Source organism: Chiloscyllium punctatum, chromosome 29 (assembly GCF_047496795.1).
Source record: "Chiloscyllium punctatum isolate Juve2018m chromosome 29, sChiPun1.3, whole genome shotgun sequence".
NCBI classification, from domain to species: domain Eukaryota; kingdom Metazoa; phylum Chordata; class Chondrichthyes; order Orectolobiformes; family Hemiscylliidae; genus Chiloscyllium; species Chiloscyllium punctatum.
The window spans coordinates 52,761,617-52,833,705 of NC_092767.1; positions in this window are offsets into that span (position 1 = coordinate 52,761,617).

Below are 72,089 nucleotides of genomic sequence, written 5' to 3' on the forward strand. Positions count from 1 at the left end.
TGTGATTTAGCTGTTCGTCCTTTTTAAAAATATATTAGTCTATGTCCTACTTTTTTTCTTTTTTCTCTCTCTTCTCCCTTTTCTCTCTCCTCCCGTTATTCTTTGTTTTAATTTTTATTATTTCCTTTTCAATTCGCTCCCTTGATATCGGATGGGGCAGTGGTTGGGCGAAGCGGTGGTTGCTTTTTTAAAATTTCATTTTAACAGGAGTACCGAGGGTTAAAGATTAGATTGGACGGGTTGACTACCCACTTGTAATTTTCTTGTTATAAGATGCTGTCTGGGTTAGGGGCACAGCTTCAGCTGGAAGGAGCCATGAAGGGGTTAGTGGGTAGTATGAGCACCCCCTGTGGGGAAGGGGGCAAAGTATACTTTCATTTGTGTTAGATGTTGGTCTGTTGTAGAAGTGGATGCTAGAAGTTTTGATTTGGTACTTTTGGAAGTTTTATTTATAAATGTATACAAAGGTTCGCTGTTTTCCCTCGACACTCTATGCGTGGGCTTCTTGCTCCCGGGGGGGTCACATATTATTTCAGACGGTTATTGCTAACCGTTCATTTCAATACTGCACCTGCAATGTTAAGCGGAGTCATTCACCAATTTAGAGGAAAAAGATGCTTTCAAGCCTGAGAAAAAAGTGGGTTAGATGTCGCCTTGCTGCAAGAAATGCATCGAACCAGCAAGGACCACTTCAACTTACAGCAGGGAGTGTTCAGACGTGTGTTTTTTCTCATCTTTTTAATTTGAAAAGTAGAGAGGTTACTAACTCATCAAGAAGAATCTTCCATTTCAACTGTGAGAACAAATTAAGGATAGATATGGGCAGTTTATGCTTCTTAAAGCTTCAATACATGTAGGCATGTATGGGAATTTGAATGTATGCTGCCCCCGGCACATTCCCTCAATTTTTTAACAGATGCGCTTTCCAGGTTCATGGCGCGTGGGGCACATCATACAGTAATAGGGGAAGACTTTAACCGACGTATTAACCCCGAAGTGGTCAGGAGGCCTCGGAGTCTTGCTCGTATGTCCCCGTAATCAAGGCAGTTGATGAGTCACAACAGGGAGCTGGGGTTGGTGGGTTTACAGAACTACATTCACCCTGATGGGAGAGACCTCATCTAATTCTCGAAGCCATATCTGCTACACTGGGATTGACATGGTTTTTGCCCTGTCGAGCTTTTAGCACTCGGTGCTGTCCCGCAGAATTGGGAACATCGCCATTTCGGATCATGTGGCAGTGTCTATGGAGGCTAAGGCCGGTGGGGATGGGACAGGCTCGCAGCAGTGGTGCATGGCTCCTTTCCTCCTGAAGGATAGTCAGGTTGTTAAACATTTTTGACGGGAATGTTAAAAAATTTGGGACATGAATTTGGGTTCCGCCAGTAATCCATCAGTGCTCTGGGAGAATGCCAATGCCTATGCAAGGCATTTGATTATTTCTGACTCGGTGACTCAGTAGCGACAGAGGGGATAGCAGTAGCGTATACTCGAGGCTCGGCTCAAGGCAGCTGAGACATCATATTTTGATAGACCGGAAGTTGCAGTGGATTGCAGCCGTCAGGGCTACTTTAAATGCTGCGCTCTGCACAGAGAGAAAAACAGCGGTTATTTGAGTGTGTGATAAACCGGAGAGTATATAGCGTACCTGGCCACAAATAAGAATGTCCCCCAGTCTTTCACATCCATCAAAAAAGATTAACGCAGCAATTCGTAAGTTCTACACTGTGCTGTAATAGTCAGAGGTTTGTAAACACGGACTGGTGAAGATTTAATATCCTGGACGTTCTCGGTGTAACTTCAGAGCAATCAGCAGTTTCGCATGCCCCTCTGACAATCCAAGAGATATCGGAAGCGGTGAGGCAGCTCCAGAGTAGTGAAGTGACCGGCACAGACGGACTTCAAAGTGTGTTTGACAAGGCATTGCTAACCATGCTGGCCCGGACACTCTTGGATATGTACAAGTGCTCGTAATGTCAGGACTACCTCCCATCCTCTCTGAGAGCAACAAATATTTCTCTTATTCTCAAGGAAGTGTAAGCCCCAGAGGATTGTACTTCGTGTAGCCGAGATCATCAATGAACGTGGATTTTAAAATTCTGCTGGAAATGCTGGTGTTTAGGTTGGAGCAGGTTCTGCCCTTCATTGTAAATGAGGACCAGACAGGTTTCATTAAGGGCCGTGGGTCTACTAATAATGTTGTAAGAGTGTTTAACATGATTCAATATGCCAGCAAGGGTAGATTCCAGGCTTGGCAGTCTCCCTGGATGCAGAGAAAGCGTTTGACCAGGTGGAGTGGCTCTACCTCTTTGATATCCTGGAAAGGTTTGGTCTTGGAGGAGTCTTTGCCATGTGAGTGAGAGAAAGCAGCAGTCTCACTCATGGTATATGATCTGACAATTTTAGTATTAGTAGAGGCAGTCGACAAGGGTGCCCTATTTCACCGTTACTATTTATGTTGGTCATTGAGCCGTTGACAGAGGCCATCCGGAGGGACCCCAACACAATTACCCTGGAGGGAGGGCATAAGATCGCACTTTATGGGATGCCTGTCTTGTCTTATTAACTGATTTGATGGTACCTGTGTCCCATTTAATACAAGTGATTAATCTGTTTGATTTGTTTTCAGGGATAAACTTCATTTTATGAAGTCTGAGGACGTGGCTGTGGGGGGCCTGACGAGAATATCCAAACATGGGGATGGAACTAGTTTCCCTTTCTGGTGGTCACTGGAAGCTTTCTTGTATTTAGGCATTCTTACCATCCTGGCATTCGATCAATCATATGTAGCTAACTTTGTGCAATTATTAGAGAAGATAAGACAGGACCTACCGCGCTGGGAGGATCTTCCGATGTTCTGGTGGTGCAGAATAGCTCTGGTCAAAATGAATGATCTTCCTTGTTTATTATATCCCATGCAAATGCTCTGTTTTTTGCAGGCTAAGTAAGCATGATAGAGGTTTTACAGTTGGCTTGGATCATTCATCTGGCATCATAGGTGACCTCCTAAGCTGGACAACTTGCAGCTTCCACAGGGGTTGGTGGGGTTGGATTGTCCAGATTTAAAGAAATATGAATTGAGCTCCCTACTATCCCATATGGCTGATTCGGCTTGCAGTACGCGCGGTCAATCTGGCTCGACATCACAGCCTATCAGGCAAAATGCCCATTCATCAATCTGTTGTTCATGGACAAGAAGAGGACTGTTGTGGACAATGGCAGAAATCTGATTGTCCTTAACATGGGTTAAAGCGTGGAGAATGATACGACAAGGAGAGGGCAGTTAACGAAACACATACTCTTTCACTCGCATGGTAGGAATGTCAGGATTCCTGTCGGTGTCAATGAACTCTTGCGTTAAGCTCTGGAAGTCTAGAGGAGTCTCCTGTTTCGGAGCTTTATTTGAGGAGGAGATGATGATGTTTTTCAAGCATCTGACACAGATATATGAGCTATGTAGGAGGAACTTCTTTTGTTAATTTTAGATGAGGGACTTTATAGAAAAATGACTATATTGATGGTTAAACGCTCTAAGTTGGGTATGGAAAACAGAGTGCTTAGGTCCCCCAGCTCTCTCTCAGTCAGCACTCTCTATCCTTTGTTAGGAGATAATGTCTTGAAGGACATTGAGCAGCTGTACAGAATCTGGACTGAAGAATGGGGGGTGGAGATCTTGTCAGAGGCATGGGAAGGCATTTGGGAGAATGTTAGAAAGATTTTGATTTGTTATAGGATGTAGGCTATGCAATTGAAGATGCTCCACAGGGCTCCGTTAGCAATGTAGTGTCTTGTGAAATTTAAGGCAGGAGTGTCCACAATGTGCCACAAATGTGAAACAGATGTTGGCAATCTTTACTTGTTGCTTGTCGTCATGCCATAAGCTTCATAGTATTGGGGTGCCGTAGCGACTCTTTTGGAAGGGGTCTTGTGAAATGAGGTCAAGGTAGATCCGATGTCCCTCCTCATGGGTTCGCCAAATCTACATTATTTGGATATTAATGGAAAGAAACTTTAATATTCTTTCTTTCTGTATGGGAAAGCAGATTTGAATGAGATGCGGGTCGCAAAATCACCAGAGACTCTTGGGGTGGTGTAGATTAGTTATGGAGCACATTCCTCAGACCTTTTTACAAGTCTGTGCACCATAAAACGGAACAGATTTATAGAATGTGGTGAACATTCTAAACTATATCGACGCAGACTTGTCGGTTATGTTGGTGAGGGCTATTGAGTGGTCATGGGGGCTTTGTCTGGCGGTCCAGAGAACTCTGGGAGGCAACATTTCAAACAGATACAGGTATACCAACTGATGTTCCCTATCATGGGGAGCTTTGGTGGGATTGCGCTGTGTGGTAACAATTGAATGGAATTTAATTTGCCTTGGTTCAACTTAGTTTAATTTAGTTTTTCTTTTTAGATATTCATTGAATTGTCGCTTTCTTTTTGTTTGTCTCCTCAGTGGTTTCTGGAGAAGAGTAGATGTTTGTTTACTGTTATTGTCATTATAGTATAAGATTGATTTGCAGTTTTGTAGTGATTTGGTAACCTTGTCAAAAATGTAAAATCTTGTTTCTCAATAAAAATATTTACAAAAAAAGGAAGGCATATGTTGTTTTGACTTTTATTGTGCAACGGATTGAGTTTCCAGGCCACGAGGTCATGCTGCCGCTGTACAAAACACTGGTGTTGCTGCACTTGGAGTAATGTGTACAGTTCTGGTCAATGCATTATTGGAAGGATGTGAATGCTTTCGAAAGTGTTCACAGGAGATTTACTGGGATTTTGCCTCGTATGGAGGGAAGGTCTTACGAAGAATGTCTGAGGGACTTGATACTGTTTTCCTGTGAGAGAAGAAGGTTGAGAGGTGACTTCATTGAGACAAATAAGATAATCAGAGGATTAGATATTGAGAGCCCTTTCTCTCAGTCAGTGATGGATAGCACGAGGAGAAATAGCTTCAAATTCAGGGGGGTTGAGATAGGACAGATTTCAGAGGTAGTATCTTTATTCAGAAAGAACTAGGGGCAGGGAACGCATTGTTTGCAACAGTAGTAGACTTGCCAAATTTCAGGGCATGTAAATGGTCATTGGGTGAACATGTATGAAAATTGAATAGTGTTGGTTCGATAGGCTTCAGTTTGGTTCCACAGTTCAGTGCAACATCAAGGGTCAAAGCGCTGACATGTTCTATGTTCTGTGTCCTATGTTCAGATCATTTGGCACAGCAAATCCACGTAGACACTCCGAAGAATAACCCATCCAGACACAATCACTCACCCGGTTATTTTACGTTAACCTCTGGCTAATGCCAAACCCTACACATCAATTAAAAGCACCGGCAACATAACATGGATAATTCAACAAATCTGCACTCCATTGGGATGTGGGAAGAAACCAAAGCACCAGGAGTAAACCATGCAGAAACGGGGAGAATATGCACAGGGAGATTGTTGGGTTTACAGGCGGCATGTTACAGTTTTTAGCAATTTTTCTTCTGGCGTTGAATTCTGTTGGCTTTGTGTAATGGTGGCTCTTTCAGTCACTAAGAGTTTTCTGGGTATGTAAGAAGTGACTTTTTGGATTTTACAGAAGTTGAGTAAGGCAAATCTGTTGGAATTGGCAGAGAATCCGGAAATAGGATTGTGTTTGTCTGTGAGAAAAAAGAGCGATAATTACAGCAATGGATCGGCATTTAAATTTGCTGGAAATGCCATCAGAATCTTGGAAATGGGTAGAATTCAATTGTAGATGAGGAGTTTGAACATGAAAAGGAATTGAAACAGTTTAAATTTTGGTTAAAACAAAAGGTGAGGAAGAAGAAGGAAACAAAAAGAGAGAAGAAAAAATAAAACGAGAGTTTCAATTTCAAGGAGAAAATTTCTGATGCCTTGGCAAGATTTAGATGAAGAAAGCTGAAGCCGTTCTGTGGCCATGGACTGAAATAGAACATACTTGTGAACGTTTGCATGCTTCGTGTCAAAATAATATATCGTCCTGTAAAAATAAAGTAAGAATAAGGAGTTTAAAATGAAGCCACCTTTATATATTGATGGTTTATTTTGTTTAAATGGTAGGTGTTACGATGCTGTCACTTTGAAAATATCATCTTCTCTTTGAAGACAGGTCGTAAAGGCAGAGATGCCAAAATTACGCCAAGAAATGGCTTAAGTAAATAACTGAGGAGGCCTTCAGGTTTTATTAAAACAATGGGAACAATGGAAGGCCGGCGGCCAGCTCTTTCAGACTCGGTCCTCTTGCTTTGATTTTAGCTGCTGCATTCAGAAGCTGTTTGGGATTCCAGAAGGGTTGGAAGCTTTAAGAAATGATCTCTAGCTGCTATTCTCTCTGAGATCTCTGTTGACGTTGTTTTCTCCTGGATTGGAAAACTGCATGTAAGAATCTGTATTTGAATTTACCTTTGTACCAAGCAGTGTTTACTAAGAAGGTACCCCACCCCATCCCCAGGACACGGTATCACCAATTCCTATGAGCTCTCTCCATTTCAGTCACATCCTGCCTTCCATTGTTCCTGTAAATGAAATGACAGGTTATATCATGCTATTATCCACCTGCTAAATTATTATCCATTGACTTTACCTGTCTATATCTATTTGCAGACTCATCACCCACTGTTGATAATTTACTGTCTTACTGATCACAGAGTCATTACCAAATGTAGTTACAGTACATCTGCTCCATCCTTCCTGATCATTGATATGGAATATAAACAGTTGAGGATCCAGCAGTGGTCGCTATGTGCTCCTACTGGTGACGTTCTGTCAAACTGATTCAGACTGATTTATCCGGAGTGCTGCTTCCTGTTTGATAACCAGTCCTCCCCCATTCCTGTGTAACACATTAGAAGGGCTGAAAAAGAACGAGGAACATCAGTCGGTAATTAAGCCTATCGAGCCTGCTCCAATATTGAATATAATCATGTCTGATGTCATCTCTGCTCTGGCATTGAACACAATCGTGACTGATGTGATCTTGGACTCAGCTCCACTTTCCTGCCTGCTCTCCATCCTGAAACTCTGCTCTGTTGTAGTAGATTGCGCCACATGAAAAACCTATCTAATCCACATCTACAATGCCAATTAATTTTGCCCTTGAACAGACCTCAATGAGATCTCTTTTAACTCTTATAAACTCGAGAGTATAGGTCTGAACTGCTCAATCTCTCTTTATGAGACAAACCCCTCGGTTCTGGAATCAATCTAATGAACCTCTTCTGAATTACCTCCAATGCAAATGCATCCTTCCACAAGTCAGAGCACGAAACTCTACTTCAGTTGCAGCCTCACTAATGTCTTGCATAGCTACAGCAACACTCTCTACCTTTCTACTCAATCCTTTTGCAAAGAAACGCTGAGAGTACGCTTGACTTTCCCATTACCTGCTGTACCTGCACACAGGATTTCTGTGATATGCACGCGGACTCCCAGATCACTCTGTAGCTAAACAATCTGAAGTTGCTCTCCATTTAGAAAATAATTTGTTCTCTCTTGTAGTCGGGCCAACTTGAATAACCCCATATTTATCCACTTTAATTTTCATTACCAAATGTTGGCCCATTCACCCAGCCTATCCATATTCATCCTTTGAAATCTCTAACATTTTCCTTCTGAAATAATTCCACACAGATTTTAGTATCATCAAAACATGTGGCTGTAGTATTTTCTGTTCCCTCAAACTAGTAATAATGTCGATGACAAATAGCTGAGGCCTGAGAACTGCAATCAATGGCAACCCACAAGTTGCATTTGCCAAAAGAAAATGACACATTTATTCCATCTGACGGCAGTTTACTGGTAAACCAATTCTCTATCCAAGCTAATAAATTACACTTAAACCCATATCTGATCTTACCACATGCTATTTGGAGAAGCGACATATCAAATGCCTTCAGCAATACCAGATATATTTATTCTCCAGGATTCCTACTATCCATCTTGTTTGTCACATATTTAGCTAACTACAACAAACAATTCAAACACGATTTATCCTATGGAAAACGATGTCGACTCTGATGGATTGTGGTTTAACTTTGCAAATGGCTTGAACAATTTGCCTTAAATGACAACAGTTTTGCCGTTACATATTGGGGTTATGATAAGATCTCTCCTTTCAAATCCCTTCACGTTTTCGTTGAATTCCTATTTAATTGGTACACGGCTTTACGTGATCTGCTCCAATTGCTGTGCAAGACGCTTGTGTGGCTGAATGGACTCATCATCCTGCTGGTGTACAAACTCGATGGGCTGACGTCTTCCTGGTGTTCCCATGTTGTCGTCTCCAAGGCCAGAATGACCTCCTCCTGTTGATGTATCAGAGGATTAGGGGATTATGGAATCTTACTGTTGCTGTGTAACAGCTCGAGGGGCTGATGGTCTTCTCATATTCCTCCATAACAGGCTTGAGAAACTGAACGGTCTCATCATGTATCAGTGAGATTGGACGAAGAGGGTGATTGGTCATTTCCTGTTCCGATACAATAGACACATGTCTGAATTGTCTCCTGCTTTCGCATAAAATAAGTCTCAGATAGTTTGTATTCTTTTCTAATTCACATGCAACAGGCTCAGTGGGGTTGAATGGCCTTCCATTATCCCAGTGTAACGGGTGGTACGGTGGTTAGCACTGCTAGCGCCAAGCACCCGCGTTCAATTCCCGCAACAGGCAACTGTGTGTGTGGAGTTTGTGTATGCTCCCCGTGTCTGCGTGGGTTTTCTCTCACAGTCCAAATCTGTGCAGGTTAGGTGAATTGGCCATGCTAAATTGCACATCATGTCAGGTGAAGAGGTAGATGTCGGGGAATGGGTCTGGCTGGGTTGTGTTTTGGCGGGTTGGTGTGGACTTGTTGGGCCAAAGGGCCTGCTTCCACAGTGTACGTAATCTAATTTCCACTCAATCTGTGTCCCTTCCAGTTCCTGTGTTCCAGACTTAACGGGCTGAATGAAATTATCCTGTTATTGAGTAATAGGATACTGGTATGACATGGCCTAATCTGGACCCAGTGTTATTGATTCAAGGGGATGATTGTGCTCCTCCTGTCAGTGTTTAAAACTGGGTCTCCAGGGTCTGAAGACCCTCGTCTTGTTCTAATGTAAAAGAGTCTAAAGCCTGAATATCCTTCGGCTGTTCCTCTGGAACAGGTTGGAGAATGGAACAGATTCCTCTATTTGCTGTTTAATTGTTTTTTTTATCCTTCCGGTGTTCGATGTAAAAATAAGATCATCTTTCATTCTTGTAAACTGCTATGGATATTGGATCAACCTGATCATCCTTTCCTTGCAAACTGACACCTTCGCCCCAGGAATCAGTTGAGGGAACCATCTCTGAGCTGCTTCCAGTGGAGCAATATATTTTCTTCAGTGTGGTAATTAAAGCTGAACACACTAATCCAGATATGATCATACTAAGACCTTGTACAGCAGCAGCAACACTTTACCAGCCTGCTGTAAGGTTCCCAACCAGTCTAGAGCAGTCTCAGCTGTCTGGGGAATACGCAGAATTGTTGAAAGATCATTGTCCTTTTCTACTCCACCACAATATCTGGAGGTCTGGAGGAAATATCACAATAACGTTTGAGAAGACCATAAATGATGTGGCGAGATGATCTCTACTATTAATCTCCCCAGAGCCTACGTCCGTCAGATTCCACAGAACCTGTTAAGGTGGAGCATAAAAAAACAGCAAGGAGAAGGAATCATTGATGGGAGTTACATACCAAAGTGGAAGCTGCAATAAATATGTGGGGCATGTTATAAAACAGGAAATGAGAGATGCACGTTTGTGGGTACGGCAGTAACAATGCAATGTTTAAATAATATCTGAGCTGCGTTAACCCAACTGAATGCTAATGCTGGGAAAAATGGATTTCATGAGAACGTGTGAGATGGTTTACATTCACATCATGTCGAGCACCGAGTTCGAGATCAGGGTTTTTAGTAATTAGAATTAGGTGATCAGAAGAGCTAATTGAAAACTTTGCTGTAAAGGACCTTTTGAGAGTAGTGACCACAGTGTATTGGTTTTCTTTTATGTTGTTTGAATACCTGTCAGTTTTTGTTTTATTTGAAGTAACCGTTATAAATCTGAGTCTTGCAAGCCATGAAGGTGTGAATAGAAAGTGGGGACTGCAAGATGCTGGAAAGACATAGAAGGTCAGGCAGCATATGAGGTGCAGGAGAATCGACGTTTCAGGCAAAAGCCATTCATCTGGAATGAGGCTTGTGGGCCAAGGGTTTGAGAGAGAAGTGAGAAGGGGGTGCTGCAAGAGGGAGGTAGCTAGGAATGCGATAGACAGATGAAAGTGGGGTTGAACGTGATAGGTGATGAAGGGAGACAGAACTCCTCATCTACTGCTCCATTAAACACAATGTGCTCTTCCCTACATTGGCGAGACAGGACGTCAACTTGTGGGTCGTTTCGGAGAACACCTCTGGTATTGCCACAATGGCCACACTGGTTGCTCTGGGAAGTGAGAAAGGAGTTTGCTAAGGTTTACTGGTGATAAACCTTGCTTCCTCACTCCTATGGTGATAGGAGTCATAACTGAGGATGAGAAGGACGCGAATGTTGTTCCTCATTTCAAGAAAAACAATAGGGAAATCCCTGGCAATTACATACCAGTCAGTCTTATATCTGTGGTTCGCAAAGTTGTGGAAATAATTCTGAGGGAGAGGATTTATGGCTATTCCGAAAATCACAGCGTGATTAAAGGCAGTCAGCATGGCTTTGTGAGGTGTTGGTCATGCCTAACTAATGTTATTAAATGCTTTGAGGAGGTGAGAAGACAGGTCGACGAAGGTCAAGCAGTAGATGTGGTGTGTATGGACTTTGGTATGGTTCCCCATGGTAGGCTTATTCAGAAAATCAGGAGGTATAGGATACAAGAAGATTTGGCTACTTGGATTCAGAATTTGTTGGATGACAGAAAGCACAGAGTGGTTGTAGACGGAAAGTATTCTGCCTGGAGGTTAATGTTGAGTCGGGACGCGCAGGCCTCTATTCTTCAGACTCTGCTCTTCCTAATGCTTATAAATGACTTGGATGAGGAGGTTGTGGGGTGGTTGAGTAAATTTGCAGACGACACAATGGTTGCAGGTGCCGTTGATAGCATGAAGGGCTTTTGCAGGCTGTAGCGTGACATAGACAGGATGCAGAGCTAGGCTGAGAAATGGCAGATGGAGTTCAACCTGAATAAATGCGAAGTGATGCATATTAGAAGTTCGAACCTGAATGTGGAACACAAGATTAAAGACAAGATTCTTAGCAGGGTTGAGGAACAGAGGGCTCTTGGTGTTCATTCCTGCTGAAGGACCTTTGCCCGAAAAGTCCATTTTTCCTGGTTCTCGGATGCGGCCTGACCCGCTGTGCTTTTCCAGCACCACTCCGATCAAAATACGTAGTTGCCTCAAAGTTGCCACCTAAGTGCATTGGGTTGTTAAGAAAGCATATTGTGTTTTTTGGCTTTCATTAACAAGGGAATCAAATTTAAGAACTGTGAGGTGTTGCTACAACTCTACAAGTCCCCAGTGAGACCACATTTGGAGTCTTGTGTCCAGTTCTGGTCGCCCTACTAACAGAAAGATACAGAGGTGTTGCAGACGGTGCAAACAAGGTTTACCAGGATGCTGACTGGACTGGAGGGCTTGTCTTTTAAGAGAGGTTGATTAAGCTTGGACTTTTCTTTCTGGAGAGAAGGAGGAAGAGGGGTACCCGATCAAGGTATACGAGGTTATTGAGAGGCATGGAAAGAGTCAATAGCCAGAGACTTTTTCCCCATGGCAGGGTTGACTGCGACGAGGGGTCATAGTTTAAAGATATTAGGAGGAAGGTGTAGATGAGACGTGAGAGGAAGGTTCTTTAAGAAGAGTGTTGCAAATGCATGGAATGAGTTGCCAGTGGTGGTGGTGGAAGCATAGACTTTAGGGACATTTAAGCACCTGCTGAACATGCAAATGGAAAGCAGTGAATTGAGTGGTGAGTTTGTAAGTTCATTTTATATTTACATTAGGCTTAATCCTCGTAGGCCGAATGGCCTGCTCTGTGCTGTTCTTATCTATGTTCTATGTTTATATGTGTCCATGTTTCTTCCCGTCCATCTGTTCCACCACCCCCCCCCCGCCTCCGAACTATCACTTTCAGTCCCATCTTCATCTACCTATTAGATCAAAGGAAGTGGCTTCCAACAATATCGAGTATTGCAGAAAGCCAGTGGATTCAGAGAAATGAAGGAAACAGCAAAGGATGACCAAGAAACTGAGAAGGTCAAAAAACATGCAAACAGAAAAACATAAAGACTACTAAAAAGCTTCTTACAATGTCTGAAAGAGAAATAAAAAACAATGTCAAATGAGGAACAGTGAGTATGCGGACAGGATAATTTACTGTAGAGAACAGAGACATTACAGAGAAAATAAATAGTTTCTTTGTGTCTGTCTTCATTGAAGAATATCAGGAAATTCTCCCAGAAACACCAAGTTACCGTGGGATTTGTGTAAGTAATGTCTAAGATCATTCATGTCAGTGATGAGGTATATTTGTAAAGGCAGCTGTATTGAGTATTGACAAATCTGACAGACGAGATATATTTCATACAAAAATTTCAGAGGAAGCAGAAATTCAAGTTGATTGCATTGTGGATTTTCATGGTATTATCCGACACATTACATAAATGAATGTAGCCAATCGGGATAAGGGACATTTGTAAATATTATCCGCCAGTTTAAGAAAGGATGAAGATGGAGAGTGGTGAACTACAGACCAGTTAACTTGCCATCCGTTGGACTGTTGGACTTGATTACAAATAATGTGCTACTAGACATATATAAGGTGATGGCGAAACTGGGAAGTATGATAATGCATCGATGAAAGGATAACCATAAGTGGCAAACATTTTTTTGTAATTGTTTGAAGATGGTTCTTGTAGACATAGGCAATGAGGAACCAATGGATAACGTATAGTTTGATATTCAGGAACATTTCTTAAAGAACACATACAGTAAGCTCATTAGACAATTTATGCGAAAGGTATTGGGCAGAACATATGCAAATGGGACAGTAAAAATTAGGTTTACGTTCATGTGGATGTAATTGGAATGTAGAGGATGTCGTCCACCAGTTGCATAGAATGCTGGTGAGACTAAAATTGGAATATTGTGTACCGTTTGGAATCCCAATCTAAGATAGAATACACTGACTACACAGGAACTACAAAATGCATTCTCCAGATTAATCCCTAAGATGGCAAAATTATCTGATGGGGAAATTCAGCCAGTGATCTCGAGTTTCAAAGGATGAGTGATTATCGTAGTGAATCTTCGAAACTTAGAAACATTAAGGTGTCTGAATAACAGAGGGCATGGAGAAGTGAAAAAAACGAGATTATGAAATTCTACACGTACAAGTTGAATAGAACAATCAGCCAATAGTTAGTGTCCATTGGAAACCAAAGGGAACAATCTGTATGTGAAGGTGGAGAACATTGATAGATTGTGACATGAGGCTTCACTTCTATTTCACTTGGGAGATGGAGAGTATAGGTACAGAATTCAAGAAGATGGACTGGGAAGCTCGAGAACAGATTGATGTAAAATAAGAGCAGGGATTTGAAGCTTTGTCTGGTGTAAAATTGGACTAATCCCCATGTCGAAATAAGTTGTAAAACAGGCTGCGGTTTGAGACAAAGGAGCAAAGACCCTGACTGAAAATGTTAGTTGAAATCTGACCATAGTGGAGGCGCCAGAGGACTGGAGAACAGCTGATACGTTTCCACTTCACGGTAAGGATGGGAGAAATAGACCAAGGAACTATAGACGAGTGAGTATTAGATCACTGTTAGGGAAACTACTGGAGAAAATAGGGAAGGCGAAAATTGAACTCCAATCAGAGTGGCAAGGTTTGATCAAGGATAATCATTATGATTTTATCAGAAGGAAGTCATATCTAATGAATTTGATTGAATTTGCTTGAGGAGGTCGCTTGTTTAGTTTTGCAGCAAGGCATTTGACGACGTTCCACATGTGAAACTACAAAAAAATAAAGTAAACACTCAAAGTATGAAGAATAAGGTGACAAATTACATTGAAAATTGTCTTAGTGGCAGGAGCCAGACGGTGGTGGAAGAAGGCTGTTTGTGTGACTGGAGACCAGTGTCCCCTGATGGGCCAGGTGTGTCCCTGATGATGTGTGGTATTCATAAATGGTGTAGATGTGAATGGATGGGGTGGCAGTTGTATTAAGCAAGTTTGTGTTCGTTACAAAGATTGGCCGGGCGGTTGACAGTGAAGAGGAAGGCCTTATGTTACAAAAAGATACAGATGGAATGGTCAGATGGGCAGGCCAATATGGTTGTAATGTAACCCTGATAAATATAAGGTGATGTACTTTGGAAGAAGAAACCAGACAGGGTAGCTAAGATGGTTCTTCTCTACACTTTTCTGACTGGACAGCGTAATGGACGAGTTAAGAATTGGACATTGCGTGTAGCAATTATTAATGAAGGCGTAGATTATAAGAGGTATACAGGGCTCTGTTTAGGGCAAGATGGAACACTATATGTAGTTCTGGGAGCAACATTACAGGAATGGTGTGATTGTACTGGCGGGTTTCCAGAGGCAGTTCACCAGGATGTTCCCTGGGATGGAGCATATCAGCTATGGAGAGAGGCTAGATGAGCTCGGGTTGTTTACATTGTTGCAGAGAAGGCTGAGAGGGATGTGTTTCAAACGGATAAGATAACGAGGGGCTTGGAGATGTGAGGTATACAGCAGCTGTTCCTTTTAGTCAGAGGGTCAAGAACAAGGGGGCAAACTTGAAAAGAGAAGGTTTTGAGGTTCAGAAAGGATTTAAAGATTTTTGTTTTCATAAAAGGGTGTTGTGGTCTGGAATGTACTTCCTGAGGGTGGAGATATCACCGGTCACCTCACAACCGTTTCAATGTACTTGGACGACCACTTGGAAGTCTCATAACATTCCAGACCATGGGCCTGCTTCAGGAAAGTGTGACTAATATAGATCGTGCTGTATTTCTTTTGGCACAGAGTCTATGCGCCTGTGGAAGCATGGTGTGGAAGATCAATTGTTGAGCAGTTCAAAGCAGGAATTGATGGGTTTCTGAAGACTATAATCATTAGGGTTATGAGAGTGAACTGTAATATCTTGTTAAATCTTGTCAATGTGATAAATATGAGAAAACAAGTCCAGCTTCCTTACAGTTTGAAACCAGAGAATGGAAAATGGGGAAAAGGGAAATGGCAGAACTCGAAAGCCATTACTTCAGTTCTGTCTTCACTGAATTTTCTAACAATACTAAGAAAACTAAGTCTGGTGTGAGAAAATGATATTGTACATGGATCGTAGAGCATAGCAAGGAAAGGGTTTCAGCGAAATTATGAAAGTAATGGTTATAGACAACACTAACATGGATTTATGAAATGGGAATTATGTTTGAGTAACAGACTGGGAGACAAATGAAAGCGAATCAATGGATGTAAAACATGTGGGTTTTCAGAAAAATGTTGGTAAAACTCCAAGCCTTGTTTGCAAAATTAAATCTGAGTGGATTGGGGCTAATGTATGGACGTGTTTCTAGAATGGGACAGCTGGCAGGTAAGAGTGAAAAGAAATAAGCAGACTCGTGAAGCAACAGCCTGACAATGTCTGTGAGGTATGACTCTGTGAGCATGACGATGCCTCAGACACCCAAATCACCTTCCCTGGATATCTCCTGTCTCACCAGCAGAACAGATACAGCAGACATGGCGGCACAGTGTGATAAAGTTGGAAGAAAATTGCTGTGGGAGTCCTCAACAGTGGCTCCGCTTCCCATGAAGTCTCGTGGTGTTAGTTTACATATGGGAAAGGAAACCTCCTTCTGATTACCATGTACCAGCCTCTCTCAACGTATGAATCAGTACTCCTCCATCCTGACCAACATTTGGAGGATGCTCTGAAGGTGGCAAGGGCGCAAAATGTACTCTAGGTGGGGGATTTTAATTTCCACCACCCAGAGTAGCTCGGCAGCAGCATTTCTGATCGAGCTGGTCTGGCTCGAAAGGATATAACTCTCGACTGGGTCCGCGGCTGGTGGTGAAGGAACCAACAAGAGGAAAAAACATACTCGAACACATCCTTATTAATCTGCAAGTTGCAGTAGTATCTGTCCATGCCAGTATCAGTAAGAGTGACCACTGGAGAGTCACTGTGGAGACGAAGTCCCGTCTTCACTTTGAGAATATCATCCATCAGTTTGGTTGGTACTATCACTGTGCTAAGTAGGACAGACTTCGAACAGATCTAGCAGCTCAAGTTTGGGTGTCCATTAAGTGTTGTGCATCATCAATAGCAGCAGAATTGTACTCCTGCTCAACCTCACGGTCTGGCACATCCCCCTCACAACAATTACTATCAAGCCAGCGGATCAACCTTGGTTCAATGGAGTGTGCAGGATTGCAGGAGCAGCACCAGACAAACCTGAAAATGAGTTGTCAGCCTGGTGAAGCCACCAAACAGGACTACTTGTGCACCAAACAGCATAAGCAGTCAGTGAGAGACAGAGCTAAAGGATTTAGGGTGTAGGTTTGCTCGCTGAGCTGTAGGTTTGATACCCAGACGTTTCATTACCTGGCTAGAAACATCATCAGTGGCGACCTCCAAGTGAAGCGGAGCTGTTGTCTCCTGCTTTCTATTTATATCTTCCTCCTGAATGGGGTTCCTGTGGTTTGTGGTGATGTTATTTCCTGTTCGTTTTCTGAGGAGTTGATAGATATCATGTAGATATATGTGTTTGTTTATGGCGTTGTGATTGGAGTGTCGGGCCTCTAGGAATTATCTGGCATGTCTTCACTCAGCCTGTCCCAGGATAGATGTGTTGTTCTAGTTGAAATGGTGTTTTTTTTCCTCCGTGTCTAGGTCTACGATGGAAAGAGGGTCATGTATTTTTGTGGCTAGCTGGTGTTCATGTATCCTGGTGGCTAAGTTTCTTCATGTTTGTCCTACATAGTGTTTGTGACAGTCCTTTCGTGGAATTTTGTGGATGACGTTGGTTTTGTCCATGGGATTTACTCGGTCTTTTAAGTTTGTTAGTTTTTGTTTGAGCGTGTTGGTGGGTTTGTGTGCTACTAGGTTTCCGAGGCGTTCACTTGGAGGTCGCCACTGATGATGTTACCTAGCCAGGTAATGAAACGTCTGGATATCAAACCTACAGCTCAGCAAGCAAACCTACGCCCTAAATCTCAACCTGAGCTACACACCTTCACAAACTTTGCAAGAGCTAAGTGATCCCACAAGCAACAGATCAGATCTAGGCTCTGCAGTCCTTACACATTTCGTCGAGAAAACGCTGGGGATAATTAAACGATTCACTGGAGAAAGAGATTCCACAAAAATCCCAACCCTTAATGATGGAGAATTCCAGCACTTCAGTGCAAAAGATAAAGTTGATGCATTCGCAACAATCTTCAGTCAGAAATGCTGAGTGGATGATCCACCTCGGCCTCCTTGAGTGGTCCTCCACAATTCAGTTACCAGTCATCAACCAATTCGATTCAGTCCACATGATATCCAGAAATGGTTGGAGACACTGGATACTTCAAATGGTACATATGCTGGCAACGTTCTCGCAATAGTACTGAAAACTTTTGCACCACAACTTCTCACTGCCCGAGCTAAGCTGCTCCACTACCGTTACAACAGCATTTCCCTGGTTTTGTGGTAAGTTACCCAAGTATCACCTATCCATAAAAAGCAGATCAAATCTAATCTGGCCAATTATCAACCCATTAGTCTACTCTCGATCATAAGTAAAGTGATGGAAGGTGCTTTCAAGCAGCACCTGATTAGCAATATCTGGTCAAGGAGGTCCAGGTTGGGCTCCACCAGGGCCAGTCAGCTGCTGACCTCGTTACCTCGGTTCAAACAGGGACAAAAGAGCTGATTTCCAGAGGTGAGTGAGAGTGTCAGCCCTTTAAAACAAGGCCCTCATCAACCAAATGTGGTATCAAGGGGCCTTAGCAACACTGGAATCAGGGGCAAACTCCCCGCCGGTTCGTATCATACCTGACACGTAGGAAGATGGCCATGGTTGATGGAAGTCAGTCAACTTAGCTCCAGGACAAGTCTGTAGGAGTCCCTCAGGCAGTGGCCTAGCACTAACCTCTTCAGGGCTGCTTTATCATTGACATTTCCTCCATTATAAGGTCAGAAGTGGGGATGGTCGTCAATGATTGGACCATGTTCAGCAACATTTGTGGCTCCTCAGATACTGAAGCAATCCATGTCCAAACGCAACAAGATCTGGACAGTATCCAGGGCCGAACATATGTTGCTGGAAAAGCGTAGCCGGTCAGGAAGCATCCAAGGAGCAGGAGAATCGACGTTTCGGGCATGAGCCCTTCTTCCGGACCTTCTTCGGGCTCATGCCCAAAACGTCGATTCTCCTGCTCCTTGGATGCTGCCTGACCTGCTGCGCTTTTCCAGCAACATATTTTCAGGTCTGATCTCCAGCACCTGCAGTGCTCACTTTCTCCTGGACAGTATCCAGGCTGACAAGTGACAAGTAACATTAACGCCACGCAAATGACAGACCGTGGCCATCACCAATAAAATACAATCTAACCTGCCATTTGGTATTCAATGGTGTTATGAGCACTGAATCCCCCAGTATCAAAATCCTGGGGGGGGTGGGGGGGGTGGGGGGTGACCATTGCTCAGAAACTCACTGGACTCGCCACAAAAATACAGTAACTTCAAGAACAGGACAGAAGCTAGGAATACTGTGGCGACTATCTCACACCCTGACATCCAAAATCCTATCCATTACCTACAACGCATCAGTCAGAAGTGTGATAGAGTACTCCCCATTTGCGTGGATGAGTGCAGCCCCAACAATACTCAAGAAGCTCGGTGCCATCCAGGGCAAAGCAGCCAGTTTGACTGTCACTTCATTCGCAATCCTCCATCACGAACGCTCAGCAGCAGCATATTTTTTTTACTATTTACAAGCTGCACTGAAATGATTCACTGAAGATCGTCAGACACCATCTTCCCAACTCACGACATATGTATCTAGAAGAACAAGGGCAGCAGATATATAGGAACACCACCATCTTCAGGTTCCCCTCCAAGCCATTCATCATCCTGACTTGGAAATATATCACCGTTCCTTCACAGTCACTGGGCCAGAATTCTGGGATTCCCTCCCTAATGGCATTGTGGGTCAACCACAGCAGGTGGACAACTGGTTCAACACGGCACCTCACCACCAGCTTCTCAAGGGGAACTTGGGCAGGCAAGAAATGCTGGCCAGCCAGTGACACCCAGTTTCACGAAATAAATAAATTGAAAACAAAATCTTTTTTTAACAGAGGAAGGTTGCTGAGGTATTGCACGGATCGGTGAATGGGGTCCAGCTTTTCACAATACCCATTAAACATTTGGTTGCGGGAATCAAGTACAATAAATCTCCGCCTGCTGACAGAACTAAAGGATGTGGGATTGTGAGTTGGCAAGGAGGTTGTACAAAAACTATAAGGTGATTGAGACAAGTGAAGTGAATGGGCAAATACGTGGCAGATGGCGAGCAGTATGAGTAGATGTGACGGTGTGCCCTTTGTTGGGAAAAATAGATTGGCAGCTTATCGTTTGAAAAGGGATTGTTTGAAGCATGGTGATCTACAAAGGGACATATGCACCTTTTTTTGACTCCTTCTGCAAAAAACCTCCGAGGTCGATGCAGAGCAGTCAGTTCTGAGGCCCGAAGTCAATACTGGGAATGGTATTGGCACTCTGACCAGTGCACATATTCCCATCAAGTAGAGAGCTGTAACATTGAAAATGATCTGAATCTCCCTGAGCACCAATCACCGAAAGCAATATTGCAGGAACAGGGAGCAAGTAGGAAGCTCAATGATGTGTTGACGTTCATTCCAGGAGGATTTCAGACCAGGAGTAAGGGTGTTTCACGACAGCAGTACAGGATTTTGATGATACCCCATCCTGAACATTGTGCAGCATTGTGTGCAGTTTTGGTCACCATACCTAATAAAGGGAAAACGTGGTATTGAGGGAGAGCAGCGAAGGATGAGCAGACTAATCTCTGGGATGACAGGCTTGCTGTGGGGCAAGAGTTTGGCGTGACTGAGCCTGTATTCCATTGGCGTTTAGGAAAATGAGTGGCGATATCAATGAAATATAAAGAACTCTGACAGGGCGAGACAGATTAGGAGCAGAAATGATAATTCCCCTGGCTGGGACGTCTAAAACAAGAGCCCACAGTATTAGGTACAGGATAGACACTCTACATTGAGATGAGACTAAATGTTTTCACTCAGAGGCTGGTGAACCTAGAGAATGTGTTTGCATCTGGAAACCAATACACTGAATATAAATAAGGATTTTGGGACACTAAAGAGATAAGTGGAGAGCAAGAGTATTGTGTGGAAATAAAGGGTCAGCCATCATTATATTGAATTGGGTAGCAAACTCGATGGACCAAAAGAACTACTCAACGTCCTATTTTATACCTTCCCAAGGTTAATCAAATTAAGGAATATGTACATTGTATGGGATAATTGCATTGAGGAGATGATTGAACATGAACTAGAATGAGGAAGGCGCAATGTGATAAATGACCTCCTCCTTTACCGATGTTTCTGTGCAGTCTGTGGGAAAGCTCTGTAAATGATGTCACAAGATCTCAGATGTTAGGAAGGATGTATCTGCAGGGTCGACAGGACTGTGTTTTCCATTCCCGTTTCCAATCATGAGGCTGGTGACTGTTGTTCTGTCCAGCTTTATCCTTTAAGACCTCGGAGTGGTTTGATGCAATACAGTAGGCAAACACAAGGGCTGCAGATGCTGGAAACCAGAGTCTAGATTAGAGTGGTACTGGAAAAGCACAACAGGTCAGGCAGCATCCGAGGAGCAGGAAAATCGACGTTTTGGGCAGAAGCCATTCGTCAGGAATAGAGGTAAGTTTCCTGCAGAGTGGAGAGATAAATGAGTTGGGGTGGAGTTGGGAGGAAGTATTATAGAGTGCAATAGGCGAATGGGGGTGGGGATGAATTTGATAGGTCAGAGAGGAGGCTGGGGGAAGGTAGCCAAGAGTACAATGGTTGAATGGGGGTGGGGATGAAGCTGATTGCTCAGAGAGGAGGGTGGAGTGGATAGGTGGAAAGGAAGTTAGAAAGATAGGACAGATCATGAGGGCAGTGCTGAGCTGCAAGGTTGCAGCTGGGGTGAGGTGGGGCAAGGGGAAATGAGGAAAAACCAAACGTGGCTGTGGTTGCGAATCTGTTTCAGGACATGGTTGAAGAGGTTCCAGGCAGAGAAGATGACCTGGGGGTTGCAGTGAGAGAGAGACTTACTGAGATTCTTGTTGAGAGAGATTGAAAAAATCTTCAAGTTCGTCTCTCCCCAGCTCCGACCTTTGATGCAATAGAGTGTCTTGCTTGACTGTTTCAGAGACCATTGAAGGGATTATCACATGTCTGTGTGTCTGGAGTCACTCTTAGGCTAGACCAGGAAAGAACGGGAGATTCACTTCCTGAAAGTGCATGGGGAAACAAATTGGTGTTCACAATCGACGTTGGCTTCAAGGTCATTATTACTGACACAAGAACTTGCATCTCAATATTTTATTATTTGTTTTTAACTTCCACCAGCTGCTTGACCAATAGCCTGGTCTAGATTAGCAATTGTTGTGGAGAAAATATAGACACCAGGAGACATAGAGAGTTCTTCAAAAATAGCCTTTTATTTGCAAATATAAAACAGTGAAACTGAGAAAGCAGATTCTCGAATGTCCTGGGAAGTTAGGGTCAGTAGATTTTTATTATTTTTTAATCATGTTTCTGTTAGTGTATCAGCACGTCCAACTATATTAATCAAAGTACCTCACTCCAACTACACAATAAACTAGTGATGTTAGTTCACATTATCTCTTTCGTTGTACATTCTACTTAATGTTATTCTAATGTCGGGGCTAGATATTTATTGCTAACTCTGCTACAGTGATTTTCATTTTCAGGCTAACCTGATAGATATTTAGCTATTTCATTTTTTACATTAGTCTCCTGTCTCAAGCTGACTCTACAAACTATTATTTAGATATTTTAATGTCATGTCCCAAATATGTATTGTCCCAATACTGTTATAATAACACTTAACACAGAAATTTGCTTTATTACGTGTGTTATCTCATCTCACCATAGTGACCTTTCAGCCTTCACCTTACTCTGTTAATTGATGTAACAGCATTCCCTATTCTCGTGCCATCCTGCCTACCACAGGCCACAGATTGCCAGTGGTCTTCATGCTTTAACGTTTCCCATGCTTTCATGTTCTTTATTTTCCAAGCAATGCAGTGACATTTCCACAACCGCACCGTATGCACATCGGGTCCTGTTGGAAACCACACTCAGCAGATTATTTGTGTGCTGCTTGACAGCTCTGTCAAATAGAGCTCACACAAATTTGCCAGTCGTGCTTGGACTGAGGGGGTTGTAATTGGTCAGTTTTTAATCATTCCCGTCTTAGGTGACTGAATACGGTTGAGTAATTTTCCACATTGCCAGGGAGATGTCAGAGTTGGAGGTGGAATAAAACAACTTCCCCGGGGAGACGGCTTGTTGTGCAGCACTAGTCTTCAGTCCTATTGCAGGAATGGAGTCAGGGCCCATTGCCTTTGTCGTATCTACTGTGTTCAGCTGTTTCTCCATATCACGTGCCGCGAATCGAATTGTTTGAAAACCGGCATCTGTGATTCTGTGGGTGACATGACGTGAGTGTTGGATCATCAACTCGATACTTCTGGCTGAGGACAGTACAGACACTACATTCTGGTCTTTTACACTGATGTGTCGGGCGGTTTAATTATTTTGGATGGGGATATTTGTGGACCCCTTTCCTCCAGTCATTTGTTCAAACTTACACCGTCATTTATGACTGAATGTGGCACGACTGCGGAGTTTTGATCAGATCTGTTGGTCAAGTGTTTTAATGGGTTGTCATCAGGTTTAGGTTCACGTGGTTCTGACCGTGACATGTGCACCCAGACTCGTCACTGAACAATAGATCTGGTTGATGACAATGGCAGACTGAGGGATTATCCCGGGCAAAAAGTTACAAGTTGTGATTGAATGCTGTTCTGCTTCTCCTGCTGCTGTGCTCAACTGCACTACATGGATACACAGTTTTGAGCTGCAACATCTGCAATGCAATTCTGCTGTCTGTCCCCCAGTTCACACCGAGCCCCATTTACCCATCAGCCCTGCACTCAATGACTTACCTCTGGTTTCTGATGTGCCAATACTTTCATTTCCATGCTCTCATACTGCTGAGGGTCTCTCCCCGGGTCATGCTTCCAATCTGAAACATTCTGCAAAACCAATACACTGATTTTAATTCAATTGTTTAAGTCATCTGATAACCTTTCCTTGAGTAATGCTATCTTTTGTGTTTAAAGTGAGTGTCTTTCCCTCTGTTTCTCGCGCTGACAATGATTAAGAGCTCTGTAGTGTCAGTGGTGTCAGCCTTATGTAGTTTCAGAGCCAATGATTTCTGTGGAATCCCAATAATCTACACCACATTGTATGTCTTCTCTTTTGGTTTGATGCCTTATGGATCATGGCTGCCTTGTCCTCCCCAGAGTATGTTTCATTTTCTTTGGGATGAATTTTATTATCTTCCAAATTATCCCCAGATAAGAGCTCCATGGTCTTTCCTGCTCGGCTCCTCTTCCAATTAACTGGATTAGTGATGCTGGAAGAGCACAGCAGTTCAGGCAGCATCCAACGAGCAGCGAAATCGACGTTTCGGGCAAAAACCCTTCATCAATTTCCTCTTCCAATTAAATTTGGCCAGCTCCTCTCACATGTCTTTGCAGTTACATTGCTCAATTATAATCACATTACATCAAGAAGAGTTCAATAGATATAAACCGAAAGAAGAAGTTTTGAGAGATGTGACACGAAGAATTAGTGGTGTATTTATTAACTAGAAACAAAGAGAGAACGAAAGAGAGGATATAGATATGGAGATTTGGACAATGAGAAAACTAGATCAACGAAAGACGTAGGTGTACATCCCCCAATGATTTGTCAATTCCTAAGTGCTATGGTCCTTTGGACAGTGCATGCACAACAGTGAAAGTTGTTCAGATGCTGGGTCTGATGCCAGAATTTTAATCTCCAATAATACGAGAGACACCAGTTTTGGAAACAACCCAGCAGGCCAATATATTGAAGACCCGGTAGAAAGGGGAATAACTGAAATAGGTTGGATTCAGAAACAATAATTTATAACACACATCCTGATAAGAGTGAGATTCAAGAGTGGGGAACCCCAGAAAATGGGGAATGTTGAGAGAAGGGGAACATGTCACTTCAGATGACGACCAAATAATGCTTTAATGTTTATAAATGTTATATGACATGTGCATCATTTTTGTTAACTCCGTTTTTCATTCAGAATGTGTTGTGCACATATGAACAATCTTACTTATCTGAACACACACTGATTGAACAGTGTATATAAAATCATTTTTCCTCAATTTCAAACTATGCTGTTGTAGTGCTACCAGGATACATGAACACAAAACTGGCAACCAATAGACATGACCAACTATCATAATTTCCATCCATACAGACAAAGAAGGACAGCATTGTGACTGGGACAACATACACATTCTAGGACAAGCGAAACAAAGTTTTTAGGGCATGGCATTCTAACCAGAAGTACATTCATAAACACATCAAATTATATCGAATCTACCTTCCCTTGAAGAAAAGAAAGGGAAATGACATCACCAACATAAGAATCAAAGACCTATAAAAAGAAAGGTGGGAGTTACCACCAGCACTTCAGCAGAGACTCTCGATGATTATCTTATCTGGTCATAGTGACGAAACATCTAAAAATTAACCTTCAAACTCAATGAGCTAATTTACATTAATATAATGTTTTCTTTTAATAGTTGAATTTGGGACTTCTCTGTCACTCATTTTTGAACAGAGTCAGAGACGAGGTGAGCTTTTCAGTGTGTGTGGTTTTGAAAAACAGAAGGGTTCGATATCAAAATGATAACAGGTCTTGTCGGATGGGATTTGGACAAATTTGAACAGATTTGAGGTATGAAATGTCCCAGCAGATTCTATCAATTGGCAGTTAGTGACCTAGATTTTCAAATAAAACAGGTGAGATAATTCACTTAATTTTGCTTCCCTGCGGTTGGTTAAATTAAAAGAAATGTCTTTTAACATTACTGAAGAGGTTCTGCGATTTGAGATGATTCCCAAATTTGCCAAGAAAGTTTAGACAGGCAGAAGAAGGGCATACTTTAAATATTAACAGATAGGTTAGAATTGGGTTTAACCATGGACAAAAGCAAAGCTGAAATCGTAAACAAGTTGATCAAGCACGTTGGTGTATCAGAGTAACAGGCAGTAGAGATAGAAAATCTTAAATTGTAAATATGGCAACTGGAGTTAGAAGATAAAGAAAGAGAAGAAAGAGAAAGAGAAACAGAGGGAAAATAAATAGAGAGAGAATTTGAAATTCAGAGGTTGGGAATTAGACAAGAAAGTTAAATAAGAAGGATGAAGATGAAGGGAGAACTTAGGGATGTATACAACTATGTTAATATATTGCTATATTTTGGCAAGAAAACTGTCAAAGCCTTTTTTATTTCATTTGAAAACTGACTCGGCAAATTATGTGTCCAATGAACTTGTGGGTAATGTTAGTTTAGACTAAGCTAGTTGACACACCTTGAGAGGTATGAACAGTGCTGTCAGATGAGGGGTCAGGAGATTACAAGCAGATGTCAAGCATGGTATTTTGAGTGCTTAAGTTTGCTAATGTTTGCTTGAGAGTGTTGGAGGGTTTGTGTGCTACTAAGAATCCGAGGGGTCTTAGTCGTCTGGCTGTCATTTCTGAAACTTAAAAGGCCCAGTACAACCCATGGACAAAACCAACGTCATCTGCAAAATTCAATGCAAGGACAGCCACAAACACTACGTTGGACAAACAGGAAGAAAGTTGGCCACCAGGATACACGAACACCAGCTAGCCACAAAATGACACGACCCTCTGTCCCCAGTAGCCCTACACACGAATGAAAAAAACATTTTGACTGAGACAACACATCTATCCTGGAAAAGGCAAAGCAAAGACATGCCAGAGATTTCCGAGATGCCTGGCACTCCAACCACAACGCCATAAACAAACACATAGATCTAGATGCCATCTATCAACATCTCAGAAAACGAACAGGAAATGATATCACCACAAACCCCTGAAACCCCATCCGGGAGAAAGATATAAATAGAAAGCAGGATACAACAGCTTCGCTTCACTTGGAGGTCGCCACCGATAATGCTATCTAGCCAGGTAATGAAACATCTGGATATCAATCCTACAGCTCAGCGAGCAAACCTACACGCTCAACTTCAAGCTGAGCTACAAACCTTCACAAACACTTGCAGATAGTAAGAATTTATGTGAATGAACAGAAATTTCAAGAAGTGAGGAGAGTGGCAGAAATGGCAGGTAAATATGCATTGGTGCATGAATTGAAATTTGCCTTCTGGGAGGATTTTCATCCTGTGAAGGATAGAAATTGGGAGAAGGGGAGATTCTACACTACAAGACATCGAGTAAAACACACTGGCAATAGTTTACCACAGGTGAATAAAGATGCCCAAGGGGGTTGAACGGTGGGGAAAGGCCTCATATGTTCTCACTATAAGGGAGTGGAACACATACAATTACAGTGCTGAAGGTTTAAGAAGGGCACTGGGAAAAGATGTTTTCACTGCAGTAAGCTGGGGGACACAGGACTGGGCGTTGAAGGAAGACGCTTTGGGAAAAGATGTTGCAAAAGAGTTTAAGTCAGTGATATTAGCGAAACTGGTAAAGGAGACCCCAAGTGAAGCCAAGGAGCTGCTGGAGAGTACACAGCTTCGGCAGGGCTGGGTATGGAGTCAGTGCCTGATCTCTAAAAAGAATTCTTCTCTGTGGATAAACTTTACTCAGAAAGAATGGGTGGAGGGAGGAATTAAAGTTATAACTTTGCGAGGTACGGGAACTGCTCAGTCTCTAAGAGTTAAGAAGTGAGATGGCGCAAATGCTCAATGTATCAGGTATCATCCGAAGAGCAGGACAATCGACATGTCAGGCATAAACTCATCGTCACGAATGTGTGGGGGGGACAAGGGGGCTGAAAGATAAATCGGAAAGTAGGAGCTAGGCTGGCAGGAGGGTCACTGGGAAGGCAATGGGAATATGTACGTCAAAGTGATCGTGATATGTCGGGGAGGAGGGTGGAGTGGATGGGTGGGAACGAAGATGGACAGTTAATACAGTTCAAGAGGGTGGTGCTGAGTTGCACATTCGGATCTGGGATGAGGTTGGGGGAGGGAAGATTTGATAATTGATGAAGTCAATGTTGATGCTGTATAGTTTGAGGGGTCCAGCTGTCCAACCACCTATCCACTTCAACCTGCTCTCCGAAATGTCACCAACACCCACACACCTGCATCTACCTATCGCCTTCCAAGCTAACTTCCATCCAGCTCCAACCCCACCCATCTATTTATTTCTCAACCCCCTTCCCCCTCCTATACCCCCCACTTTCATGATGAAGGACTTGTGCCTGAAATGTCGATTCTCCTGCTCCTCGGATGCTGCCTGACCCGCTGTGCTTTTCCAGCTCCACACTTTTAAACTCTGATCTCCAGCATCTGCAATCCTCATTTCCTCTCTGCCTCTAATAGTAAGAGATGGAAGTATTATCATTCCTTCTACATGTTACTCAACAGTGTGATAACTTGTTAACAGAAATTAAGCATTCCTTTGCGTAACATCAGGTTGGAGTGCCAAATCAAGATTGGGAAGTAACAGTGAGAGTGACTGGCACAGTGTCAGTTCCAGGAATACAGTTTGTACTTGGAACGATTTAGCAGGATTCAAGGTGGGAGAGGCACCCCTTGTGGTGGAGAATTGAAAGGAAGACGAGGAAACTGGGGAGTTAAAAGAAAAATACCAAGGAATTTTTCCAGGCTGTGTAGTTACAAGATCCCACTGTCATAAGTTACAGCAGGAAGGAGAAACGAAAAAAAAAGCTAAACGAGATGATGTTCAGTTAACTGACACCTTGTTTGATGTCACGGTGCAGGATACAAAGAGAGAGAGAGAGAGAGATAGAGAGAGAGAGAGAGAAAAGGAAACAGAATATATTGTCGAACGTTATTAGTTTAAAGATAGAATCTTAAAATTAAAATGGAGACCACGACAGGTTAGTGCAGAAGGGAAATGTGCCGAAGTGCACCAGATTGTGTTACAGGTAGCACAGTGTTACGGGCAGCACATGAACGAATTGCAGGCAGTCACCTAGGAGAACAGAAGACTCAGAATAAGGTAAAGAAGCATTTCCAGTGGCCAGGAATGCATAAGAATGTGGTTAATACTTGATGTACATGTCACACTTACTAAATGGTAGGTAAGTCACAGACAGTAATAACCCAGCACCTTTGTTGCCATTCCAACATTTGAAGAACGTTTCACGTGAGTTATGATTAATTATGTAGTTCCCTTTTCCAAAAAAAAGTGGAAACCAATATTTGCTGACCATAAAGGATGTGTCTACCCGATTTCCAGAGGCAATTCCATTGCGGAATGTTCAGGCAAAAGGGGAGTTAGAGGAGTTGGTAGCTTTCTTTACTCACTGTGGGCTACGCAGAGAGAGTCAGTCAGACCAAGGGTCTCATTTTACCGCTCAGCTGTTTAAGGAAGTCATGGGCAGCTTAGGCAGACTGCACTTCAAATCAAGTGCGTCACATTGGAATCCCAGGGAGCCTTGGAAAGTTAACATCAGACGCTGAAGACCATGTTAACGGCATACTGTCAAGAATGCCTGAATGATTAGGATAAAGGTGTCCCATTAAATTGCTTGCCATCGGAGATGTCCCAAATAAATCGACTCAGTTTAGTTCCTTTGAGTTAATATTCGTATATGAAGTGAGAGGTCCTTTGAAATTAATTCAATACAAATTGACAGGACCGAAGTCAGAAATCTCACCCTTTGATTATGTATCTGAGGTGAGGGAGAGATTAGATGGAGTAGGTGAGTAAACTAAACAGCACCTGAAGAGGGCACAGGATAGAGTGAAGCAGGTGGCAGATAAAAACTCTGAAACTTGTACGATTTTCCGTGGGGATGACGTGTTTGTATTGCCACCAGTGGTAGGAAATCACTTTAAAGCCAGATTTAGTGGCCCCTTTCAAATTAAAAAAAAATGTTGAGTCAGTTAAACCATCTGGTAAAGATACCGGATGTGATAAAAACATTATCGAGTATGTCATGTGAATTAATAATGCTCCAGCCACGTTTAAGACTATGGAGCAGAGCTGTGGCCAAATGAACAAATTGTGCAGTTTATCTGTATGGTGTAGTGATCTTTAGCAAGTGATTGAAAACTCACGTTACAGTTGGCAGAGCATGTTGAACGATTACAAGAAGCCAACTTGCAAATGAACTGAAAGAAAACAGAATTTGCGAAGGCAGAGTTGGGACAATCCATTGGTGCTTCGATTTTTGGAAGTGAGTGGACAATAATGGAAATTTGTTGCAAACGTCAGCAGCGAATTTGCACCACTGGTGGATTTATTAGAACATAAATAGAACATAGAAAAGTATAGCACAGAACAGGCCCTTTGGCCCACGATGTTGTGCCGAGATTTAATTCTAATGTAAAATATAGTAACAACCTACACACCCCTCAACTCAATGCTATTCATGTGCATGTCCAGCAGTCACTTAAATGTCCCCAGTGACTCTGCTTTCGCCATCACTGTTGGTAACGTATTCAATGCATTCACAACTGTCTTTGTACAAAACTACCTCTGACGTCTCCTTTATATGTTCCTCCTAATATCTTCAAACTATGACTTCTCACACCAATCAACCCTGCCCTGGGGAAAAGTCTCTGGCTATTGAATCTATCTATTCCTCTCATTATTTTTACACTCGATCAGGTCTCATCTCTTCCTGCTTCTCTCCAGAGAGAAAGGTCCAAGCCTATTCAAACTTTCTTCATAAGGCAAGCCCTCCAGTCCAGGCAGCATCCTCGTAAACCTCCTTTGCACCCTCTCCAAAGCCTCTGTATATTTCCTACAGTAGGGGGACCAGAACTGGACACAATATTCCAAGTGTGGCCTCACCAGGGACTTATAGAGCTGCAGCAAAACCTCACAGCTCTTAAACTCTATCCCCCATTGATGAAATCAAAACACCATATGCTTTCTGAACAACTCTATTCACTTGGGTGGCAACTTTGAGGGGTCTATGTACTTACAGACCTAGATCTCTCTATTTCTCCACACTGCCAAGAATAATTTCTTAATCTTATATTCAGCATTCAAGTTCAAACTTCAAAATGCATCACTTCACATTTATGCAGGTGGAACTCCATTTGCCACTTCTCAGCTCAGCTCTGCATTCTGGTTCAGTCACGCTGCAAACTACAGTAGCCCTCTATACTATTGACGACACCTCGAAACCTTGTGTCATCTGCAAATTTACTAACACACCCCTCAACCTCTTCATCCAAGTCATTTATAACAACTAAAAAGAGCAGGGACCCACGTTCAGAACTCTGCGGGAGCCCACTCAACACTGTCCTCCAGGCAGGATAAGTTTCCATCTACAATCACTGTCTGCCTTCTGTCAGCCAGCCAATTCTGAATCCAGATAGCCAAATCTCCCTGTATCCCACACTTCCTGACTTTATGAATAAACCTGCCATGGGAAACCCAAACAAATGCGTTGCTGAAATCCATATACATCACATCCACTGCTCGACCATCATCGACCTGTCATGACACCTCCTCAAAGAACTCAATAAGATTTGTAAGGCATGATCTGTCCCTCACAAAGCCATGGTGACTGCCTTTAATCATACTATGCTGTGCCAAATAGTCATAAATCCTATCTCTCAGAATTCTTTGCAAAACTTTGCTGACCTCAGACGTAAGACTGACTTGTCTGTAATTGCCAGCAATTTCCCTATTACTCTTCTAGAAAAGAGGAATTTCATTTGACTCCTGATGAGAATGAGGAGTCAAATATCCTCGCCAGCGGCTTTGCAACCTGTTTTCCCGCTTCCCGGAGCAGCCTAGGATAAATCGAGTCTGGCCCTGGGGTCTTATCAATATTCATGTTTTCCAAAATTTCTAGCACATCAAATCAATCAATCTTGACCTGGTCAAGACTGTATCCCAGCTCCGCTAAGTTCTCATTTATAACAAGTTCCCCTTCCGTGGTGAATACCGAAGACAAAAACTTATTTAGGGCTTCTCCTGTCTCTTAGACTCCACGTACAAGTTCCCTCTGCTCTTCGTGATCGGCCCTACCTACTCCCTGATCATTCCGTTATTCCTCACGTATGAGTAAAATGCTTTTGATTTCTCCCTAATCCTTCTTGCAAAGCATTTTTCGTGCCCCCTCCTGGCTCTCCTCAGTCCATTTCTGAGCTCCTTTCTAGCAAGCCTGTAATCCTCTAAAGCTGTGCTGGATGAACACAGAAAAACACAGAATTGTGGTGGACAGAACAATGCCAGGAGGCATTTGAGAATTTTAAAGCAGGATTAATCACTGCAACAGTTTTAGCTGCATAAAATATTTTGAAGCCATTTGAAAATTGTGATTGATGCGCGGGATATCGGGGTCGGAGATGTATTGATACAGAAAGATGATGATGGAATTGAATGTCCAATTAGCCCCTTGTCGAAAAAAATCAATATCTTCCAGAAAGAAAAACGAAATCTCCATTATTAAAAAAGAATGATTGAGTTTGGTACGGGCCTGACAATATTTTAATGTTTATATGACTAACAAATCATCGGAGATGGTTGTGAACTACGATAAAACTCTCGCATTTTTTTGGAATTTTGAAGACCAGAATATGAGAATATCTCATTGGAGTCTTACGTTACAGACTTTAAACATATAAAATGTACATGCTGTGGGTCCGAAAATGTGATTGCAGATGTGTTATCGCGGATATAAAGGAAAACCTTGAGATAAGATTTGACTTATTCCAGTGTTTTATAGGTATGCAGAATTAATATGAATCGTATAACTGAGATAAATACTTTTGTATAATATTGGGATTACGAATTTGAGGAAAAGAAATGAAGCCATCTTTTCATTCTGCTGATTCATGTTTTTATTCTGAAGGGGGAGGTGTAATGAAGCCATAAGCATATCCAGTCACTTGAAGACAGAACGGGTTTTGCTGAATACAAAGTACAACCACAGATGCCAGCTAAAGGTCAGCCTGTTCCACATGTCACCATTAACTGGGAAATTGATACTTGAGTTTTGGTGGCTTTTTTGACAGCCATTCAAATGCAACCAAAGTGTCTAAATAACGCTCAGGATGCCAGAAGCCAACAAAATCTGAATTTAATTGTTTGGGCTCCTGGAAAGCAATCAGATTATGAGAATTATTGTATCATGGGAAGGATATAAACCCAGCATTTTTAAACTCAAGGGAGAGCCACTGCCATTCAACAGCAGAGTAACTGCTGTGGAGCAGGAGTGCTAACTGGTCATTTCAAACACACTCTATCAGAGATACAAGTTCATGTCCAACCTACTTGCAGTAAAATAACAGTAAAATAACCCAGAGAGATCAGCAACTGGAAGAGTGAACACAGCGGGGAAGATAGAAGCCGTGTGGCCTCGAGATTGTAATATTTAATATGTGGGTTTTTTGAACAGCATATTTTAACAGTGTTGGAGTCCGATAATAAGTTGTTACGAAAAGAGGGACTTGTATTTATGAATGGTTGTTGTTTAGTGTTCACTATTAAAACAAAGAATCTAACTTGTTAATTTTTGTTTAAATACTGAATGTCGGAGATCTGTGTCACTCATATGTTAAAAGATTGTGAGGTGAGGCAAGCTTTTCTGAGTGTTGGGTTTTAATCAAAAGAGGACTTCGACTCCACCTTGTAAATGTCCATCCACGCGAACCCCATTTCCCTGCAGTTGGCACATCTCCTTCCAGTCCTTTCCTATCCTCATATTTAATCAAATATTTTTCAAATATTGTTAATGTACCCCCAACCACATCTGCTGGCAGCTCATCCACATACCATCCTCTGTGCAAAGAAGTGGGCCCTCAGGATCCCTTTTATTCCTTCCGTCTAACCTTAAACTGATCCCTTCTAATCCTCAATTCGCTAAATCTTGGAAAAAGACTGAGAGTATTAATCCTATCCATACCCCTCATGATCTTATACAGCTCTTTCAGGTTCCCCACCCCCCAGTCTCCTAAACGCTAAAGAAAAGATTCTAGCTGGTCCAACCTCTCCCTATATCTCAGACTGGGTCCTTGCAATGTTTATGTAAATTTCTTTTGCACTCTTTCTAATTTCATGACGTCCTCCCTAAAGCAAGGTGACAAAAACAGAACACAATGCCCCAAGTGAGGCCTTACCAATGTCCTGTGCAAATTCCCAATTTCTATACTCAATGTCCTGCCAGATGAAGGCCAGTGTGCCAAAAGCCTTCTTCACTGCCCTGTCTACCTATGACTACACTCTCAGAGAACCGTGCATCTGAACCCCAAGATCTCTCTGCCGACTACACCCCTCAAGGCCCTCCCATTCAGCATGAAATTCCTACCTTGATTTGAGTTTCCAAAATCCAACACATCAGGCATATATATTAAATTCCATTTGCTATTTCTCGGCCCACTTCCCCACCTGATTAAGTGTCCTGCTGCAAATTCTGATAAACTTCCTCACCGATCATGCTCCCACTTATTTTATTGTCATCTGAAAACTTGCTAATCATGCCTTGTACATTCTCAACCAAATCATAGATAACAAAGAGCATTGGACCCAGCCTACAGTCTGAAAAGCATCCTTCCACTAAACACTCTGCTTCCTACCATCAAGTCAACTGTGTATCCAATTGGCCAGTATCCACAGCATTCCACGTGATGGAACCTTCCAGAGCAGCCTGCCAGGTGGAACATTATTGAAAGGGCTTACTGAAATCCATAGAGACTACGTTTACCTCTCTGTCCTCTCAACGTTCTTGGTCACTTCATCAACGAACTTTAACAAATTTGCGAGGCATGATCTCCCATTCACAAGTCTATGCTGACTGCTCCGAGTCGGCGTGTGAACCCGTACTGAACACCATGTTGTTGACAATCCCCAACAGCTGACACAATACCTCCATTCTGAAACAGGTAGCCATTCCCACAAGCTTCTGCCCGACATAGAGAATAGCAGGCTGTCTTCTCGGTGATAAAAGATGCCTTCTTGAGACTTCACTCAAGGCTTCTCTCCTCACCACTAGAAAAACACGTTAATGTCCCACGTGTGTATCATGAGCAACGAAGCCAGCAGGAACAATGTGGAGCAGTCTGTCTGTGCACACTCTGGTCCACTTGTTCATCATGTTAGAGCATCAATTAGGAGACAGTGAAGACTGCCGATGCTGGAGATCAGAATAAAGAGTGGATTGCTGGAAAAGCACAGCAGGTCAGGCAGCATCCGAGGAGCAGGCGAATCGATGTTTTGGGCATACGCCATTCATCAGGAATCAGCAGCAATTACCTCATTCTGTCCCTGTGTAAGTACGTTGAGGGGGGGTATGGCCTCTTACTTTTCTTGTGAAAGTGACTCAAGGGACTGAATGGCCTCATCCTGTTGTGACACAAGGGACTGACTGCCTTCTTCCTCGGTCCGATTAGACAGTGTCAAGGGCCGTATTGGGTTACCCCTGGTTCCTATTTGACAGCTCTATGTGCTGAAAGTGCGATGAAGCTGTAGCTTTAGGAGGTTATTTTGTCCTGGTTTCTTATCAGAGAGAGGTTGAACGACCGTTACCAAGCTGGCTAGTTATGACCACTTGAGCAAACAGCGAGGGAGGTCTTGGGTTTATTTTAATGCAGACTGAATGGGTGTGGCCAGCTCTCACAGATTAGGATCTCTGGGTTTTGGTTTTTCACTGACATCAGAAACTGTTGGGGTCTCCACAGAGTTGGAAGCTTCAGTCAATGTCTCCTTCTACTCTCCCTGAATTTTCTCTTGATGCTGTTTTTAATTCCTGAATTGGATAAATGGTTGTGACAAGCTGTGTCTGAATATTCTTGTTTTGCCAGTGGCTGTGTTTATGGGATTTTCCTACATTCGAACAGTTCATTAGTAATAGTTCCTAGATCCTTTTTCTGTTAACTTGGCCAATAGAATTAAGTTATTCTAGATTCCTCTTTCTTTGGTTTCTTTTTATCTATCACGCTTAAATAAATGGTGTTTTGCTTCACACCAAGTAGTTTGACCTGTCAAATTGCATCTGGAACAGACACTTGACATTTCCTTTAAAATACAAAAAGTCTAGATTGCCGCCTTCAAATATTTTCGAGGGGCTCTGGTGTAGCCCATCACACTATACTCCTTCTCTTCCTGAGTAATAGGCTGGAGGCACTGAATGGGCTGTCTCTGTTCTTCTCCAACAGTGTCAATGGGCTGAACGATTTCCTCATATACCTGTGAAACAACGTTAGATGCTGAATGAAGTCTTACTTTACTGTGGCAATGTGCAGTGTCAGGCAGTGCTTATACATGAATGTTACGGACCCTTTAACAATACAAGCCTCAATGGAGTCTGGGTCTTGCTGCTCATGGACACAGACCAGTTCAGGAACTGACGGGGAACAAAATGTTCTGGACATTGTTGAATCTTCACTGACCATCCTCACTTCTGATCTTGTGGTGGGGAGGGTGGGGGCGGGCAGACATTGATGAACCAGCTGAAGATATTTGTGAAGAGGAAGCTACCCTGCAGATCTTCCACAGAGTTGACCCAGGACTGAGATGATGAATATCTTCCTTTGTGCCATTATTGACACCAAACACTGGAGACTTTACTTTGATTCCAATTCTGTCCAGATTTGTTAAGGTCCTTGATGTCAACAGAAGTCAACCACTGCCTTGATACCAGGGGCAGTCATTTGCACCTGAATCCTTGTGTCAACCTCTTTTGTTCACATCAATAGGCCATGATAGAGGAGCAGCGAGTGTTTTCTTCAAGCAGGTGGTATTGAATGTCAGGATTTCTCTTCTCAAGAGTGTTGGGGAGCAAGATGACCAAAAGTATTTGAAGAGGAGGTAGAAGGATATTCACCTGTCAAAGAGTTGAGAGCAATGAAGAATTGTGTATGAAAGAGGATTTGAGACCTAGAGCAGATCAGTCATGATTTTCGTGAAGGTCAAGGGAGGCTTGGGGAGTGAACGATCTGCCCCTGTTTTTGATGTTCTCACATTCTGTTATTGGAAAGTTAGTGGGTGATATTTTCATGAACGTTATATTATTGAATATTGCAGTCAGGAAGATCAGATGATTTTGTGAGCCATCTCTGATGAGGTATATGGGCTGTATTCACAGTGAATCTGGGTCTACAACATGACCAACAACTGAAGCACAAGTTGCAGATTGGGGAATCTCTGTGAAGAGAGATGAGGGGCCTCTTTCATACCCGTGCCTGGACTTTCCAATTAAATTTGCCAAATCACTTCAAACGCGCGTGACAGCCTTGAGAGGCTGAATGGTCTCCTCTGTTTCTTTGCACCAGGTTATATGAATAAGTGGCCTCCCACTGTTCCTGTCTAGCGTATTTGAGGGGCTGAATGGAACACAGAAATATGGGACTGAGGAGCAGGAGTGAGCCATTAGATACTTTGACCCTTCTCCACCACGAAATAAGATTGTGACTGATCAGGTTGTGGACTCAGCCCCACTTTCCTGTCTGTATCCCAATATCCGTGACTCACTTCTCTGTAAAATCTTTGGTAATGCAGCTTTCAGTCAATGTGAACACAGAAGCACGATAAACTTCCAGTGAAGAGAATTCCCACTTGAAAGGTCCTTTCAGAATTTTTTCATCATCCCTCTTTCGAATCAGAGAGTCATGCAGAACGGAAACAGACCCTTTAGTCCAATCTGTTCACTCCGATCAGATATCAACTCTGATCCAGTCCCATTTGCCAGCATTTGACCAATATCCCTCCTCTTTCAGATACTTTTAAATGTGCGATTGTAAGCGCCTTCAGCTCTTCCTCTGACAGCACTTTCCGTTCACACACCACTCCCTCTGTGAAACATTTACCTTCAGGTCCCTTCGGAATCATTCACCCTCTCACCTTCAAACTATGCTCTCTTGTTCTGAACTCCGTTACCCAGCGGAGCAGAACGTGGCTGTTCAGAATATCAACGCCACTGATATTTTTCTGAACTCTATATTGTCACCCTTCAGCCTCTGACTCTCCAGGGAGAAGCACCTCAACCTTATCAAACTCTCCCTGAAGCTCAAACTTCCAGTCCTGGAACATCCGTGTAATTTTTTTCTGCAGACAACAGCGTTGTATGCAGTATTCTTAAAGTGGTCTCACCAACATCCTGTACAAATGCAACATTGCACCCCAACTCCTTTACTCAGTGCTCTGACTGATTAAGGCCAAGCCAATGTGCCAAAGGTGTTCTGCACCACTCTGTCTACTTGCGACTCCACTTTCAAGGAACAATGTACCTGCAGTCCTGGGTCCCTTTCTTCCAAAACACTCCCCAGGACTTTACCATTAAGTGTATAATTTCTGCCCTGATTTGCCTTCCCAAAATGCAAAACCTATTATTTATCTAAATTACACATCATCTGTCACTCCTTGACCCTTTGTCCCATCTCATTGTGGTCTTGCTGTACTCTGAGATAATCTACTACACCAACTTTCTGATGTAATGTGTAAATTTACTAGCTATGCCACCGAAATTCACATCTAAATCCCTGACATAAGTGATGAAATGTTGTGAACACAGTACGGATTCGTATAGCACACTGCTCCTCTGAACCCTCCAGTTTGAAAAATACCCCTCTTCCTTCAAGCCAATTGTGACTCGCATCCTCTGTATCCCATGTGACCGAACCTTACTAATCTGTCTATCAATCAGAATGTTATGAACACCTTGCTGAAGTACATATAGACAATGTCTACCAAACTGCCTTCATCAATCTTCTTTTCCACCACTTCATAAAACTCAATGAAATTAATGAGACATGATTTCCCATGCAGAATCCACGTTGACTACCCCATTCAACCCTTGCCTTCCCAAATGTATGCAAATCCTGTCCCTCAGAATCCCCTCCATCAACTTACCCACCACTGACATTAGGCTCACCGGTCTATAATTCGTCGGCTTTTGGGGTCACTGTTTCCTTTTCTAGTCCCACTGCTACACTACTCATAACAAACGTTAAGTGTAACCAGGTCGGTGATATGGCCGATGATATCAGTCTCAGTCAGGGTCAGGGTCAGTTTTAGCAACAAGTCAGGCTAGTTTCTGCTCAAACATGACCTTTATGATCCAGAGCAATGTTACTCAAACTCTAATGGAAAGATACATGACAAACTGTTTGGATATTCCAAATAAAGAATCGATATTTCTCTGTTTAAAACACACACACACACACACACACACACACACACACACACACACACACACACACACACACACACACACACACACACACGATAAACAAAACCTCTCCAACTTCAAGCTGAAAGAACCTTGTCCAGATAATGGTGTAACTCATGACAAAAGAAAAAAAAAGAGACATTGTCCAAAATGTGATTCTGCTTATGAAGACATTCTACTCACACAAGCTGCTAGCAATGGGATTTCATCCTGGAACAGTTGGATTTGGCTGAATTCCCTTTGCATTAGGCAGTGAGAAGGTTCCAATGAATTCCGGTCAAGGGTCACCTAAACGTTAGCACAGTGGCTTTGTGGTTAGCACTGTTACCTCAGAGCACTTGTAAGATGGGTTTGATTCCTGCCTCGGGTGACTGTCTTTGTCGAGCTTATGCCTTGTTCTTGTGGGCTTCTCATGGGTGCTCCAGTTTCCTCCCAGCAATCCAAAGCAGTGTAGCTCAGGTGGGATTGTCTATCGTCTTCAGCGATTTCATGTTTAGGTGCACCTGGCAGGGGTAACTGTAAGGGAACCGACCTTGGAAGTTTGGTATGGACTTTTTGGGCCGAAGGGCTTGTTTCCACACTGCAGGGATTCTATAAAAATAAGAATGGTAACGATGACAGTTGAAGATTTTGTTTTAGCTCGTGCACATTGCTGTGATGAGGTATAATGAAGGAGAGAGAGTGCAATGGGCAGTTCCTTCTCGGGCAGATGACATTTTCTCTCTCTCTGAATTAAATCACACCTCTGAATTAAATCACACAATAATATCATCCTCTTCCAAACTGGACCATGTGAGATCTCCTTGTAAATTGTCCAAACTATGTCTCCATCACATTCCCTGTTCCATGTAGGTGCGTCATTGCTGCTGTCATACACAGAACTATACCCTTAGCAGAAAATGGTCCCAGTCGATTTGAAGATATGTTTATATGTCCCTGCGTCATGAAAACAAAAATGTGTTATGTATTTAGAATGCCTGTGTTAAAATGAATGCCATTTTTTCAATAAATACAGGAATTGCTGCAAATGCTCAGCAGGTCTGTCAGCATCCAGATGCCTTTTACATGCTGTAGTTGTACCAGTCTCGCTCTTCCTCTGGCAGCTCATTCCATACACAAACCACTTTTTGTGTGAAAAGTGCCCTTCAGGCCTCTTCAAAATCTTTCCTGTCTCACTTTGCACCAAATGACCTGTGATTTTGGACGCCCTAACATGGGGAAAACGCTGACTACTCACCCTATCCATGACCATTCTAATTGTATAAGCCTTGACTGCTGCGAAATGTGACTCCAATCAACACGAATGGCTGTACTTCCAGTCCTCCCGGGCCTAAATTCTGATATGCAATACTGACATCTCTTCCTTCTACATCAGGTCATGATTCTAAATTCATTTTAATCAGTTAGTTCAGATGTATTATGAAACACTTCTGTGGGATTTGCACATAGACCTCTATGCCCTGAGGTAGGGACATGAGCACCAGTCGGCAATACCCATAAAGCTGTAACAGTATTCTCCTGTGTGTTTTCTCATCAGCCAGTTCTGACATGCTGTGACATACCTCTGCAATAGGCAGGACTTGAATCCCGACCTTCTAGTCCAGAGCTAGGAACACTACCAAAGAAGTTCATGAACTGGAATCAAATCGAGAGTTCTGGCTCACAGGCGGGGACACTACCCACTATACGACCATTTAAAGTGCCAGCTTTCAGCTCGGTATGGATTGATTATCAACAGGTTACCTTCTCTGAACTAAACTTTGTATTGTTAAACAAATGTCAGATATTTGTCTCAACTGTAGGATATTGAGTGCATGTGCTGTGCCATCGAAATTAACTCTGAACGTCTTTAATTGCTATGATCTGTACTCTGCAATATTAGGGAAAGAAGTCCTGCAAACGCCCTCTGCAGAACAAAGGGTCTCGAATAGATTTTCATTACTGAACGCCAGAGACGAAGAAAGAGCATAATTTCTGGCCCCAAATCACCGAACGATATTACCCAACTCTAACGTGCGACTGCCCTCTTCCTAACACGATGAAAGTAAACCAGGCTGCTGATTACTGTCCAGCCTCTCCTCCCCAATGACTGTATCTGCAATCTGTCTCTCCTCCCCCTAACCACACAAGGCAAATCAAGCTCAGGGTCTTTGGGAAAATCAAGGCCGGAATGTGCAGGCGTCCTGGAGAGGGGGAGGGTATTTTAAATTGAAGGGGGAGGGGGAGGTGGCAGTAATATCACACACTGGGCTGAGGGGTGGCAGATTGAGTTTAGTTTGGATTAATGCGAGGTATTGGATTTGGTAAATCAAATAAGAGCAGGACTTATACAATCAATAGTAGGGTCTTTGGGAGTGTTGTAGAACAGAGACCGAAGCCGTCAGGTATAATTCTTCAAAATTTGCACCTCATATAGATTGTGTGGTTCAGAAGGTGTTCAACACACTTTCCACATTGGTCAGAAATTTGAGTATTGGAATTGAGACGTCATGTTGTGGTTGTGCAGCATATTGGTGAGGCCCCTCTGGAATACAGTGTCCAGTCTGGTCATGCTGCCCGCTCATTCCACCGGCACACCACCCTCTGGGTAAAAATGCTGCCCCTTAGGTCACTTTTAAATTGTTCCCCTCTCACCTGAAAACTATGTCCTCTAGTTTTGGTCCTCCCTACCCTCAGAAAAGGACTTTACTATTCACTTTGATATTATTGACCTTGATATTATTAAGTTGGATAGGGTTCAGTAGAGATTAACCTGGATGTTGCTGGGAATGGAGGGATTGAGCGATAAGAATAGTCTGGATAGGCTGGGACTTTATTCACTGGAAAGTATGAGATTAAGGGGTAACTTCACAGAGGCTTATAAAATCATGAGGGGTACAGATAAAGTGAAGGGCTGATGTCTTTTCCCTACAGCTAGGAATTCAAAACTGTGGGATAGTTTAAGGTGTGAGGAAAAAGATTTATAAAAGTCATCAGAGGTAATTATTTTAGACAGAATCTGGCTTGTGTAGAATGAACTTCCAGAGGAAGTGGTGAAAGCAGGGAGAGTGACAATGTTTAAAGGACATTTAGATCAGTACATAGACAAGACATTTGTTTGGATGGCGCTCCCCCCCTCTCTGAATGAATCCCTGTTTGTTTTCACCCTCTGCCAATGCCTGTGCAGTGGCATGTGGAGGCTAGCAGAGGGTGGCATTACCTCACTTTAAGCACCACAGAGACTGCCAGACCTGCCCCACACAGAGGCACACAGATACACACACAACAATTGTTAGGAAACAACATTGAGCTCATTTGGCAATTTAAAATAAACTTAAAGAAATGCTCCATTTGCCTTGCAAACTGTTAAAATATGAGGGACCGAGAACTCCCAAATTCCACTCTTTAAACAAAAACATCAATTTATTTTTTTAACTCTGAAAGTGAACATTTTACATCAACGATTCACAACTCTGAGACCCCCTTTTTCTTAACTGCTTATTATCCTGCTGCAAATCAACAGCAATATACTGTTTCAATAAGATGCTTATTAAAATTACATAAACTTAATTTCAAAACCACACAGCAGCTGTTGTTTCATCTGACCTCACACCAATATCCCTTCTTCCCACCTTTCCTGGGAAGACAGGCTCATGCTACAGGATGCTATCGAAGTTTCTACATTTCAGCATTCTGAAACCTGGGAACACATCCTTCCATGACACTGTCGCTCAGTCTCCCCCTCTCTGTCTATACTCCAAACCCCTCCCATGTGGTGATATTTAAACTGATTCCCCTGCCATCTCTCTCTGACAGTGATATTCAAACCCACAGCACCCCTTCGTCATGGTACAATGGAGATATGGAACTGGAAATGGATGGGAGCTGCACATCCTGTCACTTCCAGCATGGGCTGCAAGTTTCCCCACGCTGGACAGGGATCTAACACAGTGTTCCTGAGCAATGCAGTGGGGTGGTGTAAACAGTCTAACGTGCTTGGGTTTTTCTGCACCTGGTTGACAGAATAAATCACGGGTGATAACTGCACAGTTCACTGTGCTGGTCAGACTATCTGTTTGAGGTTTATAGATGATGTAAGGATGTGGTTTGTGTAGTTCCTTGTGCTGGATTGATATTTGTTTCAGGTTTACACATTAGTGCTCCGCTGAGGTCAGCAAAGGTCCTCATTCTGGACAGATATCTTGAACTGGTTTATACACTAATGCACGGGTGTTGTCTGCACTGCTTCACTTGCTGAATATTTGCTGGAGGAACAAAGCAATCCAGGCAGTAACAGCAGGTGTAGAATTGGATGTTTCGGGTGTAGCCCTCCTTCAGGACTCTTGCAGAAGGGTTACATCCGAAAGGTCGACTTTTCCACCTCCCGATGCTGCCTGGCTTGTTGTGTTCTGCCAGCTTCCTGCCTGTCTACTTTGTATTCCAGCATCTGCAACTTTTCAATCTCTATCCCGGCTTCCCGTACTGGACAGACATCTCGTCTGCGTTTGAAGATAAGTGCCCCGACATGATCTATGCGCTGTTTTTCCAATCTGTACAGATTGATGGATTGTATTGGCCAGTGCAATGGTGAATCTGCACAGATTGCTGGGTTGCACTGAGCATTACACTGGCCTGGTCCACACAGTATTCCAGGGAGAACAGGTATCTCCTCTGTGGTGTCTGGTCTGGTTCTGTGAGATGGATTGAGAATGTGGTATATCACACCCTTTCAGCTTATCTGGCGATGCCTTCAGTTCTCATTCCTGTGATTGGACCATTCGTCTCACCCCATTAATGTTACAGTGTGTCAAAGCACAGTACATCATGTTGGTGGGGTGGGTGGGGAGAAAGATGATGGACAGGTCAAGGAGTTCCCTAGAACGTTCTGTCCCCAACATTCTATAACTGTCATTCCCCAGAACATTCTGTCCCCAACATTGTATTAGTGCCATTCCCTGGAACATGCTGTCCCCAACATTCTATAACTGGCATTCCCCGGAACATTCTGTCCCCAACATTCTATAACTGACATTCCACGGAACATGCTGTCCCCAACATTCTATAACTGACATTCCCCGGAACGTCCTCTCCCTGACATTGTTTGTGAACTGCCGGACGTCAGTGAATTGAACATTACGATAAGATCCTGAAGGAAGAGATCCCGTTCCAGGGAGAGGGAGACACTGTTCCGAAGGCCCCTCAGGCAGTTAAAGGAGTGAATACATTTTCCCTGCAGTTACATTTCTTCACGACACAAGATCGACCACAATTTAGACCAAAAGACAGAAATTCCCAAACTCTGTTTGTCTTCAGAAAACTGGGAGACAATCCTTCAGGACAGCAAAGTTATCACCCTCTGTATTATGAACTGGGAAGGAGTGACCTGTCTCTGCTCTCGAATGATTGAGCCTGTGGGAATGTTCGAGAAACCATCTATCCTTATGGATGTCTCTGTGTGTTTGGGGAGGGAGGGTTTCTTGTGGTTTATGACACATTTTTGTCAGTAATTCTGACCTTCCCATTTGTTATTTCAGCTCCAATTATTTTAATAAATCCCTGAATACAGGGACACATTTGAAAATCTCACTGGGTCCCCAATTCAATGGGCCCCTTTGCCTACATGCTGATGGATAATGGGTTTGTTTTCCTTCCTCACAGTTAACGTAGTGACCATCTACGTACTGCTTTATAAAGATTGTGGATTGTCTCCATGTGTCAGACGTTACCTGGGGGCCATGGCAGCGGCGGATCTCCTGGTCATGATACTCGACCTGATACTGAGACACATTCCTATTGTTTATCGGGAACAGTTTTATTTCCTGGTGTACTCCATCCCCGTGTGTAATATCCACGCCGTCCTGCTTTATGCAGCCACCGACTGCTCTGTCTGGTTCACCGTCACTTTCACCTTTGATCGATTTGTGGCCATTTGTTGCCAGCAGCTGAAAAGTAAATATTGCAGTGAGAAAACGGCGGCTGTGGTTCTGGGAGCAGTGACTGTGCTGAGCTGTTTAAAGAATACTTGCTGGTATTTTATGTTCAAGGCTCCGTATCTGCTGTGGAACCTCCCCTGGTTTTGTGGTGTAACAAATGCTGTTCGATCCTCCAGTGTCTGGGTCACAATCGAGTTCCTCCACCACATTCTAAACCCGTGTGTCCCATTTCTCCTGATTCTGCTGCTCAATGTTCTCACCTTCAGACACATTTTAGTGACAAGCAAAGCCCGCAGGAGACTCCGCACTCACACCACTGGGGACACTCATTCTGACACAGAAATGAGAAACCGAAAAAAATCCATAATTTTACTGTTTGTGATCTCGGCCAATTTCATCCTGTTATGGTCAACGTTCATGCTGTATTCTTTATGGGGCCGGATATCTGATGTTGTGGACACCCCTGTGTATCTCCATGGCTTTGTGAGGGAATTGGGCTTCATGCTGCAGCTCCTCAGTTGCTGCACTAACACTGCGATTTATGCCGTGACCCAGACTAAGTTCAGGCAGCAGCTAAAGAATGTGCTGCAATATCCCTTTACCAAAATCCATCAATCAATCAAATTGCCTCAATAATCACACCATCCGTTATTTTCTCATTTCAGTTCAGTGTTTCTGCGATGGAGCAGCCTGTCACTATGGTCACAGACTGAAGGTGTCGCTGGTTTGTCCATCCTTCTCCCACAGCGGGGTAACAGGGAAACATTTCACTGTTTCTCACAACTTAGGGGCCAGTGATAAAAAGGCGCCATTCCACTGACTGTGTCCATCACTTTCATTTGTAAACAATAAAAATGTTGATGAAAGCGTGCCGAGCAGCAGAGTGCCCGATGTTGTTGTGTGTCTTTGTGTGGAGAAGCTGAGCTGGAGAGAGACAGACCCAGCCCCAAGTCCTGGTCATCAGGGAAGGGGAGGGTACTGCGCCCTGAGCTCAGGAGCTGGGTTTAACTTCCTGTGTCCCCCCATTCCAACCTGGACTCCCCATTTCCTCTTCCCCACTTTACTCCACACTTCTCCCCGTCTCTCTCTCTCTGCACACTTACTCTTTCACACCATCTCTACCTTTCACTCTCCCTCGTCCCCCATCTCTCACACACATCCCCCAACCCTGGTTTTTCCACCTACCTCCACTCTCCCCTCTACCCCTTCCGATCACTCTCACTCACCTGCCATCACTGTCTCCCTCCCTAGGTCACTCTCTACCTCATTTTCCCTTTTTCCCACATCTCACCCCACCCCCTCCCACATGCAGCCTCACCATGAGCCCTCCCAGTCTCTGGGTCAGAGGGAGTGGAATGGACCATGGAGATAGAGTTTGTCAGAGAGGAAAGGATGGAGGGTAAGGAGATAAAGAGATTCAGTGAGAGAAAAACCTCAGAGTTACTGCTTCACTCTCAACATGACCCCCCTCACACTAACTGTGTCACTATCACCCTGACCCGCTCACAGTAACTGCGTCACTATCACCCTGACGCCGTCACACTTACTGTGTCACTATCACCCTGACGCCATCACACCAACTGTGTCACTATCACACTAACCCCCTCACACTTACTGCATCACTATCAGCCTGATCACTCAGCATTACTGCGTCACTATCACCTTGACCCCCTCATAATGCATCACTATCAACCTGACCCCTCACACTTACTGCATCACTATCAGCCTAACCCCCACACACTTACTGCATCACTGTCACCCTGACCCCCGCACACTGACAGCGTTACTATTAGCCTGACTCCCACACGCTTACTACGTCACTATCACACTGACCCCTCACACTAACTGCATCACTATCACCCTGACCCCCTCATACTTACTGCGTCACAATCAATCAGCCTTACCCCCACACGCTTACTGCATCAATATCACCCTGACCCCCAGACACTTACTGCATTATTATCAACCTGATCCCCCACAATTACTGCATCACTATAACCCTGAGCCCCCTCACACCTACTGCATCACTATCAACTTGACCCCCTCACACTTACTGCGTCATTATCACCCTGAAACCCACACGCTTACTTCATCACTGTCACCCTGACCCCCTCACACTTACTGCATCACTATCACCCTGACACCCTCACACTCACTGCATCATTATCACACTGACTCCCTCACACTTACTGCATCACTATCAACCTCGCCCATCTCACTTACTGCATCACTATCACCCTGACCCCAAACACTTTCTGTGTCACTGTCACCCTGACCTCCTCACGCTTACTGCGTCACATTTACCATAACCACCTCACACGTACTGTGTCACTATCGTCCTGACCCCCCTCACCTTTACTGCGTCACTGCCACCCTGACCCCCTCACACTTCCTGCCTTTCTGTCACCCTGAATCCCTCACACTGACTTCGTCTCCTTCACCCTGCCCCCTCACACTTACTGCATCACTATCACCCAGGCCCCCACACAATTACTGCATCACTGTAACCCTTACACACCCACAATGACTGCGTCACTCTCACGCTAAAACACGTACAATTACTGCGTCACTAACAGCCGGACCCCGTCACATTCACTGTGTCACTATCACTCTGACCCCCTCACAATGACTGCGTCACTATCACCCTGGCACAATCACACTTACTGCGTCTCTATAAGCCTCTACCCCTCACACTTACTGCGTCGCTACCAGCCTGTCCCCCTCACACTCACTGCGTCACTGTCACCCAGACGCCCTCAAACTGACTGCGTCACTATCACCCAGGCACAATCACTCTTACTGTGTAACTGTTACCCTGACCCCCTCACACTCATTGCATCACTGACACCCTGACCACCTCACACTCACTGCATCACTACCACTCAGATCCCATCACAATTACTGTGTCACTGTCACCCTGACCCCCTCACATTGACTGCGTCACTGTCACCCTGACCCCCACACACTTACTGCGTGACTTTCAACCTGACCCACTCGCACTCACTGCATCACGATCATCGAGACCCCCTCACACTGTCTGCATCACTGTCGCACTGTCCCCCTCACACTTACTGCATGACTGTCACCCTGACCCACTCACACTCACTGCGTCACTATCATACCCTCGACTTTCTGCCCCCTCGTCTTTCTGCCCCCTCGACCTTCTCCCCACTCGCCTTTCGCCCGCTCGACTTGCCCCACTCCCCGATATTGTCCCCAATAGCATTGAGGTTGAATGACAGATTAAAAAGAGGATCTCTTTTAATGCAGGATGCTTTCTCCATTCAAATACAACAGGACCCTGAACCCCACACGCTCACTGCATCACTGTCACCCTGACCCCCTCACACTTACTGCGTCACTATCAGCCTGACCCCCACACACTTACTGCATCACTATCACCCTGACCCCCTCACACTTACTGCGTCACTCTCAACCTGACGCCCTCACATTACTGCATCAATATCACCCCGACACCCACAAGTTTACTGCATCACTGTCACCCTGATCCCCCTCACCCCGACTGCATCACTCTCAACCTGACCCCCTCACACTTACTGCATCACTATCACCCTCATGCCCTCACAATGACTGTGTCACTATTACCCTGAGCCACTCACACTGACTGTGTCACTATCACCCTGAACTCCTCACACTTACTGCAGCACTATCACCCTGACACCCTCACAGTTCCTGCATCACTATCACCCTGACCCCCTCATAATGACTGTGTCACCATCACCGTGACACCCGCAAAATGGCTGTGTCTCTATCATCCTGACACCCTCACACTTACAGCTTCATTATGAGCTGGACTTGCTCACACTTACTGCATCACTGTCACCCTGACCTCCTCACACTTACTGCTTAACTATGAGCTGGACACACTCACACTTACAGCGTCACTATCAGCCTGACCCCTCACACTACTGCATCACTACCAGCCTCTCCACTTCACACTTACTGCATAACTGTCACCCTGGCGCAATCACAGTTGCTGTGTCAATATCACCCTGGCACTATCACACTTTCTGCGTCAATACCAGCCACTACCCCTCACACTTACTGCGACTCCACCAGCCTGACCCCTTCACACTCACTGCATCACTGTCACCCTTACCCCCTCATACTTATTGCGTATTTGTCACCGTGACCCCCTCACACTTACTGTGTCACTGTCACCCTGACCCCATCACTCTTATGGGGTCACTACCACCCTGACCCCCTCACTCTTACTGCATCACTATCAAACTGGCCCCATCACACGTACTGCATCACTATCACCCTGACGCCTCACACTTACTGTGTCATTATCATCCTGACTCCCTCACACTCACTGCATCATTATCACCCTGACTCCCTCAGACTTACTGCATCACTATCACCCTGGCCCCATCTCACTTACTGCGTCACTCTCACCCTGACCTCCTCACACTTACTGCGTCTCTGTCACCCTGACCTCCTCACGCTTACGGCGTCACTGTCACCATAACCACCTCACACGTACTGTGTCACTATCATCCTGAACCCCTCATCCTTCCTGCGTCACTGCCACCCTGGGACCCTCACAATGACTGTGTCACTATCATCCGAGCACAACCACACTTACTGCATCACTACCAGCCTCTACCCCTCACACTCACTGCTTCATTGTCACCCTGACCTCCTCAAACTTACTGCCACTGTCACCCAGACCCCCTCACACTGCCTTCGTCACTATCACCCTGGCACAATCACGCTTACTGTGTCACTGTCACCCTGACTCGCTCACACTCACTGCATCACTACCACCCAGACCCCCTCACACTTACTGCATCACTATCACCCTGACACCCTCACACTTACTGCATCACTGTCACCCTGACCCCTTCACACTTACTGCGTAACAGTCAACCTGACCCACTCGCACGCACTGCATCGTGATCATCCTGATCCCCTCACACTGACTGCGTCACTGTCACACTGACCCCCTCACACTGACTGCGTCACTGTCACACTGGCCCCCTCACACTTACTGCTTGACTGTCACCCTGACCCACTCACACTCAATGCGTCACTATCTCACCCCTCGACTTTCTCCCCCTCGCCTTTTTCCCGCTCGACTTCCACCCCCCACCCTGATGTTGTCCCCGATAGCACTGGGGTTGAATGTGCAGATTAAAAAGCGGATCTCATTTAATGCAGAGTTCTTTCTCCATCCAAACACGACAGGACCCCCACATGAACAACCCCCAAAAAAAACACAAGCCCCTCCTCCCCTCCCACCCACTGTGTCTATATATATCAATACATGACGTTAAACATCACACAACGCCAGGTTACAGTCCCGACAGGTTTTCCCGGAAACACTAGCTTTCAGAAAAACCTGTTACACTGTAACCTGGTGTTGTCCCAGTCCAACACCAGCATCTCCATCATCGAAACATAAAGATCACCATCGAGCTCTTAACCAGATGCTTGATTGAAACACACACAGCAAAATCCCACAAGCAGCAGTGTAACCACAGACACACTGTGTGCATCCCTGATGATGGTTAAGGGTTTAGTTCTGTCTTCTGGCCAAGAGGGAGCAATCCTCCTGTTGAACAAATTCCAAACATTTTCTCCTTCCTTCTCTGTGCCCCGTATTCTCTGATCCTCGTCTTGTGCTACTCCATCTGAGATCTCTCTCTGTTCTCTCTATCTCTCTCTCTATGTTCTCCCCCTCACTGTCTCCATCTCTGATCTCTCTTCCCTCCCTCTCTCTGTTCCCCCTTTTACTCTCGCCATCTCCAAGATATCTCTGTTCCTCCCCTCTCTCCCTGTATCTCTGAAATCTCTTCCTTTGTGTCCCCTCCCACCCGTTAGCTCAATCTCGAAGATCTTTCTCTCTGTCTCTCAGATTGCTCACATTTTATCCCCCTCAGTGCGGCACATGACTCTGACATTAGAATGGGTCTTTGGAGAGAGTTTCTCATTTTAAGGTATGAATTCCCTCTTCGGGGATTCCTTCGTCCCTGATCCTGGGAGTGTAACCTGTTTGTGTCAAAATCCCAAGGCCCTGGTTCCTTTAATCCCAGGCCTCGAATCCATTTTAAACCAATGAATCTTCCACTGCGACAGTCACTGCCCTCTTTTACTACTTCCTCTCTCTCTCTCTGTCTCCCTCTCATTCCCCCCTTCACACCCCAATTCGCTCTCTCCCCTCTCTCTGACCCTGGAGCTGGAGTGAGAGAGGGACGAAGTGATATTTGTGGGATCAGACTGTGCAGCAGCGCCCCCTTCATCTTATCTCCCCTTTGTCTCCCCGGTCCAAACCAGAACACGCCCCCTTGTGGTAAAAATCCCAGAGACAGCCTGAACCCCACCATTCATTTCCCCGTGCATGTGCGTGTGTGTGTGTAAATGAACGACAAGGAGACAGGACAGTTTCTGCTTATTCTCTCTCTGTGTGGCTGATGATTCCTTGCAGCAGAAGTGATTTAATTCTCTCTGTCTCTGTATCGTCCCGAGTTTCAGCTCCTGGATCCAATCTCCTCCTCACCTCCAGGGTTAGGGGGAGGGAGGGGGGTGGGGAAACACACTTAGAAATAAAAACAAATCAATTTGAAATAAAATACAACAGTGGCACCAAAAGCACAGCAAGATGCCACAGCTCTCTGCCTTCCCCAATCTCCCACGTGACGCTGTGTCTGGTTCAGTTTATTCATTGCAGAATTAATGAATTGCTGACCATCACAGCGACATTGAAATATACAGACATCATCACAGAACAATTAAGCAGAGGCTAGAAACATAAATAAACGTGCACGCACAGCAAGATCCCACAAGCAACAATCTAACCCCACACACATCGTGGGTGATGCTGGGAAAGGGTTGACGTATTTGTGTCAAATCCCAAGGCCCCAGTTACCTTAGCCCCAGGCTTCAAACGTGTTTTAAAAACGAAAAGGCTGCAATCCGAAGAGACCCGGTTAACCAGAGGTCCCGGTAAAAGCCAGCCCCCTCCCCGGAGAGAGGAGATTAACCTCGGGGGAATGCTCAGACAAAACTCACCTGGGCCCAATAGGCTGCAGCCTGTCGAATAGGCCTCAGGACTGCATCCCCCTCTGGAGAAAGCTCTTGTTTGAAGGTTTCCTCCTCCCAAACACAGAGATTTGAAATCCTCAAGTGGCCAGGAAGATCCCTTTTGGAGGAAAGAGGCAGCATTAGTGGAGAGTCTGAGCAGGAAAACCTTTCACGGTGAGATAGCATAGCAAGATCCCAGGTTTTCCCCTCTCAGTGAGAGAGACAATTTCTCAGCAATATTCAAACACAAATACGTCGGGTGATGAGTTGAAACGTTTTTGAAATGACGGGTTATCTGATTAAACCACTCACTGCCTGCAACGATGGCATTTGAGCAATTGACGCACAGCAAGATCCAACAAGTGATAGTGTTGCAGACGTTCAATAATCTGATCATTTTTATTTCCAGTTAAATTATTTCCTGTCACCCCAGAATCAAATATTTCAGTCAATTCACTATCTCACACTGCCCCCTCTCTCTCTAGTTTCTTTTGCTCCTACCATTTTCCATTTCTTTCTCTCCCTCTCTTTCTCTCCGTGTCAAATTCGATCATCCTGCCCTCTCTACGACCCTCTTTCGTCTGAGAGTATAACAATTCTTTCCGGAGTGTCAGATATTTTGGATTACAATTCCCTCCTGAGGGAATCCCGTCTCCAGTCCTGGGGGTTTAACCTGTTTGTGTCACAATGCCAATGCCCCGGTTACTTTAACCCGAGGCTTCAAACCCGTTTTAATACCGACAAGGCCACGATCTGACGGGACCAAGTGAAACAGAGGCCATGACAAACCACGATACCACCCCCGGAGGAGATGAAGCCTCGCGGGAGTAGACAGACTCCCACTCACCTGGGCCCCACGGGCTGCAGCCTGTACAACAGGCCTCAGGCCTGTGCTCCCCTTCTGGTGGTTGTTCTTATCCAAGGCTTTCCTGGCCCCCAGGCATTTTGGATCTTCACTTTCCTGCTTTCCCAACAAAGATTCCACGGTATAAAAGAGGGAAGAGATGAGTTGGTGGTTGGCCGGGTGAGCGAGAGCAGTGTAATGCAAAATTACACAGCAAGATCCCAGTTTAAGCACAATCCCACCACCCCTTCCCTCATCCCCAATGCATTTAATAACATCACAGCACATCAAAATTCAAGCAAATTATAAAAATCAACTAAGCAGAGCCTGGAAACACATACACACATACACACACACGCACACACACACACACACACACACACACACACACACACACACACACACACACACACACACACATACACACACACACACACACACTATCTCTCTCTCTCTCTCTCTCTCTCTCTCTCAACCGGACAGGAAGGGCTGCTCTCCATACAGAGAGAAAACAGGGTTTGAGAATGAATCTGACCAATTCCTTGCACACATTTATCCTGGGTGAGGGGTTAATGGACCCCAACCCTGACCACGCTGACAGGTTGCATCGTCTGTCAGTCTGTCCCCTAGGGAGGGCTCTGTCTGAATGATATGTTAATTCCCAGGACAGTAGCCTTGTGGGATCTTGCTGCCTTCAGAGATGTTATTTCTGCGGCAACAAAGTGTTATGTTTCCCAATTACTACAACTCTTTTTATTGAAGCCTTGTTAATTGTGTCAGTGCTGTCTGAAAATATTTAAATTACTCCCACACTAGCGTCTCAGAGCCTGACAGCAGGTAGGCTTCCTGAGACACAAATACACAGGGCTGGGAATGGAGAGGGGGATATTTGCTGAGGATCTCTTGGGATTTTCCTGCTGTATGTGTGATTCCCAGAATTCATCTCTGTCTCTGTCCCTGTCTGTCTGTCTGTGTGTGTGTCTCTCACTGTCACCCTCTTTCTCTCTGTCTCTGTCCCACTGTCTGTCTCTTTCTCTCTGTTCTCTCTGTTAGGGTGGAGGAATCTAGGTTCAAGCTCAGCTATACAGGATTACAGGCAGGCGGGGAAGGAGCTTAAAAATGGTCTGAGGAGAGCCAGGAGGGGGCACGAGAAAGGCTTGACAGAACGGATTCGGGAGAACACAAAGGCATTTTACACTTACGTGAGGAATAAGAGAATGGTCAAAGAACGTGTTTCGCCGATCAGGGATAGCAGAGGGAATTTGTTGTGGAGTCTGAGGAAGGAGGGGAAGCCGTAAATGAGATTTTTTTTGCTTCTGCATTTACGAAAGAAACGAACTTTGTAGTAAATGAAACCTTTGAAGAGCAGGAGTGCATGCTGAAATGGATAGAGATAGAGGAAGCTGATGTGCTGAAAATTTTGTCAAACATTAAGATTGACAAGTCGCCAGGGCCGGACCAGATTTGTTCTCGGCTGCTTTGGGAAACGAGAAATGCAATTGCTTCGCCATTTGCAAAGATCTTTTCATCCTTGCTCTCCACTGGAGTCGTACCTGAGGACTGGACAGTGGCAAATGTAATTCCTCTCTTCAAGAAAGGAAATAGGGAAATTCCAGGCAATTACAGATCAGTAAGTCTCACGTCTGTCGTCCGCATGGTATCAGAAAGGATTCTGAGGGATAGGATTTATCACCATCTGGAAGAGCGTGGTTTGTTTAAATGCCGTCAACACGGCTTTGTGGGGGGCAGGTCATGCCTCACAAACCTTATCGAGTTCTTTGAGGATGTGACTAGAAAAGTTGATGAGGGTCGAGCTGTGGATGTGGTGTATATGGACTTCAGCAAGGCATTTGATAAGAAGACAGCGAGTGGTAGTAAAATGGAAATATTCTGCCTGGAAGTCTGTGGTGAGTGTTGTTCTACAGGGCTCTGTCCTTGGCCCTCTACTGTTTGTAATTTTTACGAATAACTTGGATGAGGGGATTGAAGGATGGGTCAGCAAGTTTGCAGATGACACAAAGGTTGGAGGTGTCGTTGACAGCATAGAGGGCTGTTGCAGGCTGCAGCGGGACATTGACAGGATACAGAGATGGGCTGAGAGGTGGCAGATGGAGTTCAACCTGGATAAATGCGAGGTGATGCATTTTGGAATGTCGATTTTTAAAGCTGAGTACATGATTAAGGATAGGATTCTTGGCAGTGTGGAGGAGCAGAGGGATCTTGGTATGCAGGTACATAGATCCCTTAAAGTGGCCACCCAAGTGGACAGGGTTGTTAAGAAAGCATGTGCTGTATTGGCTTTCATTAACAGGGGTATTGAGTTTAAGAGTCGTGAGATCTTGTTGCAGCTCTATAAAACTTTGGAACTTGGAATACTGCGTCCAGTTCTGGTCGTGGATGTTTTGGAGAGGGTTCAGAGGAGGTTTACCAGGATGCTGCCTGGACTGGAGGACTTATCTTATGAGGAGAGGTTGACTGAGCTCGGGCAGTTTTCATTAGAGAAATGGAGGAGATGAGGAGACCTTATTGAGGTATACAAGATAATGAAGGGCATAGATAGAGTCGATAGCCAGAGACTATTTCCCAGGGCAGAAATGACTAACACGAGGGGTCATAGCTTTAAGTTGGTTGGAGGAAAGTATAGAGGGGATGTCAGAGGCGGGTTCTTTACACAGAGAGTTATGAGAGCATGGAATGCGTTGTCAGCAGCAGTTGTGGAGGCTGGGTCTTTGGGGACATTTAAGAGACTCCTGGACATGCATACGGTCACAGAAATTTGAGGGTGCATACATGAGCATCAATGGTCGGCACAACATTATGGGCTGAACGGTCTGTTCTGTGCTGTCCTGTTCTATGTTCTATATTCTATGTTCTATGTTCTCTCTTTCCCACCAGCTCAGCGCCTTTCTCTCTCTCTTTCTCAAATAAATGATATTTGGAGGAAGTTCGCAATCAAAGTTGCTAAGTTCCAGCGGCGCTCTTGCACCTGGCCGTGCCCGTGAGAGGAATCTTCAGAGCATATCGCACTTACACCCCCTCATAATGCCTGCAAGTGGAGGGGAGTTGCTGAATACTCTGCCAATAGAGACAGCTCAGTCCACGGGGATGGGATAAACAGCATCGTCCCGGTGGGGACATTCTGCAGATCAGACACAGTGAATTTTATAATTCAGGTCATACCAGAGTTAGAGCGCTCGAGAAGGCCAATCGGTCACTCGGACCTGTGCGAACTCGGGAGTTGCAAAAGATTGTTGAAAGTGGAAACACTCGTGATTTGTTCACATTTCAAGTGTTTTCGTGAAGCAGGAAGCAGAAGAGGATACACTGTGAAGCGATTGAGATCTGACTACAGGAGCAGCAAATAAGTTGTACAGCGCAGAGGAGAGCTTTGAAGTGTTGAATTCTGGTTGATGGGACGATCATAATTTCACTAGGCCACGCTGCGACAGAAGAAACTGTATCAGTGTCTCTCAACATTGTGATGTCACAGGCAAATGTCGCCGTCATTCTGCAGGAAATTCCTTTTTCCAATGTGAGGGCTGTCCATATGTAAAGTAGCTTATATATCGAATCCTTTTACATAAATAATTCCACTGCACCCCAGTGTGTTGTATTGTTTCCTTTCCACTTTAACCGTGATTGTGCCTGCACTGAAGGTGCTTTGCTCCTTCTGTGTGTCTTTTACAATCTGGGTGAAGTGGGGCAGTTGTATTGGCCCATCTTCTGACAGAAGTTTCCACTTCAGTTCAGCCCGCCCTAACTTCGCTATCTGATACCATTCCCGTTGTTTAGATGTTAAACGCTCGTCTCAGATCCAGCCTGCCCTCACCCAAAATAAATGGAAAACTCAGTCCACTGTGATCACTGCAATACAGGGATATCTTCACTGCAAGGTCATTGATAATTCCAACGATAAATTTAAGATTGCAGATGCTGGAGATGGTAGTGTGATGCTGGAAAAGCACAGCAGATCAGGTAGCATCCGAGGAGCAGGAGAATTCAAGTTTCAGGCTTAAGCCCTTCATCAGGAATAAGGCTTGAGAGTCGGGACTGAGAGATAAATGGAAATGGTTTGGGGTTGAGGGGAATTAGCTGGAAAGTAATAGATGAATGAATAGGAGTGAGAAAAAAATAGGTCAGAAATGGCAGTGATGGAATGTGTCGAGAGGACGGTGCCGATTTGAAGTCTTGTGCTTGGGGAAGGGGAACTGAGGAAACAGTTCAAATTCACATTTATCCCGTGTGCTGTTCGGGTCCCAAGCTGGATGGTGTAGCGTTCCTCCTCCAGGCGTTGTGTGGTAACGGTTTGGCAGTGGAGGAGATGCAGGACCTGCATGTTTTTGACAGGCTAGGAGGGGGATTTGAAGTGTTCAGCCACGGGACGGTGAAGTTGGTGGTTGCGGGGGTGCTGGAGATGTTCTCTGAAATGATCTGCAGGAAGGTGTCCTGTCTCCCTGACGTAGAGGAGAGCACACTGGACGCAACGGATGCAGTAGATGCCATTGGTAGCTGTACAGGTAAATTTCTAACAGATGTGGAAAGATCCCTTTGTGCCTTGGTTGGAGATGAGGGGAGTGGTGTGGGTGCTAGCTTCACCCCTCCTTTGGTGGCAGTGAAAGGTGCCAGGAGATGTTTATGGGCTCGTGGGGGGATGTGTGAACATGAAGAGGGGGTCGTGGAGTGAATGTTCTTTTCGGAATACTGGCAGGACTGGGTAGTGAAATATATCTCTGGTGGTGGTGTCTGTTTGGAGGTGGCATCAGTGGCAGAATATGATGCGCTTTATGCGGTGTTGGTGGGGTGGAAAGTGAGCACCAGGGGGTTCTGTCCTTGTTGCGTTGAGAGACGTGGGTTCAAAGGTGGTGGTGTGTGAAATGGAGGTGATGATCTCGAGGGAGTTGTCAACCACGTGGGTAGGAAATTTGTGATCGTGGAAGAAGTGGGCCAATTGGATCCTTCTGAGGTGTAATTGGTCATCTTGGGAACAGATCTGGTGGAGGTGGAGGAATTGGTAATAAGGAATGGCGTTTTTACACTAGGTAGGAGATGTAGTCTAGATACGTGTAGGAGTCGTTGGGCTTGTAGTATATGTCTGTAATTAGTCAGTCGCCAGACTCGGTGATGAAGAGGTCCAAGAAGGTGAGGGAAGTCGCCAAGATGGTCCAGATAAATTTGAGGTCGGAGTGGAATATGTTGGCAAAGCTGGTGAACTATTCAACCTCCTCGTTGGAGCACCAAGTTGCCCCAAACATTCATCAATGTAGCGGAGGAACAGGTGGAGGATGGTGCCGTGTAACTGTGAAATATGGACAGTTCCACGTATCTGCCAAACAGGCAGGCATATCTACGTCCTATGCAGGTACCGATGGCTACCAGTTTCGATGGTGGAAGTGGGAGGATTGGAAAGAGAAGTTGTTGATTGTGAGAACCAGTTCAGCAGATGGATGAGGATGTCGGTGGAAGAGTACTGGTTGGGATGGTGTGAGATTAAGAAATGGAAGGCTTGCAGACTTCTGTCATGGCAGATGGATTTGTACAGGGACTGGATGTCCATGGTGAGGATGAAGCTTTGGGGGCCAGGGAAACGAAATTCCTGGAGGAGGTGAAGTGCATAGGGGTGTCACGAATGTAAGTGAGCATTTCCTGAACTGGGAAGAGAGGATTGTGTCAAGGTAGGAAGAGATTTTTCGGATGGGACAGGCGCAGGATGAGACAATAGGTCGACTGGGGCAGTCAGGTTTGTGAATCTTAGGAAGGATGTAGAATCGGCGAGTGCACGGTTCACGGACAATGAGGTTGGAGTTTGTGGATGGGAGATGCCCAGAGGTGATGAGATTGTGGATGGTCTGGGAGATGATGGTTTGGTGAGGGGAGGAGATTTTGTGACCGGGGTTTGTAGGAGGAGGTGCCTGCGAGTTGGCACCTGGCTTAAGCTTTGTCCCTCTGCGCGACTCACAAGTCTAATTCCTGATGAATGGCTTATGCCTAAATCGTCCATTCTCCTGCTCCTCGGATGTTACCTGATCTGTTGTACTTTTCCAGTTCAACATCTCATTTCACACTACCAGGTCCGTGCTGTCTGTTTGATTCTCGTGAGCACTGTTCTCATAAAATGTGGCAAAATCTGCCAATCTGAAACAAAAACATAAATTGCTGTAAAACCACAGGTGAGCTGGCATTATCTGTGCAGCTGAATCACAGTTAACGTTTCACATCCACTGGATCCATCTCACCACACATGCTGCCAGACGTCATGAAATTTTCCAGCAACGTCTGTTTTTGTTTGATTTTCAGCATCAGCATTTTTTTCATTTTTGTTTTCTTATTTTCTGCCAATCTGATTTGGCTTAAGATTACGTTAAATGTTTTAAATATGACTGCGATGGAATGGCCAGGTTCCACCAGACCGCTACTGCTATTTGGTTCACGTGACCAATGCCTTTCCACTTGCTAACCGCGCCCTAGAGCTGCACTGCAAATAAATTGACAAAATTGTGGCATTCTCTCAGATTGGTATTCAGGAGCTAGACTGATTGAAATTGTTGAAAACGTAAGATAAACTGATAAAATACGAGATATACAACAGGAAACTGAAAGGGAGAGAAAGAAGATCGAATGATAATTTTTTGAAAAAACTGAAGATTCAGAAAGTGCTTTCATCCGCAAACATACCACAATGTGGAATGTCAGTTTTGAGACAACCAATGCAAGCAGATTGCAAAATCTTAGTTTTAAAGTCTTGCTGCAACTGTTTTGGTTTTCATGAACGCACACATGGGATTCAGTGCTGTAATGATCTCCTAAAATGGAGAAGGAAATCCTTGCCTTCGAGGATACGTGGGGAATGTTGATTGATTCATCCCAGTAATGGCAGGAGTCTCCTCTGGAAGCAGAAGAGTAAAATCATTCAATGTTCCATTGAGTTTCGAATGAGTGGTGAAGGGAATGTCTCTATTCACAAAATTAATCATTCAGTCGAATTCAATACAGGGACCCATGAAATGATGAACAAATTGAACAAGAACACGGACATGCGATACACAATAGCTAGGACAATTACTATGGGAAAACTGTTGAATTCAGATCCATGGTGGCCTATCGTGATGGCATTTATTGTCCAGAACCAGTCTGCACTGGAATGACGGGAGACACCCTCTGAAGTATTTGAACTTCAATCTCCTTTAGAAATAGCTGAGAATCATTCAGGGCACGGGGAGTTAGAGATGTTGGCCTTACAAACCTTCCGAACATTCCGTGGAAGAATAAAGGAAATGATAGATAATTTTTGTCTCCATGGAGACGATGTTCATGAACCGGATGGATAATAATTTACCTTATTGGAGTTTATAAATAGAGACGTCATATTTAAAAAGCAAAGAGTTCATTGTGTAACTGTAAAATCTTTAGGCCACCCTCAGTGGGAGTATTGTGTATAATCCTTGTCCTCATTCTCAACCAAAAACATGTCAAGAAGTTAGAAAGGGCATAGACGCTGTTTCCTGGAGAGCAAGATATTAGAAAGCCAAGTGACATTGTTTACTGAGACATAAAAATATCAGAACAGATACAACCGGTTTCATCGGGGTGATAGAAAGAATGAAGGAGTTTATTCACGAGATTTGGAAATGCTGGTGCAGAAACACGCAATTTTGAAGTAAACAAAGGAGACTTTCACATAACGCGAGGTTTGAATGACTAAATCGGGGAAATTCCCTCTTTCGAGTGAATCAATAACTTTTGTTAGAGCTTCAAAACCATTAGTGAACGATGAAGAAAAGTTTGGATGAGAGATTCTTCCACTCAATAGATTTATTTATATCGTGAACGTCTTTCCAGAAATAAAACGTAGAAGCTGACTTCAGAGTGTTTTAAAAGATACACGAACAAAGGTACAAGGAGAAAATTTACCATTGAGTGAAAGTCAGTGTGTTTGCGTAACAATTTCGAATTTGGTTGACTTCAGACATAAAGACATTTCATGAACACGTACAAGTGAATACGACTGAGTATAAAAAGTTCATAGATTGGTAAGGTGTGGCGTATTATTCAAGCTGAAACTCTGCAAGTCGAGCTGATGTCCTAAAATAACTGCAGACAGAAGTTATATCCTAATGCGTAGGCATTGAATCGTCACTTGGAAACGCAACACTTACTTTAAAGATTTGACCATATTCACATGATGTTATGTATATTTCGTAAATTCGTAACTCCACCCAAGAAATCCACCAAGAAGACTCTGTCCTTTTGTATTGTTAACCCTCTGTACTTCTCTGCAGCACGCCATTTAAGATAAAATATGCTCAAACCAAAATTCAATCCAATACAATATTGAAACGTCCCTATATGATTGCTTTTTTTATTATTGCAATAACCTTTGTGAGTTTGTAACAAAGTGCATAACATGAAACCAGTTCAACATCGATTTTCCCGGAATTTAACGCAGTGCACGTGGGAAACGTTATCCACCTGCTGAAAAATCACCTTCGGCTCTCTCTCCACACAGGTCTCTTCACGTTTTAAAAACTTGCGGTATGTTTGTAGATTAAGGAGTCACTATCCAGAAAAGGTCGTTTCTCAATCCACAAACACGGATATCTTCACATAAACTTGACTTTGCTCAATATCACCTTCTGTCCGTACCCCTCAACACGACGACAAATTGAAGCTGCTCCATGTGAGGCTCAAACTTCAAACTTCGGCACAGCACTGCCCACTATACTGAAACAGAGATACAATGCACTGGTCAACTGCAGTACAGGAGCAACACATTAATGCTTAACTCCACATTCCTGGTTTTACCATAACGTTTCAGAAACCTAGTTTCTCTGATTCCATGGCTAGTAACGGGGATTATACGATCATCTTCACCAGTGGTCTTGACCCCGAGTGAGAAAGTGCTGAACTACTCATTGCAAAGTTGCGTAGATTGTTGAAATATAAAATTTCAACGTTTGCCTTCACTAACCCATGAGCATTTTATTTTGTTTATTATCTGTAGAAATCTTAAAATCTTCATCTTGAACAGACTCAATGAAAGATTTCCATTGTATCTCTGGCATCAAATTCCAAAGTGTAATCCCCCTCTGAATTCTACCACCGCAGTCTGCTGTTTGAGAAGTGTTCCTGTTGTGGGAAATGCACTTCCCGTGTGTCACCTGCTGCTCCCAGCATGCGCTCTGGCACTGCACTCATTTTCCTTCTGACACTTGCTCACTGTGTTGCTGTGAACATACAGTAACTTGGTGTCGCACAGCCCAGGAAGATGATACAGATCAAGGTGTTTGCATTGTTGAATTCAATTGTCAGTTTAGCCTTATTTCGGATTTTGAAATTGACTGTTCTGTACACAAGTTCGTGTCAAACTATCTGAGCTGAAGAAAGGTGTTCCGAATAATGGCATTGAGCACTGTGCACTCTCCTCCAGTCTGGTAAACAATTCCTCACAGGTCATTCAATAGACAATAGATAATAGGTGCAGGAGTACGCCATTCTGCCCTTCGAGCCAGCACTACCATTCACTATGATCATGGCTGATCATCCTCAATCAGTATCCTGTTCCTGCATTATCAGCATAACCCTTGATTCCACTATCCTTAAGAGCTCTATCCAACTCTTTCTTGAAAGAACACACCCTGCTGTCTCGGGTTCTTCATTCCATTAACTTCAAATCTTCACAGAATTCAACAGACCTTGTTACAAAGTCATTTCTTCATTTTTGTTAAGACCACTGTGAGCACAATGTCACATTGGGAATGCGCTTGCCCCACAACCCAGAGGTCAGACCATAATCTTGGAACCGTACTGTGCTATTTATCATTTCACCAACACCAGGGAGAAATATCTGCTGTTTTGCATAGTTTATGCAATTCACTTATTCATAAGGTCATAGGCTTTCAGGCATATGTGACGAGCTGGCCGAAACCTTAAAGTGATGGGTTGCTAATCTGTTGTGCACTGCACGTGTGGTTTCCAATGCCTCTCTCGTCACTGTTTTCAATGTTGCTATTTTGGGATGATCACAGCTGTCTTATTGAAATTGGAACTCCAATGGTCAAAGTTTGGGAGAAAATTTGTAGCTCGGGTGCTCATTGTTGTGGTTCGGTTCGCTGAGCTGGGAATTTGTCTTGCAAACGTTTCGTCCCCTGTCTAGGTGACATCCTCAGTGCTTGGGAGACTCCTGTGAAGCGCTTCTGTGCTGTTTCCTCTGGCATTTATAGTGGCCTGTCTCTGCCACTTCCGGTTGTCAGTTCCAGTTGTCCGCTGTAGTGGCCGGTATATTGGGTCCAGGTCGATGTGTTTGTCGATAGAGTCTGTGGATGAGTGCCATTATTCTCCGTTCGGTGTTCTCTGTAGCATCACGTCTCGGAATGGGAGGTGGTTGTCCTTTTCTTCCTCTCTAGTGAATCGGATTCCTGTGAGTGTGGCGTTGATGATCTGGTGTGTGTTCCCTATTTCTGTGTTTTTAATTATTACAAAGGTGTCATCCACATATCTGACCCAGAGTTTGTATTGAAACTGCGGTAAGACTGTTTGTTCTAACTTTTGCATTACTGCTTCTGCTATGAGTCCAAAGATTGGTGAGCCCATGGGTGTTCCGTTGATTTGTTCGTGTATCTGGCTGTTGAATGTGAAGTGTGTTGTGAGGCACAAGTCCAGTAGTTTACGTATGCCGTCTTTGTTGATAGGTTCGACGTCCTGCTGTCTGTTATGTCTGTCTAGCAGGTTGGCTATTGTTTCACTGGCTAGGGTTTTGTCGATAGATGTGAACTTTTCCGTTACATCGAATGAGACCATAGTTTCTTCCTTGTCTACGTTTATATTTCCAAGAATTCCTGTGTCAATTGTATAGATTGTCTGGATCCGCTGATCAGGTGTTTCAGTTTCTGCTGCAGTTCTTTAGCTAGTTTGTGTGATTGTGTCCCTGGTAGTGATACTATGGGTCCGAGTGGGATGTCTGGTTTGTGAACTTTGGGTAGTCCATAGATTTTGGGGGAGTTGTTGCTTTCAGATTTCATTCTTTGTAGGTCATACCTGGTTATCTGTCCGTTTTTTTTGTAGATTCCTCAGTGTGATGTTTATCCTATTGGTGAGCTGTGGAGTGGGGTCAAACTCCCTCTTTTGGTAGGTGTTAGTATCTGCAAGTAGTTGTTGTGCTTTTTGGATGTATCTGCTTTGTCCAGGATGACTGTCATTCTGCCTTTGTCTGCTGGTAGTATGATTATGTTCTTCTCGTTTCTTAGTGATTTTAGTGCTTCCCTCTCCTTGGTGTTGAGGTTATGTGTTTGTTTTTTTCTTGTTATCAGCGGTACGATACTTTGTCTCACTTTTTGTTGTGTCTCTTCTGTCAGTCCATTGCCCCTGTGTGTGCATTCTAGTGCTGTTAGGAAGTCTGCTGTCTTGGCGTCCATGTGGTTGTAGTTGAGTCCCTTGGCCAGGATTTGTCTTTCCATGTCTGTGAGCTGTCTGTGGGAGAGGTTTTTAACCCAGGTGTGTATCTGACACATGGTGGAAGGATTCGATTCTTTCGGCATTTATGCAGGAACTGGAGTTATTCGTATGTGGCGCTTAGGCGGTTGGCATAGGATTCCCATATCCTGGTTTGTCTTAGGGTCTCTCGTCCGTAGATGTTCAAAGTTTGGGAGAAGATTTGTAGATCGGGTGCTCGTTGTTGTTCTGTTCGCCGAGCTGGTAATTTGTCTTGCAAACGTTTCGTCCCCAGTACACAGACTCTATCAACAAACACTTCGACCTGGACCCAATATACTGGCCACCACAGCGGACAGCTGGAACTGACAACCGGAAGCGGCAGAGACAGGCCACTATAAATGCCGGAGGAAACAGCACAGAAGCGCTTCACAGGAGGCTCGCAAGCACTGAGGATGTCACCGAGACAGGGGACGAAACGTTTGCAATACAAATTCCCAGCTCGGCGAACAGAACCACAACTCCAATGGTCAATTTATATGCATCGATGCTATTATAAAATCTCAAGGAATAATTTGAGCGAGTTGCCTAAACTACATTGAAATGTCGATTGAATTGCGATAATGAAAAGGAACGCGATTTTATTTTTCAAGTCAAGCTGCTCTGACATTTTATCGTATGAAAGAAATCCTGGAAAACCAAATAACGAGAGATGTGAAGGGCTTGTTTATACAATGGGATTCTTAATGAATGGTTTGTCAGATGAAATCTGGAGCAGGTTGAGTAGAAGTGATTCATCTTGGTGAGAAGAGCACAGAGAGAGAGCACAAAATAATGGAGATATTTCAAAAGGGCAGGGCGTCGGTGGAGGGGCACCGAGAACTGGCTGTAAATGCACAGTAGAGAATTGCCAATGTGGGGCCGTGCATGGGCACGGAGAGACTTATACATTGGTCTCGCACTCGCCCCTTGCTCTCGCCTTTGATGAAGGCTGGACATAAGGCACAGATAAACACAAGATGTGGGAAGCGAGCTCCCTCTCGTTATGCACACACTGGATGCATCACATTGAACTATGAACAACTGGAGTAATCAGCATGTTAACTGTAGGGACTGAACCTAAACTGTGGATCAATAACCGCAGATTAATGCAGCATAAACATGAAAAATGATTTAATGTGTCTTTATACGCATGTCATTAACAGACTTTTCGTTCTAATAGCCATGTGGTTGAAAGAAGAAGACACCACATGTAAAGATGGATGACAATGTAACCAATTTTGTCTTGAAACTGAGATCTATTTGATCATTTTACACAGTGAACAGGTTCATTTTAAATAATGCAAACCACATTCCCTCACTTGGAATAAAAGCGTGATTTCATTCAAACATTATCCTTGCTAAGTATAAGTTACTCAACATGAAAAATAGGACGTAATTTTTATTGAGCATACATCAATTAACACCATTATCTAACTTCGGATTGACTGCGATATGCACATGCTGAATAAGGTTCAAGAAAAAATGTCTTTTGGAAATAATGATTCGGTGGTGACTAAAACTAATATTAGGTTCACATGATGTGGATATTCCATCCATAGCTCCAGTGGTGGAAATGGTCAGTGGGCAGTATTTCTATGATTGTATAGAGGTGTGTGAGCTGCCAGGGATGGGACCTCCCACCTCATCGAGAGCAGCGTCTGTTGACATGGACCAGGGAGCATTGTGACATCAGGCTGGGAGTTCCAATCACAAGTGGAGCAGCTTATATTCATGTGGAGCAGCAGGTATCATTGGGACATCAGACTGGGAGATCCAGCTTCACATGGAGCAGCCTCTATTGACATGGAGCAGCAGGGAGCATTGAAACATCAGACTGCGATATCTCACCTAATTTGATGCAGCTTCAGTTGACATGGAGCAGGGAGCTTAGCTAGATCCGTCTGGGAGCTCCACTCTCACGTGGAGTAGCTTTAAATGACATGTAGCAGCAGGAAGCATTGGGACATCGGAGTGATAGATCCAACCTCATCTGGACGGCTTTTATTGACATGGAGGAGTTAGCATTGGGACATCAGACTGGGAGCTCCAACCTCACAAGGATCAACTTTAATGACATGCAGCAGCTGGGAGTATTGGGACATCAGAGTGGGAGATCCAACCTCATCTGGACCGATCCTGTTGACATGGAGCAGGGAGCAGTGGGACATCAGATTAGGAGCTCCAACCTCAAAAGGATCAACTTTTAATGACATGTAGCAGCTGGGAGCATTGGGACATCAGAGTGGGAGCTCCAACTTCAAGTAGAGCAGCTTCTATTGACATGGAGCAGCAAGGAGCATTGGAACGTCAGGTTAGGAGCTCCAACCTCACTTGGTGCAGTTGGGAATTACATGGAAAGGGAGGGAGGATTGGGACATTAGGCTGGGGGAAAGGATATTCAACTATTTTAATCTGAAGTAAAATATGTTTCAACAATTCATTTGTTTATTGATTTAGGAAGAATCTTTCCCGGAAAAATAATTAATTCTTCAGATATTAAAGACAAGTCCTGCAGACATTCAACTCAGGAAAATGCATTGGTACAGAGAGAAATGGGAGTGATGTTTCATGTCTTTGTCTTTTCTTTTCTGGCCGACTCTGCACTGGATTACCTCGCCGGAAGGACGTTTTCACTCATTTCATGCTGTTCAGTTGCCTGCAAATACGGACAGGTCATTAACGTAATCTAAAGCTGAAAATTAATGGGAAAATGCGATGTTATGATTAGGCTGGAGTTAACCTCAAATTATGGTGAAACGCAGCAAAGTCAGTTGCAATTCCCTTGATCAGCAGTGACCTCATTGATTGGCTGATCAGATTGCGAATGGTCGTTTTTTTTTAGGACCATTTGAAGTGACTCGATGATGGTGATTATCTTTGTTCTTTGTTCACCTTGTGACTGTTACTGTTATTGCTCATGTCCTTGTTAACATACAGCTCTGCAGCATGTAAAAGTTCAGCTGTGCATCTGGCCAGTGGTAGAACCACTCGTCGAGCTGGCTACGGATCAGGTGGTTGAAAGTTCGACTTTTACTTGGCGCAAGCGCATTGTGGAGATTCATCAACATCCAAATTCATCATTTTTGTTACGCTGAGGTGGATAATATTTGAAATTTCCATCTCCATGACCGAAAATTCTTTCACTGTCTTCGATCAGTTAAACATTACCAAGAGCTATCAGAGTAAAAATTACACAGCACCAGACTGTACAGAACATTTATATTTAGAAGCACCAGTGTTCCATGCACTGCTTCTTCATCAGGTATTTGCCAATTGTTGGAATCTAAAATGGCATTGTGTGATTTTTAAATTTGGCAACCCCAGTCCAACACCAACACCTGCAAGCCATGGGTACCATCGACACCACGAACGGTCGGTTAAAGTCCAGATGATGTTCCAATAGATCGCACATATTGACACACACACCACGTTTCTGCAGAAAAACACCCACCTGATGAGGGAGCTGCTATCTGAAAGCTAATACTTACAAATAAACCTGGTGGACTATGCCCTGATATTGTGGAATTTTTAACTTTGTCTACTCAACAAAAACACTGGCACTTCCATATCATAGAGAACAGCAGTCATGTCCCACCGTTGTCAGAGAAAACAATCCTGGAATAGCCCCACGCATTTTCAGAAACCAACGCACTCAATCGCTGCAGCTCCAGTGTTTGAAAAGCACAGAAAAGAAATAGCTGAGACTCAGTTTTTACATTATTTTGAAACTCTTCGGGAAGTGGAATCAGAGGAGAATGAAGGATTAACTGTCCGACTGTGCAGAGAGAAGGAAGGCACTTTTCCCTTCGTTGAAGAGCTGGGATATTGACTGATCAAAGGCATGAAACAGATTCCTGGTAGAGCTGCGCTCTCTGCATCAGGAACAAGAAGTCCTGATTGCCTGAACGGTAATGAAACCCAGGGCACTCAGTTAAAGCGCTGAATCAAACCATTAGACCAACAGGGATGAGGACAGAAGCAGTTGCACCGTTTCTTCATAACACAGTTTTTGGAATTATGTCACTGCAGATATGTTTCCCCTCAAAAATGATTGAATTATCGAGTGCTTACAGCACAGAAATGGGTCACTTCATCTCATTTCCCAGCACTTCGTCTGTAAACTTGTAAGCTCTGACGTTTCACCTGAATGCTAATTTCTCTGGAACGATTTAACCTAGCAAAATACAATAAATGAGATTAAAGTTTGAGATTGAAACTGAACCCCATTTTTACCCATAGACTGAAGCACGCAGACACATTTCCCCAAGTGTGACAGTCCTCGGGAGAAAAAAAGCAGAAAGTAAGATTTCACCGACTTGCCTGATGTTGTCCCATTTCAGAGTTCAACACCAATGTCTGGTTACAGCAAAGAAAGGAAGCATTCAGCCCCTCCCGTCCCAGTGTTCCTTGCCCATTGTTTCCCCATTACTCTGTAGCTTATACTGTCTTACCTCGTTCGTGCTGCCAAAATTGATCACTGCTCATGCCCGCTATTTCCTGTCCTGCCGAACGGTTTGCCTCAAGTTCTTGGAATGAAAAACAGGAATGCCCTATTTCAAGCAATTTTACAGTTTACAAGGACAGTGTTATCACCACTGAGCAAGCACATTGCCAGTTCAGTGAGAAGGTCTCATCCTTTAGAAACTGAGATGCAAAGATGTTTGGATAGCCTCAGTATTGTAAACCAACCAACAAGACCGGAATAGTGCCAAGGGGTCACGCACAGAAGGATGGGAGAATAGAATTGCGAATCTCATGGTGTCCAGGGTGATGTTAACAGAAATCTTCTCTGGTCGTATAGTGATGAGGATTCAGTGATTTCACTGTCATGGCTTGTTAAAGGTTAACGTTTACAGTAATCGATATGAAATACTGCCTGATATTTCGAAACAGAATGATGTTTTGCAGCAGACAGAATCGTTTCCCTGCATGAACTAATAAGAGAGCTCAGAAGAGACAGGAGAAGACATGAGAGCCAGGAGGAGACATTACAAGTTGTTGGCGGATAGTATCAGGGTTAACCCTAAGGCTTTCCATAGGTATATCAGGAATAAAAGAATGACGAGAGTTAAATTAGGGCCAATCAAGAATAATAGTGGGAAGTTGTGTGTGGAGTCAGAGGAGACATGGGAAACACTAAATAAATATTTTTCGACAGTGTTCACTGTAGAAAATGAAAATGTTGGCGAGGAAGATACAGAGATACTTGCATCTAGACTAGAAGAGATTGAGGTTCACAAGGAAGAGGTATTAGAAATACTGCAGAGTGTGAAAATAGACAAGTCCTCTGGGCCAGATGGGATCTATCCTAGGATCCTCTGGGAAGCAAAGGAAGAGATTGCCGTGCCTGTGCCATTGATCTAGATATCATCATTGTCTCCAGGAATAGTGCCTGAGGACTGGAAGTTAGCAAATGTTGTTCCCTTGTCAAGAAGGGTAGTAGAGACAACCCTAGTAATTAGAGACCAGTGAGTCTCACTTCAGTTGTTGGTACACCGTTGGAAAAGGTTATAAGAAATAGGATTTATAATCATCTAGAAAATAATAATCTGATCAGGGACAGTTAGCACAGTTTTGTAAAGGGTAGGTCGAGCCTAACGAATCTTATTGAGTTTTTTGACAAAGTGACCAAACAGGTGGATGAGAGTAAGCAGGTTGATGTGCTGTATATGGATTTCAGCAAGCCGATCGATAAGTTTCCCCACAGTAGGCTATTGCACAAAATGCAGAGGAATGGGATTGTGGGAGACATAGTAGTTTGAATCAGTAATTGGCTCGATGAAAGAAAACAGAGGGTTGCAGTTGATGTAACATGTTCATCTTGGTGTCCAGTTAATAGTGGCATTCCGCAAGGGTCGATGTTGGGTCCACTGCTATTCGTCATTTTTACAAATAACCTGGATGAGGGCTTAGAAGGGTGGGTTAGTAAATTTGCGGACAACACTACGGTCGGTGGAGTTATGGATAGTGACGAAGGATGTCGTAGATTTCAGAGAGACATAGATAGAAAGCAGAGCTGTGCTGAGAGGTGTCAAATGGAGTTTAATGTGGACAAGTGTGAGGCGATACACTTTGGACGTAGTAATCGGAATGCAAAATACTGGGCTAATAATAAGATTCTTGGGAGTGCAGATGAACAGAGAGATCTCGGTGTACATGTACAGAGATCCCTGAAAGTTACCACCCAGATTGATAGGGTTGTTAAGAAGGAAAACAGTGTTTTGGCCTTTATTAATAGAGGGATTGAGTTCTGGAATGAGAAGGTTATGCTGCAGCTGTACAAAGATCTGGTACGGTCACACTTGAAGTATTGTGCACAGTTGTGGTCACCGCATTATAAGAAGGATGTTGACGCTTTGGAAAGGGTGCAGAGGGGATTTTCTAGCATGTTGCCTGGTATGGAAGGAATGTATTACGAGGAAAGACTGAGGGCCTTGAGGCTGTCCTCGTTGGAGAGAAGACTGAGAGGTGACTTAATAGAGACCAACAAGATAATCAGAGGTTTAGTTAGGGTAGACCGGGAGAACCTTGTTCCAAGTATGGGGACGGCAAACACGAGTGTCACAACTTTAAAGTGAGGGGAGATATGTATAAGACAGATGTCAGAGGCATTTTGTTTACTCAGAAAGTAGTTAGGGCATGGAATGCTTTGCCTGTAGCGGTGCTAGATTCGCCAAGATTAAGTGCATTAAGTCGTCATAGGAGAGGCATATGGACGTAAATGAAATAGTGTAGACGGGATGGGCTTCAGATTAGTATGACAGGGCGGCGCCACATCGAGGGCCGAAGGGCCTGTACTGCGCTGTAATGTTCCATGTTCCATCTGCTACAGTTCCACATCAGCAATGTCATCTGCAATTGCCTGGCATTCAATCAGTTTAAAACAAGAACGGAGGTGGCGTCAGGAAAACAGAAGGGGAATAGTGGTTTGTGAGACTTAACTACATGGCTAGTGGAGCCAGGTTCGACGTAGATAATGAATATCGGTTTTCCTGTTTACCTTGGTATACTGATCACTACGGATCAATTACCCAATATTGTCTGCCCTTTGTGTGTTGTTCTTTGTACATTTCACCTCGGTTCAGTGCTCCGGGGGACCACGCTTTTTTAAATTTGGCACATTTTACTCAGGTCGGTTTTGCAGCTTCATATTAAGGCTAACAATTTTAGGAACAGAAAGACACCATTCAGACCATTAAGTCTACTCTGCTATTGAATGGTTTCATATCTGATCTGATAACCTTGAACTGCACTTTCTTGCCTTTCCCCATAACGCTTGATATCTTTGCTGTTGGAAGATCTGCCGATCTCAGCCTCATTACGCCACATGACACTTCCTCAACAGGCTTCTGCTACAAGATGGTCCACTGAACCAGAACTGTCTGAGAGAATAAATGCTTCTTCATCTCTATTTTAATTGTGAGATCCGCATTCTAATACGAAGTTAAAAATCGCACACCAGGTCATTGTCCAACAGGTTTAATGGAAGTAATAGAGTTTGGAGAGCTGCTCCTTGATCAGTGGCAAGATACAGAATTTATAGCGAAAGGTTACAGTGTAATGTCACTGAAATTATACATTGGAAAAATACCTTGATTGCTTGTTAAGTCTTCCATCTGTTAGAATGACTATGTTAGGTTCATTTCTTTCTTATGTAAATTGAAAAACTTTATTTTAGCAGTTACATTCTCAGGTGGACTTTACCAATTAGTGTCAGCACAGACAATATGTTGAAGGTCCCTGTGTGCTGCGTCCGTGCCATAATGTTTAGACTGACGCTAATCGAACAAAAAAAAACACGCTGCAGGCAAGGATGCTTTAAGACATGGGACATTGGTGAAGCTGAGCAGAGGGTACCAAAACAGAATGGGCTCTGCACATGAATCAACAGAGAGTTGTGCCTCTTCCCAGTTGGAGAACACTTCAGTGATCCAGGACATTCGACCTCGGATCTTCGGGTGACAGTCCTCCAAGGCGGACTTCGGAACAGGCAGCAGCTAAAAGTGCCCCCGCAAGACTGACAGCTAAATTCAGTACGCATGGTCATTGGGTTCTTGTCACAGTACAGGTGATCCCATTGCCCTATCTACAAACAGAGAACCTCCTACACACGCACACACACACGCGCGCGCACACACACACACACACGCACATACATCTGTGGGGTGAATTTGTACTTGCAGAGTTACATTGTACTTTCCTCAAAAACTGGATGAATCCATGTAAGTCTCTGGTAAAGCTTTATAAATTAGAATCAGTCTAA